At 40.0% G+C, this 72,089-nt stretch overlaps 10 non-coding genes across 10 annotated transcripts; all 10 read left to right on the top strand.

Annotated features, from left to right (window-relative positions):
• Positions 1-18,549: 18,549 nt before the first annotated feature.
• On the top strand, positions 18,550-18,623 carry TRNAS-ACU (transfer RNA serine (anticodon ACU)). The gene has a single exon. It is a non-coding gene; the product is annotated as a tRNA-Ser (tRNA).
• A 2,265-nt stretch (positions 18,624-20,888) lies between these two features.
• Positions 20,889-20,962, top strand: TRNAS-ACU (transfer RNA serine (anticodon ACU)). The gene has a single exon. It is a non-coding gene; the product is annotated as a tRNA-Ser (tRNA).
• Positions 20,963-24,391: 3,429 nt separating this feature from the next.
• TRNAS-ACU (transfer RNA serine (anticodon ACU)) lies at positions 24,392-24,465 on the top strand. Its single transcript has one exon. It is a non-coding gene; the product is annotated as a tRNA-Ser (tRNA).
• Positions 24,466-26,730: 2,265 nt separating this feature from the next.
• TRNAS-ACU (transfer RNA serine (anticodon ACU)) lies at positions 26,731-26,804 on the top strand. Its single transcript has one exon. It is a non-coding gene; the product is annotated as a tRNA-Ser (tRNA).
• A 3,430-nt stretch (positions 26,805-30,234) lies between these two features.
• Positions 30,235-30,308, top strand: TRNAS-ACU (transfer RNA serine (anticodon ACU)). Its single transcript has one exon. It is a non-coding gene; the product is annotated as a tRNA-Ser (tRNA).
• Positions 30,309-32,574: 2,266 nt separating this feature from the next.
• On the top strand, positions 32,575-32,648 carry TRNAS-ACU (transfer RNA serine (anticodon ACU)). Its single transcript has one exon. It is a non-coding gene; the product is annotated as a tRNA-Ser (tRNA).
• Positions 32,649-34,910: 2,262 nt separating this feature from the next.
• TRNAS-ACU (transfer RNA serine (anticodon ACU)) lies at positions 34,911-34,984 on the top strand. The gene has a single exon. It is a non-coding gene; the product is annotated as a tRNA-Ser (tRNA).
• Positions 34,985-39,588: 4,604 nt separating this feature from the next.
• Positions 39,589-39,662, top strand: TRNAS-ACU (transfer RNA serine (anticodon ACU)). Its single transcript has one exon. It is a non-coding gene; the product is annotated as a tRNA-Ser (tRNA).
• A 2,262-nt stretch (positions 39,663-41,924) lies between these two features.
• TRNAS-ACU (transfer RNA serine (anticodon ACU)) lies at positions 41,925-41,998 on the top strand. The gene has a single exon. It is a non-coding gene; the product is annotated as a tRNA-Ser (tRNA).
• An 11,604-nt stretch (positions 41,999-53,602) lies between these two features.
• TRNAS-ACU (transfer RNA serine (anticodon ACU)) lies at positions 53,603-53,676 on the top strand. Its single transcript has one exon. It is a non-coding gene; the product is annotated as a tRNA-Ser (tRNA).
• Positions 53,677-72,089: the final 18,413 nt, after the last annotated feature.

Genomic DNA, 72,089 nt, shown 5'->3' with positions numbered 1-72,089 from the left:
ATGCATTTTTATCAAAGCGTGATAAAATTGACACATAACGCAGCGTTCAATCAGCGTTAATTTATCTTCAGCTGATATCGATTGTGAATTGACGTTTCTTCTCTTCTTGTCACCTACAGGTAATTACAATTGACTACAACCACCAATCTATTCTGCTGCACTATATCTATATATGCAAAGCTAATTCTGCTGGGTAATGCAAATTGAAACATTATTGCATAGTATGTGATTTTGAAGTACTTTTTTAAAGTTTTGAATGATATAGACCCAGTTTAATTTTTGTGGAATGCCTGGTTGTAGCTTTTAAGGTAATTTATTGCCTGGCATTTGAGGGGGTGGGGTGTGGTTACAGATTTCAATTATTGGTTTCACTTGTAATAGTCTTCTACTTAAGTCCAATGGTGTAGGCTGTGCAAAGCCATTTGGCTGTGCATTTATTGATCTAAGCGTGCATTTTTATAAAAGCGTGATAAAATTGACACATAACAGCAGTGTTCAATTAGCGTTCAATCGAAGTGAAAAAGAAGGAAAACAGAAGCACACCAATCTAACAAAACAAAGAAAACTGAAGAACTAATAACAAATGTGAGTCACTTACTCCTCAGATCACTCACGTCCTGATTGTTGCATCTGATTACATAGCACAGAACTACCTTACTTGGACATTTCATAAACCATCCATTTCACCTACAAATGCCTGTATCTGTATTATTGTAATTTTGTTTTTTAAGCACAGCTGCACCAATGCAATTTTACCTGCAAACACTTAAAACATCTAACATAATTACCATTGCTTCTTAAACCTCTCACAATCCTTTCATTTCTTACACTCCAAATACATTTCTGCACCCACTTTATCTACGCTTTTGACTCATTTCATACTAAATTGAGCCTACACTGCTTTTCTCACCTGCATTTCTACAATTCTTCTGCTCGGATTCCCTTACAGTCTCCTCTCCTACTTCCACTTTCCCTCAACCTATTTACCTTCTTAACACTATGTGAATGCTTTCTTATACTCCCCACATCACTCAGTGTCTACCTAATAATGTATCTTTATCCTTCCCCCCCCAGTCTCCTCCACCTCCTCCTCTGTCTCCCCTCCATCCCTCTGTTTCCTTCCCCCACCTTTCCTGTTACCCCACTTTCATTCACCTCTGCCCCATGGTCCTGCTACCCCACAACTCAGCCCTGCTCCCTCTCTCCCTTCCCTGTCACCTCCCCACACCCCCATCCACATCACACTGACCTCCCTCCCTGCCCACCTCCTGCAGTTTCCCCTCCTATCTCAGGCACCCGTACCATCACTACTCTCTCATCCCTGCCCTCAAAGTTAATCCCACCTCATCGCTACAGCAACCCTGAAAATCTAATTCACATCTCTCCCACAAACTCATACCCCCTATCCTGTGCCCTCTGGAATGCCAGATCCGTTTGTAACAAACTAGTCCCCACTCATGACCTTTTCATTTCCAACTCCCTACACCTACTAGCCATTACTGAAACTTGGATTACGCCCTCTGACACTACTTCTGCTGCTGCTCTCTCTGCTGGGGGCCTTACATTCACACACACCCCCCGACCTGGGGGTCGCCATGGGGGTGGTGTTGGGGTCCTTTTACCTTCTAGTTACTCCTACCAACTCATACCACCAGAACCATCCCTTATATTATCTACATTTGAGGTCCACTCCATATGTCTCTTCCAACCAGTCCATCTTAGAGTAGCTGTCATTTACCGCCCCCCTGGCACTGCTTCCAAATTCATCGACAACTTTGCTTCCTGGCTTCCTCACTTCCTCTCTTCTGACATTCCCACCATTATCCTAGGCGATTTCAACATCCCTATTGACATCCCCACACATTCCCCTGCCTCTAAACTCCTTAACCTCACCTCTTCACTTGGTCTCTCCCAGTGGACCTCCTCACCCTCCCATGTGAATGGGAGCTCACTGGATCTGGTCTTCACTCACCGCTGTGATATTTCTGATTTTTCCAACTCCCCATTTCCCCTCTCTGACCACCACCTGCTCTCCTTCAACCTATCTCTCTCGACTTCCCCATCTCAACCTCCTAAGGCTACCATCACTAAGCGTAACATTGAAGCTATTGACACCACATTCCTTTCCTCCCTGTTTGACTCACTTCTCTCTCCTATTCTCTCTCTCTCTCATGCCCTGAACAAGCCACTTCCACATACAATGCTTCCCTTACTTCTGCTCTTGACTCTGTTGCTCCACCAACCACTGTTCACCCTCGCAAATTAACACCTCAACCCTGGCACACCAAATGCACCAGATATCTGCAAAAATGCTCACGTACTGCTGAGCGACACTGGAGGAAATCACGCTCTAAGGCAGACTTCCTCCATTTCAAACTTATGCTCTCATCCTTCAGTGCTGCCCTTTCTCTTGCTAAACAGTCATACTTCAAGAACTTCATCTCCTCCCAGTCTTCCAACCCCCGGCGCCTCTTTGCCACTCTCAACTCACTCATCTGCCCACCTCCACCTCGTCTCCCTTCCTCACTCTCTGCTCTTGACTTTGCCACTTACTTCACATCCAAAATTGACTCCATACGTCAGGACATCACATCACACCAGACTATCAGTAACCAGCCTTCTCCCATCCCTTACCAACCCTCCCCATCCCTCGCACCAACTCTGTCATCATTCTCCCATGCATCTGGAGAGGAAGTCATGGCCCTCATTCGTTCCTGTCCCCTCACCACCTCCCCACTTGACCCTATCCCCTCCCGCCTCCTCTGCCACATCTCTTCTTCTGCTTGTTCCCATCTTTCCCACCTTCTCAATCTCTCCCTCTCATCAGGCACTGTCCCCTCTGCCTTCAAGCACGCTCTCATCTCTCCTATTCTTAAAAAAACCTACCCTTGATCCAAACACTCTCTCCAACTACCGACCCATCTCTCTTCTCCCTTTTGCCTCCAAACTCCTTGAGCGTATTGTCTACAACCGCCTTACTTCCTTTCTTTCCTCACACTCACTGCTTGACCCATTCCAGTCTGGCTTCCGTCCTCTCCACTCCACTGAAACTGCCCTTACAAAAGTATGCAATGACCTCCATGCTGCTAAATCTAAGGGACACTACTCTCTACTTATTCTACTTGATCTCTCTGCTGCTTTTGACACTGTGGACCATCCTCTCCTACTGCAAATCCTTCACTCCATTGGTCTGCGTAACACTGCCCTCTCTTGGTTGTCGTCCTACCTTTCTGACCGTTCATTCTCTGTCTCCTCTCATGACTCCACCTCCCCCTCACTTCCACTAACTGTAGGGGTACCCCAAGGTTCTGTCCTTGGTCCTCTTCTCTCTCTATATGTCCTCACTAGGTAAGCTCATTAGTTCTTTTGGTTTCCAATATCATCTCTATGCTGATGACACTCAAATCTATCTTTCCTCTCCAGACCTCTCCCCTACTCTCCTCACTCGTATCTCCAACTGTCTCTCTGCTATCTCTTCCTGGATGTCCCAGCGCTTTCTTAAACTTAACATGTCTAAGACCGAGCTGATCATCTTCCCTCCCTCCCGCATAACCTCACCTCCTACAATCTCATTATCTATTGATGGCACTACTATCTCCTCTACCCCCCAAGTGCGCTGTCTTGGAGTAATCCTTGACTCCTCCCTCTCCTTCAAACCACACATTCAGCACCTCTCACAAACCTGCCGTTTTCATCTAAAAAATATTTCCAGGATCAGACCCTTTCTGACCCAGGATGCTACTAAGACTCTTATCCACTCACTGGTCATCTCCAGACTGGACTACTGTAATCTCCTCCTGACTGGCATTCCTGACAAATACCTCTCTCCACTCCAATCTATCCTCAATGCTGCTGCCCGGCTCATTTTCCTCACCAAATGCACTACGTCCACCTCTCCTCTCTTACTAGTCCTTCACTGGCTCCCCTTCCCTTTCAGAATCCATTTCAAGCTTCTCACACTTGCTTACAAAACCCTCACCCACTCCTCTCCCATCTACATCTCTGATCTTATCTCGCTTTACACTCCCACCGGTCCTCTTCGCTCTGCTAATGCACGCCGACTCTCCTGCCTACGGATTACTTCCTCCCACTCCTACCTCCAAGATTTTTCACGTGCTGCACCACTTCTCTGGAATTCCCTACCTCTCCCCCTCAGACTCTCCACCTCTCTACAAAACTTCAAATGGGCTCTCAAGACCCACTTCTTCACCAAACCCAGCCAAATCTCATCCTAAACCTCTGTTCCACGCTCTCTATGTACCCCATCTGTCTCACCCCTGTCTGTCTACCCCTCCCCGTTAGAATGTAAGCTCTCATGAGCAGGGCCCTCTTCCCTCATGTGCTTACTCTTTTCTTACTTTAATAATCTTCAGCTGCACCAAATCCAGCAGTCTTCTGCCACCTGATACTTATTCCAGTGTCATCTGCTGATGTAGCTATGTTTATTTTCCCTGTACTTGTCCTATATTGTCATCAACTGTAAGTTGCTGTTTTCCTGTTTGATTATTTGTTTATGTACTCTGTAATTTGGTGCTGCGGAACCCTTGTGGCGCCATATAAATAAAGGATAATAATAATAAATAATATAATATATAGCAGTACGGTACAGTAGGCCACTGCTCTACCTACCTCTGTGTCGTCAAGTATACTATCCATCCATACCTGTGGTGCATTTTAGAAAAAAAACATATCTCGGCAGAGCAATCTATATATCCATCATTTTTCAGACAGCAACAGTGGGTATTGTAATAGTCACCCAATCCATCACTTTTATAGGGTTACATGCATCCACATGCTACAGCCTGTCTCAATAATTTTACTGTCACAGTGTGTGTGTTTGTGTTTTTATTTGGGTATTTTTTGTTGTTGTAGAACTACAGGTACCAGCGAGCCCGTTATTTCCCCGCCTGCTGGTACTTGAGGTTCTCCAAGTACCAGCAAGTCGGGGAGGCTTGCTGGGCCTTGTAGTTCCACAACAAAAAAAACAATATTCTTTTTTTACACATATGGCTATCAGCCCGGCACCCACCACCCAGGGGTGCTGGGGACAGCCTCGGGCTTCACCCCTGGCCCTTGGGTGCCTCGAGGGGAGGAACCTCTTGATTTAAGGGATCCCCACTCCTCCAGGGAACCCCGGCCAGGGGTGACTAGTTGGAGGGGTAATGCCAGGGCCGCAGGGACCTACATAAAAGTGTCCCCTGGCTGTGGCATTATCTCTCTGGCTAGTGGAGCCCGGTGCAGGTTTTAAAAATATGGGGGACCCCTACATATTTCGTCCCACGTATTTTTGGAACCAGGACCCGTCTAAGAGCCCGGTGCTGGTTGTCTAAATACGGGGAACCTCTGATCAATTTTTCCCCCAGTATTTAAATAACCAGGACCGGCTCAAAGAGGCTGGTTATACTAAGGAGGGGGGACCTCACACATTTTTTTTAACCCATTCAGACCCTTCTCCTTTAAGTTAATGGAAGCCCTGGACAACAAAATTGCATTCATGTCCTCCTCCCTCACCCTTCCCAGTCCCAAACACTCATTTTTTTTCTTTAAAAATTTATAATATATCACAAGAACAATGAGCAGGCAGGCAGCGGGCATTGGCGGCATCGGACTGAGATAGAAATTAGTGGTGGAGGGCTGGGTCAGTTGATTGTGGGAGAGTTTGTAAGCCATTGGCGGTGGCAGTGGGTATCGGCTCAGAGGCAGTAGCGGGCATTGGCTAAGGGTCATCGGCAGGATTCGGCGGACATTATGGCTGTAGTGCCTCACTAGCCACTGACCTCACCGCACGCCACTGTGGGACAGATGTAACATGCAGAGAGAGGTAGATTTTTGGGAGAAGGAATGTCCTAGCATAACTGTTAATTGCAGTGTAATACTGTAATTCAACTGTGCAGCATTTGTGGCTAAATGTCAAAGAAGCCAGTATTTACCCTGCATGCAAAACAATAAATGTATTTGCACATACCTCCCAACTAACCCTATTTTTGCAGGACTGTCACTTTTTTTGGGAATGTCCAGCTAACCCAAATAACCCCCCCCCCCCAGTGTCCCATAGTCATGGGGAAGGGGGGGGTGGAAGGCTCCCTGTAGCTTGTTGCTCTGCAAATATGCACATTGTGGGTAATTCAGACCTGATCGCTAGGGTGTGTTTTTTGCATCCCTGTGATCAGGTGGTTGCCGCCTACAGCGGAAGGGAAAATTTGCTGTGCAGGTGTGTGATCACATGTGCACAAGAGCTGCACAGCTCAGCACTTACTCAGCCATTGAGGTGACGTCACAAATCCTCCCACAAAACGCCGGGTCCCTCCAGTGTTTTTCCGGACACTCCCTAGAAACATTCAGTTGCCACCCACACAAACACCCTCTTCTTGTCAATCTTCTTGTGCACCTACGCATTGTGGCGCATACGCATGTGCAGTGCAGACCTGATTGCCCGCTGGGTGAAAATAAATTGAAGCTATCTGGTCTGAATAAGCCCCAATGTCTATTCACGGGAGACAGAGGGGCTGGGGCATGGTCAGCAGCTCACAGAGCACCTATAATGAGAAAAATGGGAGACATGGCTCATGATCGCGATATACCTGCGAAGGTACGCCCTCTATTGATTGACAGGCAGAGGCATTCGCATTTTCTGCGGGGCACCCGGAGAAAATGTAGGCACATGCACAGGATGGACCCTGCGTATATGCCCCCATCCTCTTCATAGTTTTTGGGGTTGGAACGAGCAGTGTGAAAACATCAATCGATGGGGGTAATTCCAAGTTGATCGCAGCAGGAATTTTGTTAGCAGTTGGGCAAAACCATGTGCACTGCATTTACGAACAGATGATTTTTTATATAAATTTTAAAATGTTAGTAAATGTGTGTTTTTTTCAACCTGGAAGCCCAACATCGATTAAGATCGATCTTAAATAGACCCCTGGGTTTTAAGGATAACCATGGTTGAGTCCAATAATTAATTCACATTGACCGAAGTTCTAATTAAGTAGTGATGTGCACCGGAAATTTTTCGGGTTTTGGTTTTGGGTTCGGTTCCGCGGACGTGTTTTGGGTTCGGACGCGTTTTGGCAAAACCTCACCGAAATTTTTTTGTCGGATTCGGGTGTGTTTTGGATTCGGGTGTTTTTTTCAAAAAACCCTAAAAAACAGCTTAAATCATAGAATTTGGGGGTCATTTTGATCCCATAGTATTATTAACCTCAATAACCATAATTTCCACTCATTTTCAGTCTTTTTTGAACACCTCACACCTCACAATATTATTTTAATTGGTATTTGGTACCGGGGACACAGTACCTCAATCAAGTCTATAGTTGGCTCTGAAATCAGCATTAAACTGGATCCACACTTAGATTATCTGTCCAATTTTTTTTTCTAGTTGAAACAAAATTATGCTAATATGTGGCAGCAAATGACAATTGACCATTTGCTCCCAAACACTGGAAAACATCCAAAAATGGTCATTTAGATAAATTGGTTAAATCCATTTCATTTAGCTAATTTATCCAAACTACCTTTATTGTATCTTTGTGGGTGAATGATGTGTGGGTCAGTGTTGAGGGTGGTGGAGGAGATGGGTAATAGGCACAGCAGGGTGTGGACAGTCAAATAGTGTGCTTAGAGGTGCAGATAAATAGGGATATCTAATAATTCACCCACTATTCTATAGAATTATTAGATATCCCTATTTATCTGCATTACTCACCTAACACTCAGCATTTATCTACATGCTGATGCTATTCATAGCACTTAGCTTGCAAGTATTTTACCCATAAGGAGACACATTAGATGTTCCCTCTCTTTTCATTGTAGACGTCCCCAGCAACCATACTGTACTATACTACAACAGGAATAATTACTGTGGGGGATTATACCATTTGATCTGGAATAAAGGGAAAATATTGTGGAAAGAGTGCTGTAAGTGTATGATATGTAGAACTATTGCCAGGTTCAGACATTTGTCAAGTGAATTACTAATATACATTCAACTAATATTACATAGTGTCCAGTAATTCAGTATCAGACTAATTGATATAGTCAATTTGGATCAATAATAAAGACACAACACAGGTAGCGAACCTTGATATTAATAAATGTATTTCCATTTATTATATATGGTAATTACATTATACAAACTTATTGTACTTTATTTCGTGTTTAGACAATTTTAACGAATTTATTAAAAGTTAATTTTTAAATCATCATTTGTGCGCCAGCAAAAGAGACATTCTTTTCTCTTCTCCTTTCCTGCATAACATTACTTGTCTCTGGTAGCACCCCCGAACGTCCTACAATTAATATTTAATATAACTGATGGACATTTATTGGGGCCTCTTCATACAAATATTTAGAATTTAATAGCTGGTGCAGAACACATCCCCTTCCCCCCATTCCCTGTATATCTGGATTCACCAAGGAAATGCTGATACTGACTCCAAGAAGAAAGGGAGTCTCTTCCCTATGAAGGTGAAGCCTTGTTTGGCGACGGCCTAGTTAATTTAATCTCGGCAGCTCCCGCAGGTAAGTCAACCTTCTTGCACTATGTTCCCTCTCAACGGATAAAGACGCATCATTATCTGATGCAGTCATTTCGGCCCAATAGATATGCAAGAAGTTAAGATTCCCCTTTCTTTGCAGGTAGAGGAAGGAGAAGAGGGAAGAGGTCTGTAGCCTCTTCAAGATTGCAGGAGCAGAGATTGTCCTCTGCTTCTGCCAAATCCACTGCATGACGCTAGGGCTTTCTTGCAGGAGCCCGCACCAGTGGGGGCACGTCTAAAACTCTTCAGTCAGTTCTGGATTCATTCGGACCTGGACTCGTGGGTTTTATAAATAGTGTCCCAAGGGTACAAACTGGGGTTTCAAGACGTTCCCCCTCACCGATTGTTCAAATCAGCCTTAGTCAGCAGGGAGAAGGTTTTTATTCAAGCCGCTTCGTGGTCCCGAAGCCGGACGGCTCAGTCAGACCAATCTGAAATCTGAAATCCCTCAATTTCTACCTAAAGAAATTCAATTTCAAGATGGAATCTCTCACGGTAGTGATCTCCAGTCCGGAGGAAGGAGATTTCATGGTTTTGGTAAACTTAAAGGATGCCTACTTACATGTTCCCATTTAGCCACTGCATCAAGCTACCTGAGGTTTGCAATTCAGGATTGTCATTACTAATTTCAGACGTTGCCATTTGGTCTGTCCGCGGCTCCGAGGATTTTCACCAGGGTGATGGCGGAAATGATGGTTCTCCTTCGCAAGCAAGGAGTCACAATTATCCCGTACTTGGATGTTCTCCTGATAAAGGCGAGATCCAGGGACCAGTTGGTGCAAAACATTGCACTCTCCCTGACAGTTCTTCAACAACATGGTTGGCTCCTAAACTTGCCAAAATCGCAGTTGGTCCCAATGACGCGGTTGTTGTTTTTGGGAGTGATACTGGACACAGAAGAGGTTTTCCTCCAGTGGAAAGGCTATGGAGATCCAGAGTCTGGTCAAACAAATTCTGAAACCAGCAAGAGTGTTAATCCATCAATGCATTCGGTTGCTGGGGAAAATGGTTTTGGCCTACGAGGCCATTCAGTTTGGCAGGTTCCATGCCAGAGTGTTCCAGTTGGACCTGTTGGACAAGTGGTCCGGATCCCACTTACACATGCACCGGAGGATAATCCTGTCTTCCAAGACCAGAATCTCACTCCATTGGTGGCTGCACAGTTCTCACCTCCTAGAGGGGCGATGGTTCGGGATCCAGGACTGGATCCTAGGGACCACGGATGCAACCCTTTCGAGGTGGGGAGCAGTCACACAGGGGGAAAACGTCCAAGGAAGATGGTCAAGTCAGGAAAGTTGTCTCCACATAAATGTTCTGGAGTTAAGGGCCATTTAATAACAGCAGACACAGTACACACTGGGACGGGTGCCCAGCATATTCTACGGACTAAGAGAAAAGGATTTACCGGTAGGTATTAAAATTCTAGTTTCTCTAATGTCCTAGAGTATGCTGGGGACTCCGTAAGGACTATGGGGATAGACGGGCTCCGCAGGAGACATGGGCACTTTAAGAAAGACTTTAGTTCTGGGTGTGCACTGGCTCCTCCCTCTATGCCCCTCCTCCATACCTCAGTTTGATACTGTGCCCAGTTGAGACTGGGTGCTTTTCAGGAGCTCTCCTGAGCTTTCTGACAGAAAGTATTTTGTTAGGTTTTTAATTTTCAGGGAGCACTGCTGGCAACAGACTCCCTGCATCGAGGGACTGAGGGGAGAGAAGCAGCCCTACTCTCTGAGTTGCAAGGTCCTGCTTCTTAGGCTACTGGACACCATTAGCTCCAGAGGGATTGGTACGCAGGATCTCACCCTCGCCGTCCGTCCCAGAGCCGCGCCGCCGTCCCCCTTGCAGATTCAGAAGATAGAAGCAGGGTGAGTATGAGAAGAAAAGAAGACTTCAGAGGCGGCAGAAGAGTTCATAATCTTCACTGAGTTAACGCACAGCACTGCAGCTGTGCACCATTGCTCCCATACACCTCACATACTCCGGTCACTGTAAGGGTGCAGGGCGCAGGGGGGGCGCCCTGGGCAGCAATATAAACCTCTTTTTGGCAAAAATATAACATATATACAGCTGGGCACTGTATATGTATGAGCCCCTGCCAATTTTACAGTTTAAGCGGGACAGAAGCCCGCCGCCGAGGGGGCGGGGCTTCTCCCTCAGCACTCACCAGCGCCATTTTTTCTCCACAGCACCGCTGAGAGGAAGCTGCCCGGACTCTCCCCTGCTTATACCATGGTAGACAAGAGGGTTGAAAAGAGAGGGGGGGCACATAATTCGGCGCAAATGACATACAGCAGCGCTACTGGACAAACATTAAGTTACTGTGTTATTCCTGGGTTATATAGCGCTGGGGTGTGTGCTGGCATACTCTCTCTCTCTGTCTCTCCAATGGGCCTTGTGGGGAAACTGTCTTCAGAAAAAGCATTCCCTGTGTGTGTGTGGTGTGTCGGTACACGTGTGTCGACATGTCTGAGGAAGAAGGCTATATTAGAGAGGAGCGGGAGCAAATGAATGTGGTGTCTCCGCCGACACCTGATTGGATGGATATGTGGAATGTTTTAAATGCTAGTGTAAACTCATTGCACAAAAGATTAGACAAGGCTGAAGCTTTGGGACAGTCAGGGTCTCAACCCATCCCTGATCCTATGTCGCAGGGACTGTCAGGGTCTCATAAGTGCCCATTATCCCAGATTGTTGACACAGATACCGACACGGATTCTGACTCCAGTGTCGATTACGTTGATGCAAAGTTACAGCCAAAATTGGCAAAATTCATTCGATATAGGATTATGGCAATAAAAGATGTTTTGCACATCACAGAGGAACCCCCTGTCCCTGACAAGAGGGTACATATGTACAAGGGAAAGAAGCCTGAGGTAACCTTTCCCCCCTCACACGAGCTGAACGAGTTATGTGAAAAAGCCTGGGAATCTCCAGATAAAAGACTGCAGATTTCCAAAAGGATTCTTATGGCGTATCCTTTCCCATCAACGGATAGGTTACGATGGGAATCCTCCCCTAGGGTGGACAAAGCATTAACACGCTTATCCAAGAAGGTAGCCCTCCCGTCCCAGGATACGGCTACCCTCAAAGAGTCTGCTGACCGCAAACAGGAGATAACCCTGAAGTCCATTTATACACATTCGGGTACCTTACTCAGACCGGCAATTGCGTCGGCCTGGGTGTGTAGTGCTGTAGCAGCATGGACGGATACCTTATCTAATTGTGACTCCTTGCTTGCGAAGGAGAACCATAATTTCCGCCATCACCCTGGTGAAAATCCTCGGAGCCGTGGACAGACCAAACGGCAACGTCTGAAATTGGTAATGACAATCCTGAATTGCAAACCTCAGGTAGCTTTATGCAGTGGCTAAACGGGAACATGTAATTAGGCATCCTTATGTCTACCAAAACCATGAAATCTCCTTCCTCCGGACTGGAGATCACTGCACTGAGAGATTCCATCTTGAAATTTAATTTCCTTAGGTAGAAATTGAGGGATTTCAGATTTCAGATTGGTCTGACTGAGCTGTCCGGCTTAGGGACCACGAAGAGGCTTGAATAAAAACCTTCTCCCTGCTGACTAAAGCCGATTTGAACAATCGGTGAGGGGGAACGTCTTGAAACCCCAGTTTGTACCCTTGGGACACTATTTGTAAAACACACGAGTCCATGTCCGAATGAATCCAGAACTGACTGAAGAGTTTTAGACGTGCCCCCACTGGTGCGGGCTCCTGCAAGAGAGCCCCAGCGTCATGCGGTGGATTTGGCAGAAGCAGAGGATGATCTCTGCTCCTGCGATCTTGAAGAGGATGCAGACCTCTTCCCTCTTCTCCTTCCTCTACCTGCAAAGAAAGGGGAATCTTAACTTCTTGCATATCTATTGGGCCGAAATGACTGCATCAGATAATGATGCGTCTTCATCCGTTGGGAGGGAACATAGGGCAAGAAGGTTGACTTACCTGCGGGAGCTGCCGAGATCAAATTAACTAGGCAGTCACCAAACAACGCTTCACCTTCATAGGGAAGGGACTCCCTTTCTTCTTGGAGTCAGCATCAGCATTCTCTTGGTGAATCCACAATGCCCTCCTATCCGAGACTGCCATGAAATTGGCCCGTGAACTCAAGAGTCCTATATCCCTTGCAGTCTCACGTAAGTATGCTGCAGTGTCCTTGATATGATACAACGTAAGGAGTATCCCATCTCTCCAAGGTATCTATATCGGATGACAAGGTATTCGACCAATTCTTGAATACTACTACTCACCCATGCACATGTAATGGCAGGTCTAAGTAATGTACCCTTGGTTACATAACTAGAAATAATGTAGCTTCCTGCATACGATCCGCTGGATTTGTGACAGGGCCCCGTGCAGAACAGGGGGTGACTCCCACTTTATTCTGTCCGCGGCGGGAAATGAATAAACAACCAGAATCCTTTTGGGGATTTGAAACCATCTTGTCGAGCTGGCCCAGACTTTCTCAAACAGAGATGGAGGAACGTTACATCAGCTTTCATTATATATCTATATATACATACATATAGACCCCTTTGTCAGGAACAGCAGGGTCTTCAGTGATTTTAATATGTCCTTAATATCCACAATCATGTACTGAATGCTCCTTGCCAATATTGGATCTAATCAGGAAACATTATGGTCGACATAGGAATCAGTATCCGTGTCAGTATCAGTGTGTAGTAACTGGGCAAAATAACATTTTTGCGACCCCGCGGGGCCTGAGGGAAAAGAAACATAGCCATGAACATCACATCTATTCTCTATGTCTGTGTCTGGGACACAGATTTATCCAACCTTACTCTGATATTACTGAAACTTTTACCCAGTCAGTTATTGGTGGTGCCAACAGGGCCACCATCATATGTCTGCATTCCTAATATAGTTTCCTCTTGGGAAAAACATTCAGCCATCGACATGTTGACACACATGTACCAAGTACCCACAGACACATCGGCTTATGGGGGACAGACCGTCAGTAAATCTGTCAGAGGGACACAGAGGATTTTTCAGCTCACAATCCAGCGCCAAAAGTACACAGTCTGGGAAATAATAAACTCTATAGTGATAGACTTGTAATGCTCTAAAGATGTTCTGGTGAGGTGAGGAAGAAGCCCCGCTACTGTAATGGCGCGTATCTGTCCTGCTCAGAAATAATTAATTACGCTAGCGGGGTAAGGACAGTGCCCAGGCACTAATGTCCACTTTTTCCAGCCTTTTGTGAGGAATTTATGCTGCCCAGGGTGCCCCCCCCCGTGCCCTGCACCCTGCAGTGCCTGTGTTTGTGTGGGAGCATGGCGCGCAGCGTTCCGCTCGCTGCTCGGTACCTCAGAATGCCATCACTGGAGAAGAAGTCTTCTGTTCTTCTGCTACTCACCTGTCTTCTGGCTCTGTAAGGGGGTGACGGCAGGCTGCGGGAGTGTGCATCTAGGCGTACCCAGCGATCAGCACCCTCAGGAGCTAATGGTGTCCTGTCAGCCTGAAGCAGAGCTATTGAACTCACTAGAAGTTGGTCATACTTCTCTCCCCTAAGTCCCACGAAGCAGGGAGACTGTTGCCAGCAGCCTCCCTGAAAATAAAAAAAACTAACAAGTCTTTTCAGAGAAACTCAGTAGAGCTCCCCTGTAGTGCATCCAGTATCACTGCGCACAATACTAAAACTGGAGTCTGGAGGAGGGGCATAGAGGGAGGAGACAGTTCACACCCTTTGAAAGTCTTAAAGTGCCCATGTCTCCTGTGGATCCAGTCTATACCCCAAGGTTCTTAATGTGACCCCAGCATCATCTAGGACGTATGAGAAAACAAATAACGCACACATGAGGAGGAGAGAACTAAGGAAGCTATAAGGAGAAGAGGGGAGGGGGGGTTAAAAGGTAAGGTAGTAAAGGCATATTGGATAAACTACAACCTTATACATATTCATTAATGTACCAGTAGTTAGAAGTAGAAGAGCTCTAACAGAAACCACAAAGCTTATCTAAAGCCACACCACACTGGATATGCCCAATCTCATTTGATTTTTGAAGCAAAGCAGTATTGGACTTTGTTAATACATGGATGGGAGACTGCTTGGTAGTATCAGATTCTTTAGGTGTTTTTAAACTACCAACACCATTTTCTTGGTACATTCAATTTTTACATGTATTCTTTTATGTACCAGAAGTTAGAAGTAGAAGAGCTGTAATAAAAACCACCAGCTCATCTACAGCCACAGCACACTGGATTTGCCCAATCTCTCCTGATCATGGAAGCTGAGCAGTGTTGGTCCTGGTTTTAGTACTTGGATGGGAGACCACCAGGAAATACCAGGAGCTGTGTGTATTTTTACAATACTAACACCGTTCTCTTGATGCATTCCATTTTGAAACATTGGGGCAGATCTATTAAGCCTGGTGAACTGATAAAGTGCAAGGTGATAAAGTACCAGCCAGTCAGCTCCTAACTGTCATTTTTCAAACCCAGCATGTGACATGGCAATTAGGAGCTGATTGGCTGGTACTTTATCACCATGCAAATTATCATTTCACCAGGTTTAATAAATCGTCCGCTTACTCATTTATGTACGAGTAGTTAGAAGTAGAAGAACTCTAACAGAAACCACTAAGCTCATCTACAGCCACACCACACTGTATATGCCCAATATCACCTGATTTTAGGCCTGGTTTGTTCTTGGATGTGAGACCACCTGGGAATACCAGGTGCTGTAGGTAGTTTTATACTACCAACACCGTTCTCTTGATGCATTCTATTTTGAAACTTATTCATTGATGTACCAGTAGTTAGAAGTAGAAGTTAGAAACAGCAAAAATCATCTACAGCCGCATCACACTGGATATGTCCAATCTCATCTGATGTTGGAAGCTAAGCAGTGTTGTGCCTGGTTAGTTTTTGGATTTCAGGTCCTGCCTTCTGGTTTGGCCACGGCACCTCGGAAATTCACCAAGGTCATGGCCGTGATGACGACCCTTCACCATCGGTGGACCAGGGAGGAATCTCTCCTCCCGATAAACATTCTGGAATTGCAGGCAGTGTTCAATTCATTGACACTGGCCCTGCCTCTAGTACAGAACAGGCCTGTTCAAGTACAATCGGACAACGCCACCACGGTAGTGTACACAAATCATCAAGGCGGCACTCGAAATTGCATAGCAAAGCTGGAAGTATCAAAAATCCTCAGTTGGGTAGAACGTCATCTGCCAGCAATATCGGCAGTTTTCATTCCCTGAGTCCTCAACTGGGAAGCGGATTTCCTCAGTCGTCAGGACGTTCACGCTGGAGAGTGGAGAGGCCGCAGCAGAAATGTCTGCACTGGTGTCAGTAGGTGACTGAGGCAGGGATGACTGGGAGATAGTGGGTGACTGAAGCATGTATGAGTGGGAGATAGTGGGTGACTGAGGCCGGGGTGACAGAGATAGTGGGTGACTAAAGCAGGGGTGACTGGTATAGTGGGTGACTGAGGCAGGGGTCGCAGGTATAGTGGTTAACTGAGGCAGCGGTGACTGGGAGATAGTGGGTAACTGGGGCAGGGGTGACAGGGAAAGTGTGTGACTCAGGCAGGGGTGATAGGGAGATAGTGGGCAGCAGATCACTGCCTTGCTGACAGCAGCACATCCCTGCTTCACTGACAGCAGCACATCCCTGCCTCACTTATAGCAGCACATCCCTGCCTTACTGACAGCAGCAGATCACTGCCTCACTGACAGCAGCAGATCACTGCTTCACTGACAGCAGCACATCCCTGCCTCACTGGCAGCAGCAGATCCCTGCCTCACTGGCAGCAGCAGATCCCTGCCTCACTGGCAGCAGCAGATCCCTGCCTTACTGACAGCTGTATATAGGGCCTAATTCAGACCTGATCTCTGCTGTGCATATTCACACAACAGGAGATCAGGTCTGAAGTGTGTGTGTGTGCTGGTGCCGCAGTGCACCGGCACATGCCAGAGATGCGATCAGCATCTCTGCCCAGTGAGCGCCTCTGCCAACACATACTTATCTTGCATATGAGATCTCTTGATCATAAAGATAGTTCTCACAGGGTGAGGTTCATCCATTACATTTTAAAGTACGAAGGTACAAATTACATATTCAAATTACATATATGTGCTGGATTCAAATGTTTTCCCCCCTTCCTTTCTCAATTGTGCCCATCAGCAGCTATTCTAATGTTGCTGCCAATGGGTGTGACACATTCATTTCTTCTGTGGGGTACACTGGACTCCACAAGGATTCACATTGGGGTGTAGAGTAGGATCTTGATCTGAGGCACCAACAGGCTCAAAGCTTTTGACTGTTCCCAAGATGCTCAGCGCCCCCTGCTCTATAACCTCGCTTCCATGAACAGGGAGCTCAGTTTGTAGTTGGTGCCTTCAGTAGCAGGCCACTTAACAGGGGGCTGCCTCAGGCAGCCTATTCTTAGCTATTAATTTTGACAAGAAAAGAAGAACTTTTTTTATAAGAATCTACAAGGGCTGCAGCAGGCTAGGTCTAATAGACATCTTTACTGCAGCTCCATCACTCCCAGCGGCGCAGTATACTCCCGTGCCCTGGTTGCTGGGTCACTGCAGCGGAGGCTCCGGTTTCTTCCTAAGGTCAGTCACACACACACCGCCCTCCGGGATCACGAGGCCGCTGATGAAAGGGAGGTAAGGGGCTTCTGTGCCCACACTATACCGAGATCCAGCGTGGCTGTAGGGGGCGGGCCGTGTGCGCACTGGCGTGGACACTGATTACTGGGCAGCCGCTCCACTAGCCACCAGGGACAGTTAAGGAGCACAGCTCTGGGGGTTTTTCTCCTATATTAACCCCATTTTGTACTACCTGCAGTGCATTGTGATAGGTAATAGAGCCTGATTCAGGTTGGATTGTAATCGCAAAGAGCTGCGCATTGGAAAATTCAGGGCTATGCCGTGTAGATGATGGCCTAACAGGAGGCTTTAAAATTTTCTTTCTAGTGTCCTTCGTTTGGAATTTTAAAGCCTCCTGTTAGGCCATCATCTACACGGCATAGCCCTGAATTTTCCAATGCGCAGCTCTTTGCAAAAGAGAGATATTGGCAAGGAAAAGCTGTCTTGTACCTTTGCATTTTTCTCCCAAACGAAGGACACTAGAAAGAAAATGTTAAAGCCTCCTGTTAGGCCATCATCTACACGGCATAGCCCTGAATTTTCCAATGCGCAGCTCTTTGCAAAAGAGAGATATTGGCAAGGAAAAGCTGTCTTGTACCTTTGCATTTTTCTCCCAAACGAAGGACACTAGAAAGAAAATGTTAAAGCCTCCTGTTAGGCCATCATCTACACGGCATAGCCCTGAATTTTCCAATGCGCAGCTCTTTGCAAAAGAGAGATATTGGCAAGGAAAAGCTGTCTTGTACCATTGGATTTTTCTCCCAAACGAAGGACACTAGAAAGAAAATTTTAAAGCCTCCTGTTAGTGCTTCATCTACACGGTATAGCCCTGAATTTTCCAATGCGTAGCTCTTTGCAAAAGAGAGATATTGGCAAGGAAAAGCTGTCTTGTACCTTTGCATTTTTCTCCCAAACAAATGTAGTTTGTTTTTGTCAATTACCATTTTAATAATAGGGTAAAAAAAATTAAGTAGATTTTTGAAAGAAAACAATACTGTCAATATACTATTAAAACAAATTAAAATGGTAAAAGTTATTGTACTTTAAGAAAACATAAAAGAGCTAACATATCAATCCCAGTTTTGATTACTTAAATTAACAAAAAAAATGCATATAGCAGAGGATAGTTTCAATCTGCCTACCTCTGGGTAATGGGCCCAGCATGCTTCCATTGCAGTACTCTGCTGCACATGTAAGTGCAAGAGATCCTAAAGCACTCACTCATCATGGGAAAGTACCAATGTGTTTCTTCGTTGGTTGATGGAAGAAACATCTTAAAAAAACTCTCCAGATTATTGACTTTTTAAAGTTTTTCTAGGAAAAGTTTTAGATGTATGCTTATTAGCCTTTGTCAGTAGGTACTTTTTGCGAAGTGTCTCTGTGGCGCAATCGGTTAGTGTGTCCGGCTACTAACCAAAAGGTTGGTGGTTCAATCCCACCCAGGGACGTAATTGACCTTGTTATCAGATTTTGGTGATCTTTAAGTAGACAAGTCAAAATTTCAAACCCCCTGTTATGGTGTAGGGTACCTGGCCTTTTCTGATGTAATCAGAGTTAGATTTGATTCAGTGATTTAATAAAAACAGCTAGGAAGCACAATTTAGCAGTGGGTTGCAGAGAAAAAGAAATATGCTGGCAAAAAAAATCCAATTGAGTGATTAAACAGCTCTTCATTTTCTGGCTTTATTTTTATGCTAACAAATTTGTTCTCTGAAAAGTGTCCACAAAGCCAAGTCTCTGATTAACACCTTTGTAGGGATGGTTTTTTACCTATTACTAAATTAAACTTGCTTCATTGGAAAGGCAGCAAGATGCATCCTCATTTCAATGTCTACTGAAATAATACAGGTTGACACCAGGAAATATTAACGCCACTGCATCCTTGCTGCTTTCTCATGTAGAAGTCTGTTTAATGTGAAAACAAGGTGATATCTAATTAGCACACAGGTAAGGAATTAAGAAAATCTTTATTTAAGGGTGAAGATGTTTCTCACAAAATCGTTGCCCCAATGCATCATTGAAATTCAAGCTGGAAAGATGATTTTAATATATCACTTGTACATTTTGTATTGCTCTTCTGGTGACAATGTAGTTTGTTTTTGTCAATTACCCTTTTAATAATAGGGTAAAGAAAATGAAGTGGATTTTTTAAAGAAAACTATACTGTCAATATACTATTAAAACAAATTAAAATGGTAAAAGTTATTGTACTTTAAGTAAAAATAAAAGAGCAAAAATATCAATCCCAGTTTTGATTACTTAAATTAACAAAAAAAAATGCATATAGCAAAGGATAGTTTCAATCTGCCTACCTCTGGGTTATGGGCCCAGCATGCTTCCATTGCAGTACTCTGCTGCACATGTAAGTGCAAGAGATCCTGAAGCACTCACTCATCATGGGAAAGTACCAATGTGTTTCTTCATTGGTTGATGGAAGAAACATCTTACAAAAACTCTCCAGATTATTGACTTTTTAAAGTTTTTCTAGGAAACGTTCTAGATGTATGCTTATTAGACTTTGTCAGTATGTACTTTTTGCAAAGTGTCTCTGTGGCGCAATCGGTTAGTGTGTCCGGCTACTAACCAAAAGGTTAGTGGTTCAATCCCAACCAGGGACGTAATTGATCTTGTTATCAGATTTTGGTGATCTTTAAGTAGACAAGTCAAAATTTCAAACCCCCTGTTATGGTGTAGGGTACCTGGCCTTCTCTGATGTAATCAGAGTTAGATTTGATTCAGTGATTTTATAAAAACAGCTAGGAAGCACAATTTAGCAGTGGGTTGCAGAGAAAAAGAAATATGTTGGCAAAAAAAATCCAATTGAGTGATTAAACAGCTCTTAATTTTCTAGCTTTATTTTTATGCTAACAAATTTGTTCTCTGAAAAGTGTCCACAAAGCCAAGTCTCTGATTAACACCTTTGTAGGGATGGTTTTTAACCTATTACTAAATTAAACTTGCTTCATTGGAAAGGCAGCAAGATGCATCCTCATTTCAATGTCTACTGAAATAATACAGGTTGACACCAGGAAACATTAACGCCACTGCATCCTTGCTGCTTTCTCATGTGGAAGTCTGTTTAATGTGAAAACAAGGTGATATCTAATTAGCACACAGGTAAGGAATTAAGAAAATCTTTATTTAAGGGTGAAAATGTTTCTCACAAAATCGTTGCCCCAATGCATCATTGAAATTCAAGCTGGAAAGATGATTTTAATATATCACTTGTACATTTTGTATTGCTCTTCTGGTGACAATGTAGTTTGTTTTTGTCAATTACCATTTTAATAATAGGGTAAAGAAAATTAAGTGGATTTTTGAAAGAAAACAATACTGTCAATATACTATTAAAACAAATTAAAATGGTAAAAGTTATTGTACTTTAAGTAAAAATAAAAGAGCAAAAATATCAATCCCAGTTTTGATTACTTAAATTAACAAAAAAAAATGCATATAGCAAAGGATAGTTTCAATCTGCCTACCTCTGGGTTATGGGCCCAGCATGCTTCCATTGCAGTACTCTGCTGCACATGTAAGTGCAAGAGATCCTGAAGCACTCACTCATCATGGGAAAGTACCAATGTGTTTCTTCGTTGGTTGATGGAAGAAACATCTTACAAAAACTCTCCAGATTATTGACTTTTTAAAGTTTTTCTAGGAAACGTTCTAGATGTATGCTTATTAGCCTTTGTCAGTACGTGCTTTTACAAAGTGTCTCTGTGGCGCAATCGGTTAGTGTGTCTGGCTACTAACCAAAAGGTTGGTGGATCAATCCCACCCAGGGACGTAATTGACCTTGTTATCAGATGTTGGTGATCTTTAAGTAGACAAGTCAAAATTTCAAACCCCCTGTTATGGTGTAGGGTACCTGGCCTTCTCTGATGTAATTAGATTTGATTCAGTGATTTTATAAAAACAGCTAGGAAGCACAATTTAGCAGTGGGTTGCAGAGAAAAAGAAATATGCTGGAAAAAAAATCCAATTGAGTGATTAAACAGCTCTTCATTTTCTGGCTTTATTTTTATGTTAACAAATTTGTTCTCTGAAAAGTGTCCACAAAGCCAAGTCTCTGATTAACACCTTTGTAGGGATGGTTTTTCACCTATTACTAAATTAAACTTGCTTCATTGGAAAGGCAGCAAGATGCATCCTCATTTCAATTTCTACTGAAATAATACAGGTTGACACCAGGAAACATTAACGCCACTGCATCCTTGCTGCTTTCTCATGTGGAAGTCTGTTTAATGTGAAAACAAGGTGATATCTAATTAGCACACAGGTAAGGAATTAAGAAAATCTTTATTTAAGGGTGAAGATGTTTCTCACAAAATCGTTGCCCCAATGCATCATTGAAATTCAAGCTGGAAAGATGATTTTAATATATCACTTGTACATTTTGTATTGCTCTTCTGGTGACAATGTAGTTTGTTTTTGTCAATTACCATTTTAATAATAGGGTAAAGAAAATTAAGTGGATTTTTGAAAGAAAACAATACTGTCAATATACTATTAAAACAAATTAAAATGGTAAAAGTTATTGTACTTTAAGTAAACATAAAATAGCTAACATATCAATCCCAGTTTTGGATTACTTTAATTAACAAAAAAAATGCATATAGCAGAGGATAGTTTCAATCTGCCTACCTCTGGGTAATGGGCCCAGCATGCTTCCATTGCAGTACTCTGCTGCACATGTAAGTGCAAGAGATCCTGAAGCACTCACTCATCATGGGAAAGTACCAATTTGTTTCTTCAGTGGTTGATTTAAGAAAATTCTTACAAAAACTCTCCAGATTATTGACTTTTTAAAGTTTTTCTAGGAAACGTTCTAGATGAATGCTTATTAGCCTTTGTCAGTATGTACTTTTTGCAAAGTGTCACTGTGGCGCAATCGGTTAGTGTGTCCGGCTACTAACCAAAAGGTTGGTGGTTCAATCCCACCCAGGGACATAATTGACCTTGTGATCAGATTTTGGTGATATTTAAGTAGACAAGTCAAAATTTCAAACCCCATCTTATGGTGTAGGGTACCTGGCCTTCTCTGATGTAATCAGAGTTAGATTTGATTCAGTGATTTTATAAAAAACAGCTAGGAAGTACAATTTAGCAATGGGTTGCAGAGAAAAAAAATATGCTGGCAGAAAAATCCAATTGAGTGATTAAACAGCTCTTCATTTTCTGCCTTTATTTTTATGCTAACAAATTTGTTCTCTAAAAAGTGTCCACAAAGCCAAGTTTCTGATTAACACCTTTGTAGGGATGGTTTTTCACCTATAACTAAATTAAACTTGCTTCATTGGAAAGGCAGCAAGATGCATCCTCATTTCAATGTCTACTGAACTAATACAGGTTGACACCAGGAAACATTAACGCCACTGCATCCTTGCTGCTTTCTCATGTAGAAGTCTGTTTAATGTGAAAACAAGGTGATATCTAATTAGCACACAGGTAAGGAATTAAGAAAATCTTTATTTAAGGGTGAAGATGTTTCTCACAAAATCGTTGCCCCAATGCATCATTGAAATTCAAGCTGGAAAGAGGATTTTAATATATCACTTGTACATTTTGTATTGCTCTTCTGGTGACAATGTAGTTTGTTTTTGTCAATTACCCTTTTAATAATAGGGTAAAGAAAATTAAGTGGATTTTTTAAAGAAAACTATACTGTCAATATACTATTAAAACAAATTAAAATGGTAAAAGTTATTGTACTTTAAGTAAAAATAAAAGAGCAAAAATATCAATCCCAGTTTTGATTACTTAAATTAACAAAAAAAAATGCATATAGCAAAGGATAGTTTCAATCTGCCTACCTCTGGGTTATGGGCCCAGCATGCTTCCATTGCAGTACTCTGCTGCACATGTAAGTGCAAGAGATCCTGAAGCACTCACTCATCATGGGAAAGTACCAATGTGTTTCTTCATTGGTTGATGGAAGAAACATCTTACAAAAACTCTCCAGATTATTGACTTTTTAAAGTTTTTCTAGGAAACGTTCTAGATGTATGCTTATTAGACTTTGTCAGTATGTACTTTTTGCAAAGTGTCTCTGTGGCGCAATCGGTTAGTGTGTCCGGCTACTAACCAAAAGGTTAGTGGTTCAATCCCAACCAGGGACGTAATTGATCTTGTTATCAGATTTTGGTGATCTTTAAGTAGACAAGTCAAAATTTCAAACCCCCTGTTATGGTGTAGGGTACCTGGCCTTCTCTGATGTAATCAGAGTTAGATTTGATTCAGTGATTTTATAAAAACAGCTAGGAAGCACAATTTAGCAGTGGGTTGCAGAGAAAAAGAAATATGTTGGCAAAAAAAATCCAATTGAGTGATTAAACAGCTCTTAATTTTCTAGCTTTATTTTTATGCTAACAAATTTGTTCTCTGAAAAGTGTCCACAAAGCCAAGTCTCTGATTAACACCTTTGTAAGGATGGTTTTTCACCTATTACTAAATTAAACTTGCTTCATTGGAAAGGCAGCAAGATGCATCCTCATTTCAATGTCTACTGAAATAATACAGGTTGACACCAGGAAACATTAACGCCACTGCATCCTTGCTGCTTTCTCATGTGGAAGTCTGTTTAATGTGAAAACAAGGTGATATCTAATTAGCACACAGGTAAGGAATTAAGAAAATCTTTATTTAAGGGTGAAAATGTTTCTCACAAAATCGTTGCCCCAATGCATCATTGAAATTCAAGCTGGAAAGATGATTTTAATATATCACTTGTACATTTTGTATTGCTCTTCTGGTAACAATGTAGTTTGTTTTTGTCAATTACCATTTTAATAATAGGGTAAAGAAAATTAAGTGGATTTTTAAAAGAAAACAATACTTTCAATATACTATTAAAACAAATTAAAATGGTAAAAGTTATTGTACTTTAATGAAAAATAAAAGAGCAAAAATATCAATCCCAGTTTTGGATTACTTTAATTAACAAAAAAAATGCATATAGCAGAGGATAGTTTTAATCTGCCTACCTCTGGGTTATGGGCCCAGCATGCTTCCATTGCAGTACTCTGCTGCACATGTAAGTGCAAGAGATCATGAAGCACTCATCTCATCATGGGAAAGTACCAATGTGTTTCTTCGTTGGTTGAGTTAAGAAAATTCTTACAAAAACTCTCCAGATTATTGACTTTTTAAAGTTTTTCTAGGAAACGTTCTAGATGAATGCTTATTAGCCTTTGTCAGTATATACTTTTTGCAAAGTGTCTCTGTGGCGCAATCGGTTAGTGTGTCTGGCTACTAACCAAAAGGTTGGTGGTTCAATCCCACCCAGGGACATAATTGACCTTGTGATCAGGTTTTGGTGATATTTAAGTAGACAAGTCAAAATTTCAAACCCCCTCTTATGGTGTAGGGTACCTGGCCTTCTCTGATGTAATCAGAGTTAGATTTGATTCAGTGATTTTATAAAAAACAGCTAGGAAGCACAATTTAGCAATGGGTTGCAGAGAAAAAAAATATGCTGGCAGAAAAATCCAATTGAGTGATTAAACAGCTCTTCATTTTCTGCCTTTATTTTTATGCTAACAAATTTGTTCTCTAAAAAGTGTCCACAAAGCCAAGTCTCTGATTAACACCTTTGTAGGGATGGTTTTTCACCTATAACTAAATTAAACTTGCTTCATTGGAAAGGCAGCAAGATGCATCCTCATTTCAATGTCTACTGAAATAATACAGGTTGACACCAGGAAACATTAACGCCACTGCATCCTTGCTGCTTTCTCATGTAGAAGTCTGTTTAATGTGAAAACAAGGTGATATCTAATTAGCACACAGGTAAGGAATTAAGAAAATCTTTATTTAAGGGTGAAGATGTTTCTCACAAAATCGTTGCCCCAATGCATCATTGAAATTCAAGCTGGAAAGATGATTTTAATATATCACTTGTACATTTTGTATTGCTCTTCTGGTGACAATGTAGTTTGTTTTTGTCAATTACCCTTTTAATAATAGGGTAAAGAAAATTAAGTGGATTTTTTAAAGAAAACTATACTGTCAATATACTATTAAAACAAATTAAAATGGTAAAAGTTATTGTACTTTAAGTAAAAATAAAAGAGCAAAAATATCAATCCCAGTTTTGATTACTTAAATTAACAAAAAAAAATGCATATAGCAAAGGATAGTTTCAATCTGCCTACCTCTGGGTTATGGGCCCAGCATGCTTCCATTGCAGTACTCTGCTGCACATGTAAGTGCAAGAGATCCTGAAGCACTCACTCATCATGGGAAAGTACCAATGTGTTTCTTCGTTGGTTGATGGAAGAAACATCTTACAAAAACTCTCCAGCTTATTAACTTTTTAAAGTTTTTCTAGGAAACGTTCTAGATGTATGCTTATTAGCCTTTGTCAGTATATACTTTTTGCAAAGTGTCTCTGTGGCGCAATCGGGTAGTGTGTCTGGCTACTAACCAAAAGGTTGGTGGTTCAATCCCACCCAGGGAAGTAATAGAACTTGTTATCAGATTTTGGTGATCTTTAAGTAGACAAGTCAAAATTTCAAACCCCCTCTTATGGTGTAGGGTACCTGGCCTTCTCTGATGTAATCAGAGTTAGATTTGATTCAGTGATTTTATAAAAACAGCTAGGAAGCACAATTTAGCAGTGGGTTGCAGAGAAAAAGAAATATGCTGGCAAAAAAAATCCAATTGAGTGATTAAACAGCTCTTCATTTTCTGGCTTTATTTTTATGCTAACAAATTTTTTCTCTGAAAAGTGTCCACAAAGCCAAGTCTCTGATTAACACCTTTGTAGGGATGGTTTTTCACCTATTACTAAATTAAACTTGCTTCATTGGAAAGGCAGTAAGATGCATCCTCATTTCAATGTCTACTGAAATAATACAGGTTGACACCAGGAAACATTAACGCCACTGCATCCTTGCTGCTTTCTCATGTAGAAGTCTGTTTAATGTGAAAACAAGGTGATATCTAATTAGCACACAGGTAAGGAATTAAGAAAATCTTTATTTAAGGGTGAAGATGTTTCTCACAAAATCGTTGCCCCAATGCATCATTGAAATTCAAGCTGGAAAGATGATTTTAATATATCACTTGTACATTTTGTATTGCTCTTCTGGTGACAATGTAGTTTGTTTTTGTCAATTACCCTTTTAATAATAGGGTAAAGAAAATTAAGTGGATTTTTTAAAGAAAACTATACTGTCAATATACTATTAAAACAAATTAAAATGGTAAAAGTTATTGTACTTTAAGTAAAAATAAAAGAGCAAAAATATCAATCCCAGTTTTGATTACTTAAATTAACAAAAAAAAATGCATATAGCAAAGGATAGTTTCAATCTGCCTACCTCTGGGTTATGGGCCCAGCATGCTTCCATTGCAGTACTCTGCTGCACATGTAAGTGCAAGAGATCCTGAAGCACTCACTCATCATGGGAAAGTACCAATGTGTTTCTTCGTTGGTTGATGGAAGAAACATCTTACAAAAACTCTCCAGATTATTGACTTTTTAAAGTTTTTCTAGGAAACGTTCTAGATGTATGCTTATTAGCCTTTGTCAGTACGTGCTTTTTACAAAGTGTCTCTGTGGCGCAATCGGTTAGTGTGTCTGGCTACTAACCAAAAGGTTGGTGGTTCAATCCCACCCAGGGACGTAATTGACCTTGTTATCAGATGTTGGTGATCTTTAAGTAGACAAGTCAAAATTTCAAACCCCCTGTTATGGTGTAGGGTACCTGGCCTCCTCTGATGTAATCAGAGTTAGATTTGATTCAGTGATTTTATAAAAACAGCTAGGAAGCACAATTTAGCAGTGGGTTGCAGAGAAAAAGAAATATGCTGGAAAAAAAATCCAATTGAGTGATTAAACAGCTCTTCATTTTCTGGCTTTATTTTTATGCTAACAAATTTGTTCTCTGAAAAGTGTCCACAAAGCCAAGTCTCTGATTAACACCTTTGTAGGGATGGTTTTTCACCTATTACTAAATTAAACTTGCTTCATTGGAAAGGCAGCAAGATGCATCCTCATTTCAATTTCTACTGAAATAATACAGGTTGACACCAGGAAACATTAACGCCACTGCATCCTTGCTGCTTTCTCATGTGGAAGTCTGTTTAATGTGAAAACAAGGTGATATCTAATTAGCACACAGGTAAGGAATTAAGAAAATCTTTATTTAAGGGTGAAGATGTTTCTCACAAAATCGTTGCCCCAATGCATCATTGAAATTCAAGCTGGAAAGATGATTTTAATATATCACTTGTACATTTTGTATTGCTCTTCTGGTGACAATGTAGTTTGTTTTTGTCAATTACCATTTTAATAATAGGGTAAAGAAAATTAAGTGGATTTTTGAAAGAAAACAATACTGTCAATATACTATTAAAACAAATTAAAATGGTAAAAGTTATTGTACTTTAAGTAAACATAAAATAGCTAACATATCAATCCCAGTTTTGGATTACTTTAATTAACAAAAAAAATGCATATAGCAGAGGATAGTTTCAATCTGCCTACCTCTGGGTAATGGGCCCAGCATGCTTCCATTGCAGTACTCTGCTGCACATGTAAGTGCAAGAGATCCTGAAGCACTCACTCATCATGGGAAAGTACCAATTTGTTTCTTCGTTGGTTGATTTAAGAAAATTCTTACAAAAACTCTCCAGATTATTGACTTTTTAAAGTTTTTCTAGGAAACGTTCTAGATGAATGCTTATTAGCCTTTGTCAGTATGTACTTTTTGCAAAGTGTCACTGTGGCGCAATCGGTTAGTGTGTCCGGCTACTAACCAAAAGGTTGGTGGTTCAATCCCACCCAGGGACATAATTGACCTTGTGATCAGATTTTGGTGATATTTAAGTAGACAAGTCAAAATTTCAAACCCCCTCTTATGGTGTAGGGTACCTGGCCTTCTCTGATGTAGTTAGATTTGATTCAGTGATTTTATAAAAAACAGCTAGGAAGCACAATTTAGCAATGGGTTGCAGAGAAAAAAAATATGCTGGCAGAAAAATCCAATTGAGTGATTAAACAGCTCTTCATTTTCTGCCTTTATTTTTATGCTAACAAATTTGTTCTCTAAAAAGTGTCCACAAAGCCAAGTCTCTGATTAACACCTTTGTAGGGATGGTTTTTCACCTATAACTAAATTAAACTTGCTTCATTGGAAAGGCAGCAAGATGCATCCTCATTTCAATGTCTACTGAAATAATACAGGTTGACACCAGGAAACATTAACGCCACTGCATCCTTGCTGCTTTCTCATGTAGAAGTCTGTTTAATGTGAAAACAAGGTGATATCTAATTAGCACACAGGTAAGGAATTAAGAAAATCTTTATTTAAGGGTGAAGATGTTTCTCACAAAATCGTTGCCCCAATGCATCATTGAAATTCAAGCTGGAAAGAGGATTTTAATATATCACTTGTACATTTTGTATTGCTCTTCTGGTGACAATGTAGTTTGTTTTTGTCAATTACCCTTTTAATAATAGGGTAAAGAAAATTAAGTGGATTTTTTAAAGAAAACTATACTGTCAATATACTATTAAAACAAATTAAAATGGTAAAAGTTATTGTACTTTAAGTAAAAATAAAAGAGCAAAAATATCAATCCCAGTTTTGATTACTTAAATTAACAAAAAAAAATGCATATAGCAAAGGATAGTTTCAATCTGCCTACCTCTGGGTTATGGGCCCAGCATGCTTCCATTGCAGTACTCTGCTGCACATGTAAGTGCAAGAGATCCTGAAGCACTCACTCATCATGGGAAAGTACCAATGTGTTTCTTCATTGGTTGATGGAAGAAACATCTTACAAAAACTCTCCAGATTATTGACTTTTTAAAGTTTTTCTAGGAAACGTTCTAGATGTATGCTTATTAGACTTTGTCAGTATGTACTTTTCGCAAAGTGTCTCTGTGGCGCAATCGGTTAGTGTGTCCGGCTACTAACCAAAAGGTTAGTGGTTCAATCCCAACCAGGGACGTAATTGATCTTGTTATCAGATTTTGGTGATCTTTAAGTAGACAAGTCAAAATTTCAAACCCCCTGTTATGGTGTAGGGTACCTGGCCTTCTCTGATGTAATCAGAGTTAGATTTGATTCAGTGATTTTATAAAAACAGCTAGGAAGCACAATTTAGCAGTGGGTTGCAGAGAAAAAGAAATATGTTGGCAAAAAAAATCCAATTGAGTGATTAAACAGCTCTTAATTTTCTAGCTTTATTTTTATGCTAACAAATTTGTTCTCTGAAAAGTGTCCACAAAGCCAAGTCTCTGATTAACACCTTTGTAGGGATGGTTTTTAACCTATTACTAAATTAAACTTGCTTCATTGGAAAGGCAGCAAGATGCATCCTCATTTCAATGTCTACTGAAATAATACAGGTTGACACCAGGAAACATTAACGCCACTGCATCCTTGCTGCTTTCTCATGTGGAAGTCTGTTTAATGTGAAAACAAGGTGATATCTAATTAGCACACAGGTAAGGAATTAAGAAAATCTTTATTTAAGGGTGAAAATGTTTCTCACAAAATCGTTGCCCCAATGCATCATTGAAATTCAAGCTGGAAAGATGATTTTAATATATCACTTGTACATTTTGTATTGCTCTTCTGGTGACAATGTAGTTTGTTTTTGTCAATTACCATTTTAATAATAGGGTAAAGAAAATTAAGTGGATTTTTGAAAGAAAACAATACTGTCAATATACTATTAAAACAAATTAAAATGGTACAAGTTATTGTACTGTAAGTAAAAATAAAAGAGCCAACATATCAATCCCAGTTTTGGATTACTTTAATTAACAAAAAAAAATGCATATAGCAGAGGATAGTTTCAATCTGCCTACCTCTGGGTTATGGGCCCAGCATGCTTCCATTGCAGTACTCTGCTGCACATGTAAGTGCAAGAGATCATGAAGCACTCATCTCATCATGGGAAAGTACCAATGTGTTTCTTCGTTGGTTGAGTTAAGAAAATTCTTACAAAAACTCTCCAGATTATTGACTTTTTAAAGTTTTTCTAGGAAACGTTCTAGATGAATGCTTATTAGCCTTTGTCAGTATATACTTTTTGCAAAGTGTCTCTGTGGCGCAATCGGTTAGTGTGTCTGGCTACTAACCAAAAGGTTGGTGGTTCAATCCCACCCAGGGACATAATTGACCTTGTGATCAGGTTTTGGTGATATTTAAGTAGACAAGTCAAAATTTCAAACCCCCTCTTATGGTGTAGGGTACCTGGCCTTCTCTGATGTAATCAGAGTTAGATTTGATTCAGTGATTTTATAAAAAACAGCTAGGAAGCACAATTTAGCAATGGGTTGCAGAGAAAAAAAATATGCTGGCAGAAAAATCCAATTGAGTGATTAAACAGCTCTTCATTTTCTGCCTTTATTTTTATGCTAACAAATTTGTTCTCTAAAAAGTGTCCACAAAGCCAAGTCTCTGATTAACACCTTTGTAGGGATGGTTTTTCACCTATAACTAAATTAAACTTGCTTCATTGGAAAGGCAGCAAGATGCATCCTCATTTCAATGTCTACTGAAATAATACAGGTTGACACCAGGAAACATTAACGCCACTGCATCCTTGCTGCTTTCTCATGTAGAAGTCTGTTTAATGTGAAAACAAGGTGATATCTAATTAGCACACAGGTAAGGAATTAAGAAAATCTTTATTTAAGGGTGAAGATGTTTCTCACAAAATCGTTGCCCCAATGCATCATTGAAATTCAAGCTGGAAAGAGGATTTTAATATATCACTTGTACATTTTGTATTGCTCTTCTGGTGACAATGTAGTTTGTTTTTGTCAATTACCCTTTTAATAATAGGGTAAAGAAAATTAAGTGGATTTTTTAAAGAAAACTATACTGTCAATATACTATTAAAACAAATTAAAATGGTAAAAGTTATTGTACTTTAAGTAAAAATAAAAGAGCAAAAATATCAATCCCAGTTTTGATTACTTAAATTAACAAAAAAAAAATGCATATAGCAAAGGATAGTTTCAATCTGCCTACCTCTGGGTTATGGGCCCAGCATGCTTCCATTGCAGTACTCTGCTGCACATGTAAGTGCAAGAGATCCTGAAGCACTCACTGATCATGGGAAAGTACCAATGTGTTTCTTCGTTGGTTGATGGAAGAAACATCTTACAAAAACTCTCCAGCTTATTAACTTTTTAAAGTTTTTCTAGGAAACGTTCTAGATGTATGCTTATTAGCCTTTGTCAGTATATACTTTTTGCAAAGTGTCTCTGTGGCGCAATCGGGTAGTGTGTCTGGCTACTAACCAAAAGGTTGGTGGTTCAATCCCACCCAGGGAAGTAATAGAACTTGTTATCAGATTTTGGTGATCTTTAAGTAGACAAGTCAAAATTTCAAACCCCCTCTTATGGTGTAGGGTACCTGGCCTTCTCTGATGTAATCAGAGTTAGATTTGATTCAGTGATTTTATAAAAACAGCTAGGAAGCACAATTTAGCAGTGGGTTGCAGAGAAAAAGAAATATGCTGGCAAAAAAAATCCAATTGAGTGATTAAACAGCTCTTCATTTTCTGGCTTTATTTTTATGCTAACAAATTTGTTCTCTGAAAAGTGTCCACAAAGCCAAGTCTCTGATTAACACCTTTGTAGGGATGGTTTTTCACCTATTACTAAATTAAACTTGCTTCATTGGAAAGGCAGCAAGATGCATCCTCATTTCAATTTCTACTGAAATAATACAGGTTGACACCAGGAAACATTAACGCCACTGCATCCTTGCTGCTTTCTCATGTGGAAGTCTGTTTAATGTGAAAACAAGGTGATATCTAATTAGCACACAGGTAAGGAATTAAGAAAATCTTTATTTAAGGGTGAAGATGTTTCTCACAAAATCGTTGCCCCAATGCATCATTGAAATTCAAGCTGGAAAGATGATTTTAATATATCACTTGTACATTTTGTATTGCTCTTCTGGTGACAATGTAGTTTGTTTTTGTCAATTACCCTTTTAATAATAGGGTAAAGAAAATTAAGTGGATTTTTTAAAGAAAACTATACTGTCAATATACTATTAAAACAAATTAAAATGGTAAAAGTTATTGTACTTTAAGTAAAAATAAAAGAGCAAAAATATCAATCCCAGTTTTGATTACTTAAATTAACAAAAAAAAATGCATATAGCAAAGGATAGTTTCAATCTGCCTACCTCTGGGTTATGGGCCCAGCATGCTTCCATTGCAGTACTCTGCTGCACATGTAAGTGCAAGAGATCCTGAAGCACTCACTCATCATGGGAAAGTACCAATGTGTTTCTTCGTTGGTTGATGGAAGAAACATCTTACAAAAACTCTCCAGATTATTGACTTTTTAAAGTTTTTCTAGGAAACGTTCTAGATGTATGCTTATTAGCCTTTGTCAGTACGTGCTTTTTACAAAGTGTCTCTGTGGCGCAATCGGTTAGTGTGTCTGGCTACTAACCAAAAGGTTGGTGGTTCAATCCCACCCAGGGACGTAATTGACCTTGTTATCAGATGTTGGTGATCTTTAAGTAGACAAGTCAAAATTTCAAACCCCCTGTTATGGTGTAGGGTACCTGGCCTTCTCTGATGTAATCAGAGTTAGATTTGATTCAGTGATTTTATAAAAACAGCTAGGAAGCACAATTTAGCAGTGGGTTGCAGAGAAAAAGAAATATGCTGGAAAAAAAATCCAATTGAGTGATTAAACAGCTCTTCATTTTCTGGCTTTATTTTTATGCTAACAAATTTGTTCTCTGAAAAGTGTCCACAAAGCCAAGTCTCTGATTAACACCTTTGTAGGGATGGTTTTTCACCTATTACTAAATTAAACTTGCTTCATTGGAAAGGCAGCAAGATGCATCCTCATTTCAATTTCTACTGAAATAATACAGGTTGACACCAGGAAACATTAACGCCACTGCATCCTTGCTGCTTTCTCATGTGGAAGTCTGTTTAATGTGAAAACAAGGTGATATCTAATTAGCACACAGGTAAGGAATTAAGAAAATCTTTATTTAAGGGTGAAGATGTTTCTCACAAAATCGTTGCCCCAATGCATCATTGAAATTCAAGCTGGAAAGATGATTTTAATATATCACTTGTACATTTTGTATTGCTCTTCTGGTGACAATGTAGTTTGTTTTTGTCAATTACCATTTTAATAATAGGGTAAAGAAAATTAAGTGGATTTTTGAAAGAAAACAATACTGTCAATATACTATTAAAACAAATTAAAATGGTAAAAGTTATTGTACTTTAAGTAAACATAAAATAGCTAACATATCAATCCCAGTTTTGGATTACTTTAATTAACAAAAAAAATGCATATAGCAGAGGATAGTTTCAATCTGCCTACCTCTGGGTAATGGGCCCAGCATGCTTCCATTGCAGTACTCTGCTGCACATGTAAGTGCAAGAGATCCTGAAGCACTCACTCATCATGGGAAAGTACCAATTTGTTTCTTCGTTGGTTGAGTTAAGAAAATTCTTACAAAAACTCTCCAGATTATTGACTTTTTAAAGTTTTTCTAGGAAACGTTCTAGATGAATGCTTATTAGCCTTTGTCAGTATGTACTTTTTGCAAAGTGTCACTGTGGCGCAATCGGTTAGTGTGTCCGGCTACTAACCAAAAGGTTGGTGGTTCAATCCCACCCTGGGACATAATTGACCTTGTGATCAGATTTTGGTGATATTTAAGTAGACAAGTCAAAATTTCAAACCCCCTCTTATGGTGTAGGGTACCTGGCCTTCTCTGATGTAATCAGAGTTAGATTTGATTCAGTGATTTTATAAAAAACAGCTAGGAAGCACAATTTAGCAATGGGTTGCAGAGAAAAAAAATATGCTGGCAGAAAAATCCAATTGAGTGATTAAACAGCTCTTCATTTTCTGCCTTTATTTTTATGCTAACAAATTTGTTCTCTAAAAAGTGTCCACAAAGCCAAGTCTCTGATTAACACCTTTGTAGGGATGGTTTTTCACCTATAACTAAATTAAACTTGCTTCATTGGAAAGGCAGCAAGATGCATCCTCATTTCAATGTCTACTGAAATAATACAGGTTGACACCAGGAAACATTAACGCCACTGCATCCTTGCTGCTTTCTCATGTAGAAGTCTGTTTAATGTGAAAACAAGGTGATATCTAATTAGCACACAGGTAAGGAATTAAGAAAATCTTTATTTAAGGGTGAAGATGTTTCTCACAAAATCGTTGCCCCAATGCATCATTGAAATTCAAGCTGGAAAGAGGATTTTAATATATCACTTGTACATTTTGTATTGCTCTTCTGGTGACAATGTAGTTTGTTTTTGTCAATTACCCTTTTAATAATAGGGTAAAGAAAATTAAGTGGATTTTTTAAAGAAAACTATACTGTCAATATACTATTAAAACAAATTAAAATGGTAAAAGTTATTGTACTTTAAGTAAAAATAAAAGAGCAAAAATATCAATCCCAGTTTTGATTACTTAAATTAACAAAAAAAATGCATATAGCAAAGGATAGTTTCAATCTGCCTACCTCTGGGTTATGGGCCCAGCATGCTTCCATTGCAGTACTCTGCTGCACATGTAAGTGCAAGAGATCCTGAAGCACTCACTCATCATAGGAAAGTACCAATGTGTTTCTTTGTTGGGTGATGGAAGAAACATCTTAAAAAACTCTCCAGATTATTGACTTTTTAAAGTTTTTCTAGGAAACGTTCTAGATGTATGCTTATTAGCCTTTGTCAGTAAGTACTTTTTACAAAGTGTCTCTGTGGCGCAATCGGTTAGTGTGTTTGGTTACTAACCGAAAGGTTGGTGGTTCAATCCCACCCAGGGACGTAATTGACCTTGTTATCAGATTTTGGTGATCTTTAAGTAGACAAGTCAAAATTTCAAACCCCCTGTTATGGTGTAGGGTACCTGGCCTTCTCTGATGTAATCAGAGTTAGATTTGATTCAGTGATTTTATAAAAACAGATAGGAAGCACAATTTAGCAGTGGGTTGCAGAGAAAAAGAAATATGCTGGGAAAAAAATCCAATTGAGTGATTAAACAGCTCTTCATTTTCTGGCTTTATTTTTATGCTAACAAATTTGTTCTCTGAAAAGTGTCCACAAAGCCAAGTCTCTGATTAACACCTTTGTAGGGATGGTTTTTCACCTATTACTAAATTAAACTTGCTTCATTGGAAAGGCAGCAAGATGCATCCTCATTTCAATTTCTACTGAAATAATACAGGTTGACACCAGGAAACATTAACGCCACTGCATCCTTGCTGCTTTCTCATGTGGAAGTCTGTTTAATGTGAAAACAAGGTGATATCTAATTAGCACACAGGTAAGGAATTAAGAAAATCTTTATTTAAGGGTGAAGATGTTTCTCACAAAATCGTTGCCCCAATGCATCATTGAAATTCAAGCTGGAAAGAGGATTTTAATATATCACTTGTACATTTTGTATTGCTCTTCTGGTGACAATGTAGTTTGTTTTTGTCAATTACCCTTTTAATAATAGGGTAAAGAAAATTAAGTTGATTTTTTAAAGAAAACTATACTGTCAATATACTATTCAAACAAATTAAAATGGTAAAAGTTATTGTACTTCAAGTAAAAATAAAAGAGGAAAAATATCAATCCCAGTTTTGATTACTTAAATTAACAAAAAAAATGCATATAGCAAAGGATAGTTTCAATCTGCCTACCTCTGGGTTATGGGCCCAGCATGCTTCCATTGCAGTACTCTGCTGCACATGTAAGTGCAAGAGATCCTGAAGCACTCACTCATCATGGGAAAGTACCAATGTGTTTCTTCGTTGGTTGATGGAAGAAACATTTTACAAAAATTCTCCAGATTATTGACTTTTTAAAGTTTTTCTAGGAAACGTTCTAGATGTATGCTTATTAGCCTTTGTCAGTATGTACTTTTGCAAAGTGTCTCTGTGGCGCAATCAGTTAGTGTGAACGGCTATAAACCAAAAGGTTGGTGGTTCAATCCCAACCAGGGACGTAATAGACCTTGTGATCAGATTTTGGTGATCTTTAAGTAGACAAGTCAACATTTCAAACCCCCTCTTATGGTGTAGGGTACCTGGCCTTCTCTGATGTAATCAGAGTTAGATTTGATTCATTGATTTTATAAAAACAGCTAGGAAGCACAATTTAGCAGTGGGTTGCAGAGAAAAAGAAATATGCTGGCAAAAAAAAAATCCAATTGAGTGATTAAACAGCTCTTAATTTTCTGGCTTTATTTTTATGTTAACAAATTTGTTCTCTGAAAAGTGTCCACAAAGCCAAGTCTCTGATTAACACCTTTGTAGGGATGGTTTTTCACCTATTACTAAATTAAATTTGCTTCATTGGAAAGGCAGCAAGATGCATCCTCATTTCAATGTCTACTGAAATAATACGGGTTGACACCAGGAAACATTAACGCCACTGCATCCTTGCTGCTTTCTCATGTGGAAGTCTGTTTAATGTGAAAACAAGGTGATATCTAATTAGCACACAGGTAAGGAATTAAGAAAATCTTTATTTAAGGGTGAAGATGTTTCTCACAAAATCGTTGCCCCAATGCATCATTGAAATTCAAGCTGGAAAGAGGATTTTAATATATCACTTGTACATCTTGTATTGCTCTTCTGGTGACAATGTAGTTTGTTTTTGTCAATTACCCTTTTAATAATAGGGTAAAGAAAATTAAGTGGATTTTTTAAAGAAAACTATACTGTCAATATACTATTAAAACAAATTAAAATGGTAAAAGTTATTGTACTTTAAGTAAAAATAAAAGAGCAAAAATATCAATCCCAGTTTTGGATTACTTTAATTAACAAAAAAAAATGCATATAGCAGAGGATAGTTTCAATCTGCCTACCTCTGGGTTATGTGCCCAGCATGCTTCCATTGCTGTACTCTGCTGCACATGTAAGTGCAGTAGATCCTGAAGCACTCACTCATCATGGGAAAGTACCAATGTGTTTCTTCGTTGGTTGATGGAAGAAACATCTTACAAAAACTCTCCAGATTATTGACTTTTTAAAGTTTTTCTAGGAAACGTTTTAGATGAATGCTTATTAGCCTTTGTCAGTATGTACTTTTGCAAAGTGTCTCTGTGGCGCAATCAGTTAGTGTGTATGGCTATTTACCAAAAGGTTGGTGGTTCAATCCCACCCAGGGACGTAATTGACCTTGTTATCAGATTTTGGTGATCTTTAAGTAGACAAGTCAAAATTTCAAACCCCCTCTTATGGTGTAGGGTACCTGGCCTTCTCTGATGTAATCAGAGTTAGATTTGATTCAGTGATTTTATAAAAAACAGCTAGGAAGCACAATTTAGCAATGGGTTGCAGAGAAAAAAAATATGCTGGCAGAAAAATCCAATTGAGTGATTAAACAGCTCTTCATTTTCTGCCTTTATTTTTATGCTAACAAATTTGATCTCTAAAAAGTGTCCACAAAGCCAAGTCTCTGATTAACACCTTTGTAGGGATGGTTTTTCACCTATAACTAAATTAAACTTGCTTCATTGGAAAGGCAGCAAGATGCATCCTCATTTCAATGTCTACTGAAATAATACAGGTTGACACCAGGAAACATTAACGCCACTGCATCCTTGCTGCTTTCTCATGTAGAAGTCTGTTTAATGTGAAAACAAGGTGATATCTAATTAGCACACAGGTAAGGAATTAAGAAAATCTTTATTTAAGGGTGAAGATGTTTCTCACAAAATCGTTGCCCCAATGCATCATTGAAATTCAAGCTGGAAAGATGATTTTAATATATCACTTGTACATTTTGTATTGCTCTTCTGGTGACAATGTAGTTTGTTTTTGTCAATTACCCTTTTAATAATAGGGTAAAGAAAATTAAGTGGATTTTTTAAAGAAAACTATACTGTCAATATACTATTAAAACAAATTAAAATGGTAAAAGTTATTGTACTTTAAGTAAAAATAAAAGAGCAAAAATATCAATCCCAGTTTTGATTACTTAAATTAACAAAAAAAAATGCATATAGCAAAGGATAGTTTCAATCTGCCTACCTCTGGGTTATGGGCCCAGCATGCTTCCATTGCAGTACTCTGCTGCACATGTAAGTGCAAGAGATCCTGAAGCACTCACTCATCATGGGAAAGTACCAATGTGTTTCTTCGTTGGTTGATGGAAGAAACATCTTACAAAAACTCTCCAGCTTATTAACTTTTTAAAGTTTTTCTAGGAAACGTTCTAGATGTATGCTTATTAGCCTTTGTCAGTATATACTTTTTGCAAAGTGTCTCTGTGGCGCAATCGGGTAGTGTGTCTGGCTACTAACCAAAAGGTTGGTGGTTCAATCCCACCCAGGGAAGTAATAGAACTTGTTATCAGATTTTGGTGATCTTTAAGTAGACAAGTCAAAATTTCAAACCCACTCTTATGGTGTAGGGTACCTGGCCTTCTCTGATGTAATCAGAGTTAGATTTGATTCAGTGATTTTATAAAAACAGCTAGGAAGCACAATTTAGCAGTGGGTTGCAGAGAAAAAGAAATATGCTGGCAAAAAAAATCCAATTGAGTGATTAAACAGCTCTTCATTTTCTGGCTTTATTTTTATGCTAACAAATTTGTTCTCTGAAAAGTGTCCACAAAGCCAAGTCTCTGATTAACACCTTTGTAGGGATGGTTTTTCACCTATTACTAAATTAAACTTGCTTCATTGGAAAGGCAGCAAGATGCATCCTCATTTCAATTTCTACTGAAATAATACAGGTTGACACCAGGAAACATTAACGCCACTGCATCCTTGCTGCTTTCTCATGTGGAAGTCTGTTTAATGTGAAAACAAGGTGATATCTAATTAGCACACAGGTAAGGAATTAAGAAAATCTTTATTTAAGGGTGAAGATGTTTCTCACAAAATCGTTGCCCCAATGCATCATTGAAATTCAAGCTGGAAAGATGATTTTAATATATCACTTGTACATTTTGTATTGCTCTTCTGGTGACAATGTAGTTTGTTTTTGTCAATTACCCTTTTAATAATAGGGTAAAGAAAATTAAGTGGATTTTTTAAAGAAAACTATACTGTCAATATACTATTAAAACAAATTAAAATGGTAAAAGTTATTGTACTTTAAGTAAAAATAAAAGAGCAAAAATATCAATCCCAGTTTTGATTACTTAAATTAACAAAAAAAAATACATATAGCAAAGGATAGTTTCAATCTGCCTACCTCTGGGTTATGGGCCCAGCATGCTTCCATTGCAGTACTCTGCTGCACATGTAAGTGCAAGAGATCCTGAAGCACTCACTCATCATGGGAAAGTACCAATGTGTTTCTTCGTTGGTTGATGGAAGAAACATCTTACAAAAACTCTCCAGATTATTGACTTTTTAAAGTTTTTCTAGGAAACGTTCTAGATGTATGCTTATTAGCCTTTGTCAGTACGTACTTTTTACAAAGTGTCTCTGTGGCGCAATCGGTTAGTGTGTCTGGCTACTAACCAAAAGGTTGGTGGTTCAATCCCACCCAGGGACGTAATTGACCTTGTTATCAGATGTTGGTGATCTTTAAGTAGACAAGTCAAAATTTCAAACCCCCTGTTATGGTGTAGGGTACCTGGCCTTCTCTGATGTAATCAGAGTTAGATTTGATTCAGTGATTTTATAAAAACAGCTAGGAAGCACAATTTAGCAGTGGGTTGCAGAGAAAAAGAAATATGCTGGAAAAAAAATCCAATTGAGTGATTAAACAGCTCTTCATTTTCTGGCTTTATTTTTATGCTAACAAATTTGTTCTCTGAAAAGTGTCCACAAAGCCAAGTCTCTGATTAACACCTTTGTAGGGATGGTTTTTCACCTATTACTAAATTAAACTTGCTTCATTGGAAAGGCAGCAAGATGCATCCTCATTTCAATTTCTACTGAAATAATACAGGTTGACACCAGGAAACATTAACGCCACTGCATCCTTGCTGCTTTCTCATGTGGAAGTCTGTTTAATGTGAAAACAAGGTGATATCTAATTAGCACACAGGTAAGGAATTAAGAAAATCTTTATTTAAGGGTGAAGATGTTTCTCACAAAATCGTTGCCCCAATGCATCATTGAAATTCAAGCTGGAAAGATGATTTTAATATATCACTTGTACATTTTGTATTGCTCTTCTGGTGACAATGTAGTTTGTTTTTGTCAATTACCATTTTAATAATAGGGTAAAGAAAATTAAGTGGATTTTTGAAAGAAAACAATACTGTCAATATACTATTAAAACAAATTAAAATGGTAAAAGTTATTGTACTTTAAGTAAACATAAAATAGCTAACATATCAATCCCAGTTTTGGATTACTTTAATTAACAAAAAAAATGCATATAGCAGAGGATAGTTTCAATCTGCCTACCTCTGGGTAATGGGCCCAGCATGCTTCCATTGCAGTACTCTGCTGCACATGTAAGTGCAAGAGATCCTGAAGCACTCACTCATCATGGGAAAGTACCAATTTGTTTCTTCGTTGGTTGAGTTAAGAAAATTCTTACAAAAACTCTCCAGATTATTGACTTTTTAAAGTTTTTCTAGGAAACGTTCTAGATGTATGCTTATTAGCCTTTGTCAGTATATACTTTTTGCAAAGTGTCTCTGTGGCGCAATCGGTTAGTGTGTCCAGCTACTAACCAAAAGGTTGGTGGTTCAATCCCACCCAGGGACGTAATTGAACTTGTTATCAGATTTTGGTGATCTTTAAGTAGACAAGTCAAAATTTCAAACCCCCTCTTATGGTGTAGGGTACCTGGCCTTCTCTGATGTAATCAGAGTTAGATTTGATTCAGTGATTTTATAAAAACAGCTAGGAAGCACAATTTAGCAGTGGGTTGCAGAGAAAAAGAAATATGCTGGCAAAAAAATCCAATTGAGTGATTAAACAGCTCTTCATTTTCTGGCTTTATTTTTATGCTAACAAATTTGTTCTCAGAAAAGTGTCCACAAAGCCAAGTCTCTGATTAACACCTTTGTAGGGATGGTTTTTCACCTATTACTAAATTAAACTTGCTTCATTGGAAAGGCAGTAAGATGCATCCTCATTTCAATGTCTACTGAAATAATACAGGTTGACACCAGGAAACATTAATGCCACTGCATCCTTGCTGCTTTCTCATGTAGAAGTCTGTTTAATGTGAAAACAAGGTGATATCTAATTAGCACACAGGTAAGGAATTAAGAAAATCTTTATTTAAGGGTGAAGATGTTTCTCACAAAATCGTTGCCCCAATGCATCATTGAAATTCAAGCTGGAAAGATGATTTTAATATATCACTTGTACATTTTGTATTGCTCTTCTGGTGACAATGTAGTTTGTTTTTGTCAATTACCCTTTTAATAATAGGGTAAAGAAAATTAAGTGGATTTTTTAAAGAAAACTATACTGTCAATATACTATTAAAACAAATTAAAATGGTAAAAGTTATTGTACTTTAAGTAAAAATAAAAGAGCAAAAATATCAATCCCAGTTTTGATTACTTAAATTAACAAAAAAAATGCATATAGCAAAGGATAGTTTCAATCTGCCTACCTCTGGGTTATGGGCCCAGCATGCTTCCATTGCAGTACTCTGCTGCACATGTAAGTGCAAGAGATCCTGAAGCACTCACTCATCATAGGAAAGTACCAATGTGTTTCTTTGTTGGGTGATGGAAGAAACATCTTAAAAAACTCTCCAGATTATTGACTTTTTAAAGTTTTTCTAGGAAACGTTCTAGATGTATGCTTATTAGCCTTTGTCAGTAAGTACTTTTTACAAAGTGTCTCTGTGGCGCAATCGGTTAGTGTGTTTGGTTACTAACCGAAAGGTTGGTGGTTCAATCCCACCCAGGGACGTAATTGACCTTGTTATCAGATTTTGGTGATCTTTAAGTAGACAAGTCAAAATTTCAAACCCCCTGTTATGGTGTAGGGTACCTGGCCTTCTCTGATGTAATCAGAGTTAGATTTGATTCAGTGATTTTATAAAAACAGATAGGAAGCACAATTTAGCAGTGGGTTGCAGAGAAAAAGAAATATGCTGGGAAAAAAAATCCAATTGAGTGATTAAACAGCTCTTCATTTTCTGGCTTTATTTTTATGCTAACAAATTTGTTCTCTGAAAAGTGTCCACAAAGCCAAGTCTCTGATTAACACCTTTGTAGGGATGGTTTTTCACCTATTACTAAATTAAACTTGCTTCATTGGAAAGGCAGCAAGATGCATCCTCATTTCAATTTCTACTGAAATAATACAGGTTGACACCAGGAAACATTAACGCCACTGCATCCTTGCTGCTTTCTCATGTGGAAGTCTGTTTAATGTGAAAACAAGGTGATATCTAATTAGCACACAGGTAAGGAATTAAGAAAATCTTTATTTAAGGGTGAAGATGTTTCTCACAAAATCGTTGCCCCAATGCATCATTGAAATTCAAGCTGGAAAGAGGATTTTAATATATCACTTGTACATTTTGTATTGCTCTTCTGGTGACAATGTAGTTTGTTTTTGTCAATTACCCTTTTAATAATAGGGTAAAGAAAATTAAGTTGATTTTTTAAAGAAAACTATACTGTCAATATACTATTCAAACAAATTAAAATGGTAAAAGTTATTGTACTTCAAGTAAAAATAAAAGAGGAAAAATATCAATCCCAGTTTTGATTACTTAAATTAACAAAAAAAATGCATATAGCAAAGGATAGTTTCAATCTGCCTACCTCTGGGTTATGGGCCCAGCATGCTTCCATTGCAGTACTCTGCTGCACATGTAAGTGCAAGAGATCCTGAAGCACTCACTCATCATGGGAAAGTACCAATGTGTTTCTTCGTTGGTTGATGGAAGAAACATTTTACAAAAATTCTCCAGATTATTGACTTTTTAAAGTTTTTCTAGGAAACGTTCTAGATGTATGCTTATTAGCCTTTGTCAGTATGTACTTTTGCAAAGTGTCTCTGTGGCGCAATCAGTTAGTGTGAACGGCTATAAACCAAAAGGTTGGTGGTTCAATCCCAACCAGGGACGTAATAGACCTTGTGATCAGATTTTGGTGATCTTTAAGTAGACAAGTCAACATTTCAAACCCCCTCTTATGGTGTAGGGTACCTGGCCTTCTCTGATGTAATCAGAGTTAGATTTGATTCATTGATTTTATAAAAACAGCTAGGAAGCACAATTTAGCAGTGGGTTGCAGAGAAAAAGAAATATGCTGGCAAAAAAAAAATCCAATTGAGTGATTAAACAGCTCTTAATTTTCTGGCTTTATTTTTATGTTAACAAATTTGTTCTCTGAAAAGTGTCCACAAAGCCAAGTCTCTGATTAACACCTTTGTAGGGATGGTTTTTCACCTATTACTAAATTAAATTTGCTTCATTGGAAAGGCAGCAAGATGCATCCTCATTTCAATGTCTACTGAAATAATACGGGTTGACACCAGGAAACATTAACGCCACTGCATCCTTGCTGCTTTCTCATGTGGAAGTCTGTTTAATGTGAAAACAAGGTGATATCTAATTAGCACACAGGTAAGGAATTAAGAAAATCTTTATTTAAGGGTGAAGATGTTTCTCACAAAATCGTTGCCCCAATGCATCATTGAAATTCAAGCTGGAAAGAGGATTTTAATATATCACTTGTACATCTTGTATTGCTCTTCTGGTGACAATGTAGTTTGTTTTTGTCAATTACCCTTTTAATAATAGGGTAAAGAAAATTAAGTGGATTTTTTAAAGAAAACTATACTGTCAATATACTATTAAAACAAATTAAAATGGTAAAAGTTATTGTACTTTAAGTAAAAATAAAAGAGCAAAAATATCAATCCCAGTTTTGGATTACTTTAATTAACAAAAAAAAATGCATATAGCAGAGGATAGTTTCAATCTGCCTACCTCTGGGTTATGTGCCCAGCATGCTTCCATTGCTGTACTCTGCTGCACATGTAAGTGCAGTAGATCCTGAAGCACTCACTCATCATGGGAAAGTACCAATGTGTTTCTTCGTTGGTTGATGGAAGAAACATCTTACAAAAACTCTCCAGATTATTGACTTTTTAAAGTTTTTCTAGGAAACGTTTTAGATGAATGCTTATTAGCCTTTGTCAGTATGTACTTTTGCAAAGTGTCTCTGTGGCGCAATTAGTTAGTGTGTATGGCTATTTACCAAAAGGTTGGTGGTTCAATCCCACCCAGGGACGTAATTGACCTTGTTGTCAGATTTTGGTGATCTTTAAGTAGACAAGTCAAAATTTCAAACCCCCTCTTATGGTGTAGGGTACCTGGCCTTCTCTGATGTAATCAGAGTTAGATTTGATTCAGTGATTTTATAAAAACAGCTAGGAAGCACAATTTAGCAGTGGGTTGCAGAGAAAAAGAAATATGCTGGCAAAAAAATCCAATTGAGTGATTAAACAGCTCTTCATTTTCTGGCTTTATTTTTATGCTAACAAATTTGTTCTCTGAAAAGTGTCCACAAAGCCAAGTCTCTGATTAACACCTTTGTAGGGATGGTTTTTCACCTATTACTAAATTAAACTTGCTTCATTGGAAAGGCAGTAAGATGCATCCTCATTTCAATGTCTACTGAAATAATACAGTTTGACACCAGGAAACATTAATGCCACTGCATCCTTGCTGCTTTCTCATGTAGAAGTCTGTTTAATGTGAAAACAAGGTGATATCTAATTAGCACACAGGTAAGGAATTAAGAAAATCTTTATTTAAGGGTGAAGATGTTTCTCACAAAATCGTTGCCCCAATGCATCATTGAAATTCAAGCTGGAAAGATGATTTTAATATATCACTTGTACATTTTGTATTGCTCTTCTGGTGACAATGTAGTTTGTTTTTGTCAATTACCCTTTTAATAATAGGGTAAAGAAAATTAAGTGGATTTTTTAAAGAAAACTATACTGTCAATATACTATTAAAACAAATTAAAATGGTAAAAGTTATTGTACTTTAAGTAAAAATAAAAGAGCAAAAATATCAATCCCAGTTTTGATTACTTAAATTAAAAAAAAAATGCATATAGCAAAGGATAGTTTCAATCTGCCTACCTCTGGGTTATGGGCCCAGCATGCTTCCATTGCAGTACTCTGCTGCACATGTAAGTGCAAGAGATCCTGAAGCACTCACTCATCATAGGAAAGTACCAATGTGTTTCTTTGTTGGGTGATGGAAGAAACATCTTAAAAAACTCTCCAGATTATTGACTTTTTAAAGTTTTTCTAGGAAACGTTCTAGATGTATGCTTATTAGCCTTTGTCAGTAAGTACTTTTTACAAAGTGTCTCTGTGGCGCAATCGGTTAGTGTGTCTGGTTACTAACCGAAAGGTTGGTGGTTCAATCCCACCCAGGGACGTAATTGACCTTGTTATCAGATTTTGGTGATCTTTAAGTAGACAAGTCAAAATTTCAAACCCCCTGTTATGGTGTAGGGTACCTGGCCTTCTCTGATGTAATCAGAGTTAGATTTGATTCAGTGATTTTATAAAAACAGATAGGAAGCACAATTTAGCAGTGGGTTGCAGAGAAAAAGAAATATGCTGGAAAAAAAAATCCAATTGAGTGATTAAACAGCTCTTCATTTTCTGGCTTTATTTTTATGCTAACAAATTTGTTCTCTGAAAAGTGTCCACAAAGCCAAGTCTCTGATTAACACCTTTGTAGGGATGGTTTTTCACCTATTACTAAATTAAACTTGCTTCATTGGAAAGGCAGCAAGATGCATCCTCATTTCAATTTCTACTGAAATAATACAGGTTGACACCAGGAAACATTAACGCCACTGCATCCTTGCTGCTTTCTCATGTGGAAGTCTGTTTAATGTGAAAACAAGGTGATATCTAATTAGCACACAGGTAAGGAATTAAGAAAATCTTTATTTAAGGGTGAAGATGTTTCTCACAAAATCGTTGCCCCAATGCATCATTGAAATTCAAGCTGGAAAGAGGATTTTAATATATCACTTGTACATTTTGTATTGCTCTTCTGGTGACAATGTAGTTTGTTTTTGTCAATTACCCTTTTAATAATAGGGTAAAGAAAATTAAGTTGATTTTTTAAAGAAAACTATACTGTCAATATACTATTCAAACAAATTAAAATGGTAAAAGTTATTGTACTTCAAGTAAAAATAAAAGAGGAAAAATATCAATCCCAGTTTTGATTACTTAAATTAACAAAAAAAATGCATATAGCAAAGGATAGTTTCAATCTGCCTACCTCTGGGTTATGGGCCCAGCATGCTTCCATTGCAGTACTCTGCTGCACATGTAAGTGCAAGAGATCCTGAAGCACTCACTCATCATGGGAAAGTACCAATGTGTTTCTTCGTTGGTTGATGGAAGAAACATTTTACAAAAATTCTCCAGATTATTGACTTTTTAAAGTTTTTCTAGGAAACGTTCTAGATGTATGCTTATTAGCCTTTGTCAGTATGTACTTTTGCAAAGTGTCTCTGTGGCGCAATCAGTTAGTGTGAACGGCTATAAACCAAAAGGTTGGTGGTTCAATCCCACCCAGGGACGTAATTGACCTTGTGATCAGATTTTGGTGATCTTTAAGTAGACAAGTCAACATTTCAAACCCCCTCTTATGGTGTAGGGTACCTGGCCTTCTCTGATGTAATCAGAGTTAGATTTGATTCATTGATTTTATAAAAACAGCTAGGAAGCACAATTTAGCAGTGGGTTGCAGAGAAAAAGAAATATGCTGGCAAAAAAAAATCCAATTGAGTGATTAAACAGCTCTTAATTTTCTGGCTTTATTTTTATGCTAACAAATTTGTTCTCTGAAAAGTGTCCACAAAGCCAAGTCTCTGATTAACACCTTTGTAGGGATAGTTTTTCACCTATTACTAAATTAAATTTGCTTCATTGGAAAGGCAGCAAGATGCATCCTCATTTCAATGTCTACTGAAATAATACGGGTTGACACCAGGAAACATTAACGCCACTGCATCCTTGCTGCTTTCTCATGTGGAAGTCTGTTTAATGTGAAAACAAGGTGATATCTAATTAGCACACAGGTAAGGAATTAAGAAAATCTTTATTTAAGGGTGAAGATGTTTCTCACAAAATCGTTGCCCCAATGCATCATTGAAATTCAAGCTGGAAAGAGGATTTTAATATATCACTTGTACATTTTGTATTGCTCTTCTGGTGACAATGTAGTTTGTTTTTGTCAATTACCCTTTTAATAATAGGGTAAAGAAAATTAAGTGGATTTTTTAAAGAAAACTATACTGTCAATATACTATTAAAACAAATTAAAATGGTAAAAGTTATTGTACTTTAAGTAAAAATAAAAGAGCAAAAATATCAATCCCAGTTTTGGATTACTTTAATTAACAAAAAAAAATGCATATAGCAGAGGATAGTTTCAATCTGCCTACCTCTGGGTTATGTGCCCAGCATGCTTCCATTGCTGTACTCTGCTGCACATGTAAGTGCAGTAGATCCTGAAGCACTCACTCATCATGGGAAAGTACCAATGTGTTTCTTCGTTGGTTGATGGAAGAAACATCTTACAAAAACTCTCCAGATTATTGACTTTTTAAAGTTTTTCTAGGAAACGTTTTAGATGAATGCTTATTAGCCTTTGTCAGTATGTACTTTTGCAAAGTGTCTCTGTGGCGCAATCAGTTAGTGTGTATGGCTATTTACCAAAAGGTTGGTGGTTCAATCCCACCCAGGGACGCAATTGACCTTGTTATCAGATTTTGGTGATCTTTAAGTAGACAAGTCAAAATTTCAAACCCCCTCTTATGGTGTAGGGTACCTGGCCTTCTCTGATGTAATCAGAGTTAGATTTGATTCAGTGATTTTATGAAAACAGCTAGGAAGCACAATTTAGCAGTGGGTTGCAGAGAAAAAGAAATATGCTGGCAAAAAAATCCAATTGAGTGATTAAACAGCTCTTCATTTTCTGGCTTTATTTTTATGTTAACAAATTTGTTCTCTGAAAAGTGTCCACAAAGCCAAGTCTCTGATTAACACCTTTGTAAGGATGGTTTTTCACCTATTACTAAATTAAACTTGCTTCATTGGAAAGGCAGCAAGATGCATCCTCATTTCAATGTCTACTGAAATAATACAGGTTGACACCAGGAAACATTATCGCCACTGCATCCTTGCTGCTTTCTCATGTGGAAGTCTGTTTAATGTGAAAACAAGGTGATATCTAATTAGCACACAGGTAAGGAATTAAGAAAATCTTTATTTAAGGGTGAAGATGTTTCTCACAAAATCGTTGCCCCAATGCATCATTGAAATTCAAGCTGGAAAGATGATTTTAATATATCACTTGTACATTTTGTATTGCTCTTCTGGTGACAATGTAGTTTGTTTTTGTCAATTACCATTTTAATAATAGGGTAAAGAAAATTAAGTGGATTTTTTAAAGAAAATAATACTTTCAATATACTATTAAAACAAATTAAAATGGTAAAAGTTTTGTACTTTAATGAAAAATAAAAGAGCAAAAATATCAATCCCAGTTTTGGATTACTTTAATTAACAAAAAAATATGCATATAGCAGAGGATAGTTTTAATCTGCCTACCTCTGGGTTATGGGCCCAGCATGCTTCCATTGCAGTACTTTGCTGCACATGTAAGTGCAAGAGATCCTGAAGCACTCACTCATCATGGGAAAGTACCAATGTGTTTCTTCGTTGGTGGATGGAAGAAACATCTTACAAAAACTCTCCAGATTATTGACTTTTTAAAGTTTTTCTAGGAAACGTTTTAGATGAATGCTTATTAGCCTTTGTCAGTATATACTTTTGCAAAGTGTCTCTGTGGCGCAATCAGTTAGTGTGAACGGCTATAAACCAAAAGGTTAGTGGTTCAATCCCACCCAGGGACGTAATTGACCTTGTGATCAGATTTTGGTGATCTTTAAGTAGACAAGTCAACATTTCAAACCCCCTCTTATGGTGTAGGGTACCTGGCCTTCTCTGATGTAATCAGAGTTAGATTTGATTCAGTGATTTTATAAAAACAGCTAGGAAGCACAATTTAGCAGTGGGTTGCAGAGAAAAAGAAATATGCTGGCAAAAAAATCCAATTGAGTGATTAAACAGCTCTTAATTTTCTGGCTTTATTTTTATGCTAACAAATTTGTTCTCTGAAAAGTGTCCACAAAGCCAAGTCTCTGATTAACACCTTTGTAGGGATGGTTTTTCACCTATTACTAAATTAAATTTGCTTCATTGGAAAGGCAGCAAGATGCATCCTCATTTCAATGTCTACTGAAATAATACGGGTTGACACCAGGAAACATTAACGCCACTGCATCCTTGCTGCTTTCTCATGTGGAAGTCTGTTTAATGTGAAAACAAGGTGATATCTAATTAGCACACAGGTAAGGAATTAAGAAAATCTTTATTTAAGGGTGAAGATGTTTCTCACAAAATCGTTGCCCCAATGCATCATTGAAATTCAAGCTGGAAAGATGATTTTAATATATCACTTGTACATTTTGTATTGCTCTTCTGGTGACAATGTAGTTTGTTTTTGTCAATTACCCTTTTAATAATAGGGTAAAGAAAATTAAGTGGATTTTTTAAAGAAAACTATACTGTCAATATACTATTAAAACAAATTAAAATGGTAAAAGTTATTGTACTTTAAGTAAAAATAAAAGAGCAAAAATATCAATCCCAGTTTTGATTACTTAAATTAACAAAAAAAAATGCATATAGCAAAGGATAGTTTCAATCTGCCTACCTGTGGGTTATGGGCCCAGCATGCTTCCATTGCAGTACTCTGCTGCACATGTAAGTGCAAGAGATCCTGAAGCACTCAGTCATCATGGGAAAGTACCAATGTGTTTCTTCGTTGGTTGATGGAAGAAACATCTTACAAAAACTCTCCAGATTATTGACTTTTTAAAGTTTTTCTAGGAAACGTTCTAGATGTATGCTTATTAGCCTTTGTCAGTATGTACTTTTTGCAAAGTGTCTCTGTGGCGCAATCGGTTAGTGTGTCCGGCTACTAACCAAAAAGTTGGTGGTTCAATCCCACCCAGGGACGTAATAGACCTTGTTATCAGATTTTGGTGATCTTTAAGTAGACAAGTCAAAATTTCAAACCCCCTGTTATGGTGTAGGGTACCTGGCCTTCTCTGATGTAATCAGAGTTAGATTTGATTCATTGATTTTATAAAAACAGCTAGGAAGCACAATTTAGCAGTGGGTTGCAGAGAAAAAGAAATATGCTGGCAAAAAAAAATCCAATTGAGTGATTAAACAGCTCTTAATTTTCTGGCTTTATTTTTATGCTAACAAATTTGTTCTCTGAAAAGTGTCCACAAAGCCAAGTCTCTGATTAACACCTTTGTAGGGATGGTTTTTCACCTATTACTAAATTAAATTTGCTTCATTGGAAAGGCAGCAAGATGCATCCTCATTTCAATGTCTACTGAAATAATACGGGTTGACACCAGGAAACATTAACGCCACTGCATCCTTGCTGCTTTCTCATGTGGAAGTCTGTTTAATGTGAAAACAAGGTGATATCTAATTAGCACACAGGTAAGGAATTAAGAAAATCTTTATTTAAGGGTGAAGATGTTTCTCACAAAATCGTTGCCCCAATGCATCATTGAAATTCAAGCTGGAAAGATGATTTTAATATATCACTTGTACATTTTGTATTGCTCTTCTGGTGACAATGTAGTTTGTTTTTGTCAATTACCCTTTTAATAATAGGGTAAAGAAAATTAAGTGGATTTTTTAAAGAAAACTATACTGTCAATATACTATTAAAACAAATTAAAATGGTAAAATTTATTGTACTTTAAGTAAAAATAAAAGAGCAAAAATATCAATCCCAGTTTTGGATTACTTTAATTAACAAAAAAAAATGCATATAGCAAAGGATAGTTTCAATCTGCCTACCTCTGGGTTATGTGCCCAGCATGCTTCCATTGCTGTACTCTGCTGCACATGTAAGTGCAGTAGATCCTGAAGCACTCACTCATCATGGGAAAGTACCAATGTGTTTCTTCGTTGGTTGATGGAAGAAACATCTTACAAAAACTCTCCAGATTATTGACTTTTTAAAGTTTTTCTAGGAAACGTTTTAGATGAATGCTTATTAGCCTTTGTCAGTATGTACTTTTGCAAAGTGTCTCTGTGGCGCAATCAGTTAGTGTGTATGGCTATTTACCAAAAGGTTGGTGGTTCAATCCCACCCAGGGACGTAATTGACCTTGTTATCAGATTTTGGTGATCTTTAAGTAGACAAGTCAAAATTTCAAACCCCCTCTTATGGTGTAGGGTACCTGGCCTTCTCTGATGTAATCAGAGTTAGATTTGATTCAGTGATTTTATAAAAACAGCTAGGAAGCACAATTTAGCAGTGGGTTGCAGAGAAAAAGAAATATGCTGGCAAAAAAATCCAATTGAGTGATTAAACATCTCTTCATTTTCTGGATTTATTTTTATGCTAACAAATTTGTTCTCTGAAAAGTGTCCACAAAGCCAAGTCTCTGATTAACACATTTGTAAGGATGGTTTTTCACCTATTACTAAATTAAACTTGCTTCATTGGAAAGGCAGCAAGATGCATCCTCATTTCAATGTCTACTGAAATAATACAGGTTGACACCAGGAAACATTATCGCCACTGCATCCTTGCTGCTTTCTCATGTGGAAGTCTGTTTAATGTGAAAACAAGGTGATATCTAATTAGCACACAGGTAAGGAATTAAGAAAATCTTTATTTAAGGGTGAAGATGTTTCTCACAAAATCGTTGCCCCAATGCATCATTGAAATTCAAGCTGGAAAGATGATTTTAATATATCACTTGTACATTTTGTATTGCTCTTCTGGTGACAATGTAGTTTGTTTTTGTCAATTACCATTTTAATAATAGGGTAAAGAAAATTAAGTGGATTTTTTAAAGAAAATAATACTTTCAATATACTATTAAAACAAATTAAAATGGTAAAAGTTATTGTACTTTAATGAAAAATAAAAGAGCAAAAATATCAATCCCAGTTTTGGATTACTTTAATTAACAAAAAAATATGCATATAGCAGAGGATAGTTTTAATCTGCCTACCTCTGGGTTATGGGCCCAGCATGCTTCCATTGCAGTACTTTGCTGCACATGTAAGTGCAAGAGATCCTGAAGCACTCACTCATCATGGGAAAGTACCAATGTGTTTCTTCGTTGGTGGATGGAAGAAACATCTTACTAAAACTCTCCAGATTATTGACTTTTTAAAGTTTTTCTAGGAAACGTTTTAGATGAATGCTTATTAGCCTTTGTCAGTATATACTTTTGCAAAGTGTCTCTGTGGCGCAATCAGTTAGTGTGAACGGCTATAAACCAAAAGGTTGGTGGTTCAATCCCACCCAGGGACGTAATAGATTTTGGTGATCTTTAAGTAGACAAGTCAACATTTCAAACCCCCTCTTATGGTGTAGGGTACCTGGCCTTCTCTGATGTAATCAGAGTTAGATTTGATTCAGTGATTTTATAAAAACAGCTAGGAAGCACAATTTAGCAGTGGGTTGTAGAGAAAAAGAAATATGCTGGCAAAAAAATCCAATTGAGTGATTAAACAGCTCTTAATTTTCTGGCTTTATTTTTATGCTAACAAATTTGTTCTCTGAAAAGTGTCCACAAAGCCAAGTCTCTGATTAACACCTTTGTAGGGATGGTTTTTCACCTATTACTAAATTAAATTTGCTTCATTGGAAAGGCAGCAAGATGCATCCTCATTTCAATGTCTACTGAAATAATACGGGTTGACACCAGGAAACATTAACGCCACTGCATCCTTGCTGCTTTCTCATGTGGAAGTCTGTTTAATGTGAAAACAAGGTGATATCTAATTAGCACACAGGTAAGGAATTAAGAAAATCTTTATTTAAGGGTGAAGATGTTTCTCACAAAATCGTTGCCCCAATGCATCATTGAAATTCAAGCTGGAAAGATGATTTTAATATATCACTTGTACATTTTGTATTGCTCTTCTGGTGACAATGTAGTTTGTTTTTGTCAATTACCCTTTTAATAATAGGGTAAAGAAAATTAAGTGGATTTTTTAAAGAAAACTATACTGTCAATATACTATTAAAACAAATTAAAATGGTAAAAGTTATTGTACTTTAAGTAAAAATAAAAGAGCAAAAATATCAATCCCAGTTTTGATTACTTAAATTAACAAAAAAAAATGCATATAGCAAAGGATAGTTTCAATCTGCCTACCTCTGGGTTATGGGCCCAGCATGCTTCCATTGCAGTACTCTGCTGCACATGTAAGTGCAAGAGATCCTGAAGCACTCACTCATCATGGGAAAGTACCAATGTGTTTCTTTGTTGGTTGATGGAAGAAACATCTTACAAAAACTCTCCAGATTATTGACTTTTTAAAGTTTTTCTAGGAAACGTTCTAGATGTATGCTTATTAGCCTTTGTCAGTATGTACTTTTTGCAAAGTGTCTCTGTGGCGCAATCGGTTAGTGTGTCCGGCTACTAACCAAAAGGTTGGTGGTTCAATCCCACCCAGGGACGTAATTGACCTTGTTATCAGATTTTGGTGATCTTTAAGTAGACAAGTCAAAATTTCAAACCCCCTGTTATGGTGTAGGGTACCTGGCCTTCTCTGATGTAATCAGAGTTAGATTTGGTTCATTGATTTTATAAAAACAGCTAGGAAGCACAATTTAGCAGTGGGTTGCAGAGAAAAAGAAATATGCTGGCAAAAAAAAATCCAATTGAGTGATTAAACAGCTCTTCATTTTCTGGCTTTATTTTTATGCTAACAAATTTGTTCTCTGAAAAGTGTCCACAAAGCCAAGTCTCTGATTAACACCTTTGTAGGGATGGTTTTTCACCTATTACTAAATTAAACTTGCTTCATTGGAAAGGCAGCAAGATGCATCCTCATTTCAATGTCTACTGAAATAATACAGGTTGACACCAGGAAACATTAACGCCACTGCATCCTTGCTGCTTTCTCATGTGGAAGTCTGTTTAATGTGAAAACAAGGTGATATCTAATTAGCACACAGGTAAGGAATTAAGAAAATCTTTATTTAAGGGTGAAGATGTTTCTCACAAGAGCGTTGCCCCAATGCATCATTGAAATTCAAGCTGGAAAGATGATTTTAATATATCACTTGTACATTTTGTATTGCTCTTCTGGTGACAATGTAGTTTGTTTTTGTCAATTACCCTTTTAATAATAGGGTAAAGAAAATTAAGTGGATTTTTTAAAGAAAACTATACTGTCAATATACTATTCAAACAAATTAAAATGGTAAAAGTTATTGTACTTTAAGTAAAAATAAAAGAGCAAAAATATCAATCCCAGTTTTGATTACTTAAATTAACAAAAAAAAATGCATATAGCAAAGGATAGTTTCAATCTGCCTACCTCTGGGTTATGGGCCCAGCATGCTTCCATTGCAGTACTGTGCTGCACATGTAAGTGCAAGAGATCCTGAAGCACTCACTCATCATGGGAAAGTACCAATGTGTTTCTTCATTGGTTGATGGAAGAAACATCTTACAAAAACTCTCCAGATTATTGACTTTTTAAAGTTTTTCTAGGAAACGTTCTAGATGTATGCTTATTAGACTTTGTCAGTATCTACTTTTTGCAAAGTGTCTCTGTGGCGCAATCGGTTAGTGTGTCTGGCTACTAACCAAAAGGTTGGTGGTTCAATCCCAACCAAGGACGTAATTGACCTTGTTATCAGATTTTGGTGATCTTAAAGTAGACAAGTCAAAATTTCAAACCCCCTGTTATGGTGTAGGGTACCTGGCCTTCTCTGATGTAATCAGAGTTAGATTTGATTCAGTGATTTTATAAAAACAGCTAGGAAGCACAATTTAGCAGTGGGTTGCAGAGAAAAAGAAATATGCTGGCAAAAAAAATCCAATTGAGTGATTAAACAGCTCTTAATTTTCTGGCTTTATTTTTATGCTAACAAATTTGTTCTCTGAAAAGTGTCCACAAAGCCAAGTCTCTGATTAACACCTTTGTAAGGATGGTTTTTAACCTATTACTAAATTAAACTTGCTTCATTGGAAAGGCAGCAAGATGCATCCTCATTTCAATGTTTACTGAAATAATACAGGTTGACACCAGGAAACATTAACGCCACTGCATCCTTGCTGCTTTCTCATGTGGAAGTCTGTTTAATGTGAAAACAAGGTGATATCTAATTAGCACACAGGTAAGGAATTAAGAAAATCTTTATTTAAGGGTGAAGATGTTGCTAAAAAAATTGTTGCCCCAATGCATCATTGAAATTCAAGCTGGAAAGATGATTTTAATATATCACTTGTACATTTTGTATTGCTCTTCTGGTGACAATGTAGTTTGTTTTTGTCAATTACCATTTTAATAATAGGGTAAAGAAAATTAAGTGGACATTTGAAAGAAAACAATACTGTCAATATACTATTAAAACAAATTAAAATGGTAAAAGTTATTGTACTTTAAGTAAAAATAAAAGAGCAAAAATATCAATCCCAGTTTTGATTACTTAAATTAACAAAAAAAAATGCATATAGCAAAGGATAGTTTCAATCTGCCTACCTCTGGGTTATGGGCCCAGCATGCTTCCATTGCAGTACTCTGCTGCACATGTAAGTGCAAGAGATCCTGAAGCACTCAGTCATCATGGGAAAGTACCAATGTGTTTCTTTGTTGGTTGATGGAAGAAACATTTTACAAAAACTCTCCAGATTATTGACTTTTTAAAGTTTTTCTAGGAAACGTTCTAGATGAATGCTTATTAGCCTTTGTCAGTATGTACTTTTGCAAAGTGTCTCTGTGGCGCAATCAGTTAGTGTGTACGGCTATAAACCAAAAGGTTGGTGGTTCAATCCCACCCAGTGACGTAATTGACCTTGTTATCAGATTTTGGTGATCTTTAAGTAGACAAGTCAAAATTTCAAACCCCCTCTTATGGTGTAGGGTACCTGGCCTTCTCTGATGTAATCAGAGTTAGATTTGATTCAGTGATTTTATAAAAACAGCTAGGAAGCACAATTTAGCAGTGGGTTGCAGAGAAAAAGAAATATGCTGGCAAAAAAATAAAATTGAGTGATTAAACAGCTCTTCATTTTCTGGCTTTATTTTTATGCTAACAAATTTGTTCTCTGAAAAGTGTCCACAAAGCCAAGTCTCTGATTAACACCTTTGTAGGGATGGTTTTTCACCTATTACTAAATTAAATTTGCTTCATTGGAAAGGCAGCAAGATGCATCCTCATTTCAATGTCTACTGAAATAATACGGGTTGACACCAGGAAACATTAACGCCACTGCATCCTTGCTGCTTTCTCATGTGGAAGTCTGTTTAATGTGAAAACAAGGTGATATCTAATTAGCACACAGGTAAGGAATTAAGAAAATCTTTATTTAAGGGTGAAGATGTTGCTAAAAAAAATTGTTGCCCCAATGCATCATTGAAAATCAAGCTGGAAAGATGATTTTAATATATCACTTGTACATTTTGTATTGCTCTTCTGGTGACAATGTAGTTTGTTTTTGTCAATTACCATTTTAATAATAGGGTAAAGAAAATTAAGTGGATATTTGAAAGAAAACAATACTGTCAATATACTATTAAAACAAATTAAAATGGTAAAAGTTACTGTACTTTAAGTAAAAATAAAAGAACCAAAATATCAATCCCAGTTTTGGATTACTTTAATTAACAAAAAAAAAATGCATATAGCAGAGGATAGTTTCAATCTGCCTACCTCTTGGTTATGGGCCCAGCATGCTTCCATTGCAGTACTCTGCTGCACATGTAAGTGCAAGAGAACCTGAAGCACTCACTCATCATGGAAAAGTACCAATGTGTTTCTTCGTTGGTTGATGGAAGAAACATTTTACAAAAACTCTCCAGATTATTGACTTTTTAAAGTTTTTCTAGGAAACGTTCTAGATAAATGCTTATTAGCCTTTGTCAGTATGTACATTTTGCAAAGTGTCTCTGTGGCGCAATCGGTTAGTGTGTTCGGCTATTAACCAAAAGGTTGGTGGTTCAATCCCACCCAGGGACGTAATTGACCTTGTGATCAGATTTTGGTGATCTTTAAGTAGACAAGTCAAAATTTCAAACCCCCTGTTATGGTGTAGGGTACCTGGCCTTCTCTGATGTAATCAGAGTTAGATTTGATTCAGTGATTTTATAAAAACAGCTAGGAAGCACAATTTAGCATTGGTTGCAGAGAAAAAGAAATATGCTGGCAAAAAAATCCAATTGAGTGATTAAACAGCTCTTCATTTTCTGGTTTTATTTTTATGCTAACAAAGTTGTTCTCTGAAAAGTGTCCACAAAGCCAAGTCTCTGATTAACACCTTTGTAGGGATGGTTTTTCACCTATTACTAAATTAAACTTGCTTCATTGGAAAGGCAGCAAGAAACACTAGACTAATTGGAGGTGCGCCCTAAAGCAAATTACAATGTTAGGATTAGGGGGTTCGGAAAGACCTCTAGTGTATACTGTCACGATCCGGGTATCTGGACGCCATAACTTACCTTTCAGATGCCTCCTAAGGCTGGCTCAGCGCTCCAGGACCGGATCCCATCTGTTATTCTGATGTCCCCATTCCTGCCTCCTCTCCTGTCACTCTGAGACGCTGTCACAGCGGCGCCATGTTGCATCTTGAATGGCATCTCCCGCGGCCTCCGCCGCCGTCCCTGAGTTTCTGCATGCAGGATGTCAGAGTGGCGCTTATGTCAGCCGCGGCCTCCGCTGTTGCCCGCGTGGTTCAAATGTGCACTCATCAGTCTGGCGTCTCCTGTTTACTGTGGCCGGCGCCGCCATTGCTGTTAAAGTTCCCACATGGATTTTCAAACCAATCTTCCCTCCAAGTGTCTGCATGGGCGCAGCCATGTTGGATTCTGTCACCTGTTCATTTCCACCAATCCGCTGTTTCCATTGTAATCTGCATAATTGCCTAGCCAATCCCTTCCTTGCTGCAGGTATAAGTATTCTGTGCCTGAGCAAGGAAGGCGTCAGTGATTTGGTTGTCAAACCTAGTTCCAGTTTGTCTCTCTCCCGTGGTTGTTTTCCAGGTTCCAGTTACCATCTCCAAACCTCCACTAAAGAGACCCGCTCTAGTCTACCACCTGCGGTGCAGCCTGACTCTCCAGTCCTCTGGGACTCATCTGTTTCCAGTTACAGATTTACCTGCTTCCAGCCGAGATCAGCTCTTCTTAAAGTGCCGGTATCATTTCCGCAGATTACCACTCACCACCGGCACTATTATTTCACCGCTCTCAAACTCCATATATCAATCATATTTCATCGCTCTCAAGCTTCATTTATTATTTGGCTGGTTCCATCCAGCAATCCACTCCGTGCTTACATCAGTCTGGTTTCAGCCAGTACCCACAGCAGCCATTTTATCCACAGCAGCCCAGCTTTTCCTGGAACACCAGCTAGTATGATCCTGGGCTATCTCCATTGCTACAGTCGAGCCTGGTAAGGACTTTCCAACTAGAAGATAATAAGAACTGTCTCATACTACCAGAGCCCTGTGGTCCTTGTCCTCCTGTAGTACCCAGGAACTGTATTATTTCTCTGCTGAGTTTATGTTTCTCTTTTATTACTGCTGTGATGCATGGAGTTTGTCAAAATAAACATCATTGACTTTTATCCTGGTTGTCGTGGGCACGCCTTCGGGCAATTCTTCTACATTTAACTTACATGTCCAGGGGTCTGATACAACCTCCCAGGTTCCACTACACCTCAGCCCCTACAACTGAGGCTGCCTCCAGTCAGCTCAGGCCCTCAGTTGTGACATATACACTGTATATACATTTTAAGATAGGAAGGTACAAATTACATATTCACATTGCATCTATGGGCTGGATTCAAATGTCCCTTTCCTCCCTCAATCGTGCCCGTCAGCAGCTATTCTATTCTATATAAGGAGCCACGAGTCGCCGCCATTTTCACTTGTGCATTGGAGATGATAGGGAGAGGACGTGCAGCGTTTTCTCAGTTTCTGTGTTCAGTGTGCTTGCAAATATCTGTGCTCAGTGTGCTGAAAATATCTACGTTCTCTGCCTGAAAAATGCTCCATATCTGTGCTGCATTGTATTATATAGTAGGAGGACAGGGCAGAATTTTGCTGACCACCAGTATATAATATATAGCAGTACGGTACAGTAGGCCACTGCTCTACCTACCTCTGTGTCGTCAAGTATACTATCCATCCATACCTGTGGTGTATTTTAGTAGTTGTGCGCACTATATATAGTAGGAGGACAGTGCAAAATTTTGCTGGCCACCAGACTTCTACTTAAGTCCAATGGTGTAGGATGTGCAAAGCTGTTTGGCTGTGCATTTATTGATCTAAGCATGCATTTTTATCAAAGCGTGATAAAATTGACACATAACGCAGCGTTCAATCAGCGTTAATTTATCTTCAGCTGATATCGATTGTGAATTGACGTTTCTTCTCTTCTTGTCACCTACAGGTAATTACAATTGACTACAACCACCAATCTATTCTGCTGCACTATATCTATATATGCAAAGCTAATTCTGCTGGGTAATGCAAATTGAAACATTATTGCATAGTATGTGATTTTGAAGTACTTTTTTAAAGTTTTGAATGATATAGACCCAGTTTAATCTTTGTGGAATGCCTGGTTGTTGTTTTTAAGGTAATTTATTGCCTGGCATTTGAGGGGGTGGGGTGTGGTTACAGATTTCAATTATTGGTTTCACTTGTAATAGTCTTCTACTAAAGTCCAATGGTGTAGGCTGTGCAAAGCCATTTGGCTGTGCATTTATTGATCTAAGCGTGCATTTTTATAAAAGCGTGATAAAATTGACACATAACAGCAGTGTTCAATTAGCGTTCAATCGAAGTGAAAAAGAAGGAAAACAGAAGCACACCAATCTAACAAAACAAAGAAAACTGAAGAACTAATAACAAATGTGAGTCACTTACTCCTCAGATCACTCACCTCCTGATTGTTGCATCTGATTACATAGCACAGAACTACCTTACTTGGACATTTCATAAACCATCCATTTCACCTACAAATGCCTGTATCTGTATTATTGTAATTTTGTTTTTTAAGCACAGCTGCACCAATGCAATTTTACCTGCAAACACTTAAAACATCTAACATAATTACCATTGCTTCTTAAACCTCTCACAATCCTTTCATTTCTTACACTCCAAATACATTTCTGCACCCACTTTATCTACGCTTTTGACTCATTTCATACTAAATCTACACCCCTTGAGCCTACACTGCTTTTCTCACCTGCATTTCTACAATTCTTCTGCTCGGATTCCCTTACAGTCTCCTCTCCTACTTCCACTTTCTCTCAACCTATTTACCTACTTAACACTATGTGAATGCTTTCTTATACTCCCCACATCACTCAGTGTCTACCTAATAATGTATCTTTATCCTTCCCCCCACCCCTAGTCTCCTCCACCTCCTCCTCTGTCTCCCCTCCATCCCTCTGTTTCCTTCCCCCACCTTTCCTGTTACCCCACTTTCATTCACCTCTGCCCCATGGTCCTGCTACCCCACAACTCAGCCCTGCTCCCTCTCTCCCTTCCCTGTCACCTCCCCACACCCCCATCCACATCACACTGACCTCCCTCCCTGCCCACCTCCTGCAGTTTCCCCTCCTATTTCAGGCACCCGTACCATCACTACTCTCTCATCCCTGCCCTCAAAGTTAATCCCACCTCATCGCTACAGCAACCCTGAAAATCTAATTCACATCTCTCCCACAAACTCATACCCCCTATCCTGTGCCCTCTGAAATGCCAGATCCGTTTGTAACAAACTGGTCCCCACTCATGACCTTTTCATTTCCAACTCCCTACACCTACTAGCCATTACTGAAACTTGGATTACGCCCTCTGACACTACTTCTGCTGCTGCTCTCTCTGCTGGGGGCCTTACATTCACACACACCCCCCGACCTGGGGGTCGCCATGGGGGTGGTGTTGGGGTCCTTTTACCTTCTAGTTACTCCTACCAACTCATACCACCAGAACCATCCCTTATATTATCTACATTTGAGGTCCACTCCATATGTCTCTTCCAACCAGTCCATCTTAGAGTAGCTGTCATTTACCGCCCCCCTGGCACTGCTTCCAAATTCATCGACAACTTTGCTTCCTGGCTTCCTCACTTCCTCTCTTCTGACATTCCCACCATTATCCTAGGCGATTTCAACATCCCTATTGACATCCCCACACAATCCCCTGCCTCTAAACTCCTTAACCTCACCTCTTCACTTGGTCTCTCCCAGTGGACCTCCTCACCCTCCCATGTGAATGGGAGCTCACTGGATCTGGTCTTCACTCACCGCTGTGATATTTCTGATTTTTCCAACTCCCCATTTCCCCTCTCTGACCACCACCTGCTCTCCTTCAACCTATCTCTCTCGACTTCCCCATCTCAACCTCCTAAGGCTACCATCACTAAGCGTAACATTGAAGCTATTGACACCACATTCCTTTCCTCCCTGTTTGACTCACTTCTCTCTCCTATTCTCTCTCTCTCTCATGCCCTGAACAAGCCACTTCCACATACAATGCTTCCCTTACTTCTGCTCTTGACTCTGTTGCTCCACCAACCACTGTTCACCCTCGCAAATTAACACCTCAACCCTGGCACACCAAATGCACCAGATATCTGCAAAAATGCTCACGTACTGCTGAGCGACACTGGAGGAAATCACGCTCTAAGGCAGACTTCCTCCATTTCAAACTTATGCTCTCATCCTTCAGTGCTGCCCTTTCTCTTGCTAAACAGTCATACTTCAAGAACCTCATCTCCTCCCAGTCTTCCAACCCCCGGCGCCTCTTTGCCACTCTCAACTCACTCCTCTGCCCACCTCCACCTCGTCTCCCTTCCTCACTCTCTGCTCTTGACTTTGCCACTTACTTCACATCCAAAATTGACTCCATACGTCAGGACATCACATCACACCAGACTATCAGTAACCAGCCTTCTCCCATCCCTTACCAACCCTCCCCATCCCTCGCACCAACTCTGTCATCTTTCTCCCATGCATCTGGAGAGGAAGTCATGGCCCTCATTCGTTCCTGTCCCCTCACCACCTCCCCACTTGACCCTATCCCCTCCCGCCTCCTCTGCCACATCTCTTCTTCTGCTTGTTCCCATCTTTCCCACCTTCTCAATCTATCCTTCTCATCAGGCACTGTCCCCTCTGCCTTCAAGCACGCTCTCATCTCTCCTATTCTTAAAAAACCTACCCTTGATCCAAACACTCTCTCCAACTACCGACCCATCTCTCTTCTCCCTTTTGCCTCCAAACTCCTTGAGCGTATTGTCTACAACCGCCTTACTTCCTTTCTTTCCTCACACTCACTGCTTGACCCATTCCAGTCTGGCTTCCGTCCTCTCCACTCCACTGAAACTGCCCTTACAAAAGTATGCAATGACCTCCATGCTGCTAAATCTAAGGGACACTACTCTCTACTTATTCTACTTGATCTCTCTGCTGCTTTTGACACTGTGGACCATCCTCTCCTACTGCAAATCCTTCACTCCATTGGTCTGCGTAACACTGCCCTCTCTTGGTTGTCGTCCTACCTTTCTGACCGTTCATTCTCTGTCTCCTCTCATGACTCCACCTCCCCCTCACTTCCACTAACTGTAGGGGTACCCCAAGGTTCTGTCCTTGGTCCTCTTCTCTCTCTATACGTCCTCACTAGGTAAGCTCATTAGTTCTTTTGGTTTCCAATATCATCTCTATGCTGATGACACTCAAATCTATCTTTCCTCTCCAGACCTCTCCCCTACTCTCCTCACTCGTATCTCCAACTGTCTCTCTGCTATCTCTTCCTGGATGTCCCAGCGCTTTCTTAAACTTAACATGTCTAAGACCGAGCTGATCATCTTCCCTCCCTCCCGCATAACCTCACCTCCTACAATCTCATTATCTATTGATGGCACTACTATCTCCTCTACCCCCCAAGTGCGCTGTCTTGGAGTAATCCTTGACTCCTCCCTCTCCTTCAAACCACACATTCAGCACCTCTCACAAACCTGCCGTTTTCATCTAAAAAATATTTCCAGGATCAGACCCTTTCTGACCCAGGATGCTACTAAGACTCTTATCCACTCACTGGTCATCTCCAGACTGGACTACTGTAATCTCCTCCTGACTGGCATTCCTGACAAATACCTCTCTCCACTCCAATCTATCCTCAATGCTGCTGCCCGGCTCATTTTCCTCACCAAATGCACTACGTCCACCTCTCCTCTCTTACTAGTCCTTCACTGGCTCCCCTTCCCTTTCAGAATCCATTTCAAGCTTCTCACACTTGCTTACAAAACCCTCACCCACTCCTCTCCCATCTACATCTCTGATCTTATCTCGCTTTACACTCCCACCCGTCCTCTTCGCTCTGCTAATGCACGCCGACTCTCCTGCCTACGGATTACTTCCTCCCACTCCTACCTCCAAGATTTTTCACGTGCTGCACCACTTCTCTGGAATTCCCTACCTCTCCCCCTCAGACTCTCCACCTCTCTACAAAACTTCAAATGGGCTCTCAAGACCCACTTCTTCACCAAACCCAGCCAAATCTAATCCTAAACCTCTGTTCCACGCTCTCTATGTACCCCATCTGTCTCACCCCTGTCTGTCTACCCCTCCCCTTTAGAATGTAAGCTCTCATGAGCAGGGCCCTCTTCCCTCATGTGCTTACTCTTTTCTTACTTTAATAATCTTCAGCTGCACCAAATCCAGCAGTCTTCTGCCACCTGATACTTATTCCAGTGTCATCTGCTGATGTAGCTATGTTTATTTACCCTGTACTTGTCCTATATTGTCATCAACTGTAAGTTGCTGTTTTCCTGTTTGATTATTTGTTTATGTACTCTGTAATTTGGTGCTGCGGAACCCTTGTGGCGCCATATAAATAAAGGATAATAATAATAAATAATATAATATATAGCAGTACGGTACAGTAGGCTCTACCTACCTCTGTGTCGTCAAGTATACTATCCATCCATACCTGTGGTGCATTTTAGAAAAAAAACATATCTCGGCAGAGCAATCTATATATCCATCATTTTTCAGACAGCAACAGTGGGTATTGTAATAGTCACCCAATCCATCACTTTTATAGGGTTACATGCATCCACATGCTACAGCCTGTCTCAATAATTTTACTGTCACGGTGTGTGTGTTTGTGTTTTTATTTGGGTATTTTTTGTTGTTGTAGAACTACAGGTACCAGCGAGCCCGTTATTTCCCCGCCTGCTGGTACTTGAGGTTCTCCAAGTACCAGCAAGTGGGAGAGGCTTGCTGGGCCTTGTAGTTCCACAACAAAAAAACAATATTCTTTTTTTACACATATGGCTATCAGCCCGGCACCCACCACCCAGGGGTGCTGGGGACAGCCTCGGGCTTCACCCCTGGCCCTTGGGTGCCTCGAGGGGAGGAACCTCTTGATTTAAGGGATCCCCACTTCTCCAGGGAACCCCGGCCAGGGGTGACTAGTTGAAGGGGTAATGCCAGGGCCGCAGGGACCTACATAAAAGTGTCCCCTGGCTGTGGCATTATCTCTCTGGCTAGTGGAGCCCGGTGCTGGTTTTAAAAATATGGGGGACCCCTACATCTTTTGTCCCACGTATTTTTGGAACCAGGACCCGTCTAAGAGCCCGGTGCTGGTTGTCTAAATACGGGGAACCTCTGTCCAATTTTTCCCCCAGTATTTAAATAACCAGGACCGGCTCAAAGAGGCTGGTTATACTAAGGAGGGGGGACCTCACACATTTTTTTTAACCCATTCAGACCCTTCTCCTTTAAGTTAATGGAAGCCCTGGACAACAAAATTGCATTCATGTCCTCCTCCCTCACCCTTCCCAGTCCCAAACACTCATTTTTTTTCTATAAAAATTTATAATATATCACAAGAACAATGAGCAGGCAGGCAGCGGGCATTGGCGGCATCGGACTGAGATAGAAATTAGTGGTGGAGGGCTGGGTCAGTTGATTGTGGGAGAGTTTTTTAAGCCATTGGCGGTGGCAGTGGGTATCGGCTCAGAGGCAGTAGCGGGCATTGGCTAAGGGTCATCGGCAGGATTCGGCGGACATTATGGCTGTAGTGCCTCACTAGCCACTGACCTCACCGCACGCCACTGTGGGACAGATGTAACATGCAGAGAGAGGTAGATTTTGGGAGAAGGAATGTCCTAGCATAACTGTTAATTGCAGTGTAATACTGTAATTCAACTGTGCAGCATTTGTGGCTAAATGTCAAAGAAGCCAGTATTTACCCTGCATGCAAAACAATAAATGTATTTGCACATACCTCCCAACTAACCCAATTTTTGCAGGACAGTCACTTTTTTGGGAATGTCCAGCTAACCCAAATAACCCCCCCCCCAGTGTCCCATAGTCATGGGGAAGGGGGGGGGGTGGAAGGCTCCCTGTAGCTTGTTGCTCTGCAAATATGCACATTGTGGGTAATTCAGACCTGATCGCTAGGGTGTGTTTTTTGCATCCCTGTGATCAGGTGGTTGCCGCCTACAGCGGAAGGGAAAATTTGCTGTGCAGGTGTGTGATCACATGTGCACAAGAGCTGCACAGCTCAGCACTTACTCAGCCATTGAGGTGACGTCACAAATCCTCCCACAAAACGCCGGGTCCCTCCAATGTTTTTCCGGACACTCCCTAGAAACATTCAGTTGCCACCCACACAAACACCCTCTTCTTGTCAATCTTCTTGTGATCTCCGGACCGTCGCACCTACGCATTGTTGTGCATACGCATGTGCAGTGCAGACCTGATTGCCCGCTGGGTGAAAATAAATTGAAGCGATCTGGTCTGAATAAGCCCCAATGTCTATTCACGGGAGACAGAGGGGCTGGGGCATGGTCAGCAGCTCACAGAGCACCTATAATGACAAAAATGGGAGACATGGCTCATGATCGCGATATACCTGCGAAGGTACGCCCTCTATTGATTGACAGGCAGAGGCATTCGCATTTTCTGCGGGGCACCCGGAGAAAATGTAGGCACATGCACAGGATGGACCCTGCGTATATGCCCCCATCCTCTTCATAGTTTTTGGGGTTGGAACGAGCAGTGTGAAAACATCAATCGATGGGGGTAATTCCAAGTTGATCGCAGCAGGAATTTTGTTAGCAGTTGGGCAAAACCATGTGCACTGCATTTACGAACAGATGATTTTTTATATAAATTTTAAAATGTTAGTAAATGTGTGTTTTTTTCAACCTGGAAGCCCAACATCGATTAAGATCGATCTTAAATAGACCCCTGGGTTTTAAGTATAACCATGGTTGAGTCCAATAATGAATTCACATTGACCGAAGTTCTAATTAAGTAGTGATGTGCACCGGAAATTTTTCGGGTTTTGGGTTCGGTTCCGCGGCCGTGTTTTGGGTTCGGACGCGTTTTGGCAAAACCTCACCGAAATTTTTTTGTCGGATTCGGGTGTGTTTTGGATTCGGGTGTTTTTTTCAAAAAACCCTAAAAAACAGCTTAAATCATAGAATTTGGGGGTCATTTTGATCCCATAGTATTATTAACCTCAATAACCATAATTTCCACTCATTTTCAGTCTTTTTTGAACACCTCACACCTCACAATATTATTTTAATTGGTATTTGGTACCGGGGACACAGTACCTCAATCAAGTCTATAGTTGGCTCTGAAATCAGCATTAAACTGGATCCACACTTAGATTATCTGTCCAACTTTTTTTTTCTAGTTGAAACAAAATTATGCTAATATGTGGCAGCAAATGACAATTGACCATTTGCTCCCAAACACTGGAAAACATCCAAAAATTGTCATTTAGATAAATTGGTTAAATCCATTTCATTTAGCTAATTTATCCAAACTACCTTTATTGTATCTTTGTGGGTGAATGATGTGTGGGTCAGTGTTGAGGGTGGTGGAGGAGATGGGTAATAGGCACAGCAGGGTGTGGACAGTCAAATAGTGTGCTTAGAGGTGCAGATAAATAGGGATATCTAATAATTCACCCACTATTCTATAGAATTATTAGATATCCCTATTTATCTGCATTACTCACCTAACACTCAGCATTTATCTACATGCTGATGCTATTCATAGCACTTAGCTTGCAAGTATTTTACCCATAAGGAGACACATTAGATGTTCCCTCTCTTTTCATTAAAGACGTCCCCAGCAACCATACTGTACTATACTACAACAGGAATAATTACTGTGGGGGATTATACCATTTGATCTGGAATAAAGGGAAAATATTGTGGAAAGAGTGCTGTAAGTGTATGATATGTAGAACTATTGCCAGGTTCTGACATTTGTCAAGTGAATTACTAATATACATTCAACTAATATTACATAGTGTCCAGTAATTCAGTATCAGACTAATTGATATAGTCAATTTGGATCAATAATAAAGACACAACACAGGTAGCGAACCTTGATATTAATAAATGTATTTCCATTTATTATATATGGTAATTACATTATACAAACTTATTGTACTTTATTTCGTGTTTAGACAATTTTAACGAATTTATTAAAAGTTAATTTTTAAATCATCATTTGTGCGCCAGCAAAGAGACATTCTTTTCTCTTCTCCTTTCCTGCATAACATTACTTGTCTCTGGTAGCACCCCCGAACGTCCTACAATTAATATTTAATATAACTGATGGACATTTATTGGGGCCTCTTCATACAAATATTTAGAATTTAATAGCTGGTGCAGAACACATCCCCTTCCCCCCATTCCCTGTATATCTGGATTCACCAAGGAACTGCTGATACTGACTCCAAGAAGAAAGGGAGTCTCTTCCCTATGAAGGTGAAGCCTTGTTTGGCGACGGCCTAGTTAATTTGATCTCGGCAGCTCCCGCAGGTAAGTCAACCTTCTTGCACTATGTTCCCTCTCAACGGATAAAGACGCATCATTATCTGATGCAGTCATTTCGGCCCAATAGATATGCAAGAAGTTAAGATTCCCCTTTCTTTGCAGGTAGAGGAAGGAGAAGAGGGAAGAGGTCTGTAGCCTCTTCAAGATTGCAGGAGCAGAGATTGTCCTCTGCTTCTGCCAAATCCACTGCATGACGCTAGGGCTTTCTTGCAGGAGCCCGCACCAGTGGGGGCACGTCTAAAACTCTTCAGTCAGTTCTGGATTCATTCGGACCTGGACTCGTGGGTTTTATAAATAGTGTCCCAAGGGTACAAACTGGGGTTTCAAGACGTTCCCCCTCACCGATTGTTCAAATCAGCCTTAGTCAGCAGGGAGAAGGTTTTTATTCAAGCCGCTTCGTGGTCCCGAAGCCGGACTGCTCAGTCAGACCAATCTGAAATCTGAAATCCCTCAATTTCTACCTAAAGAAATTCAATATCAAGATGTAATCTCTCACGGTAGTGATCTCCAGTCCGGAGGAAGGAGATTTCATGGTTTTGGTAAACTTAAAGGATGCCTACTTACATGTTCCCATTTAGCCACTGCATCAAGCTACCTGAGGTTTGCAATTCAGGATTGTCATTACTAATTTCAGACGTTGCCATTTGGTCTGTCCACGGCTCCGAGGATTTTCACCAGGGTGATGGCGGAAATGATGGTTCTCCTTCGCAAGCAAGGAGTCACAATTATCCCGTACTTGGATGTTCTCCTGATAAAGGCGAGATCCAGGGACCAGTTGGTGCAAAACATTGCACTCTCCCTGACAGTTCTTCAACAACATGGTTGGCTCCTAAACTTGCCAAAATCGCAGTTGGTCCCAATGACGCGGTTGTTGTTTTTGGGAGTGATACTGGACACAGAAGAGGTTTTCCTCCAGTGGAAAGGCTATGGAGATCCAGAGTCTGGTCAAACAAATTCTGAAACCAGCAAGAGTGTTAATCCATCAATGCATTCGGTTGCTGGGGAAAATGGTTTTGGCCTTCGAGGCCATTCAGTTTGGCAGGTTCCATGCCAGAGTGTTCCAGTGGGACCTGTTGGACAAGTGGTCCGGATCCCACCTACACATGCACCGGAGGATAATCCTGTCTTCCAAGACCAGAATCTCACTCCATTGGTGGCTGCACAGTTCTCACCTCCTAGAGGGGCGATGGTTCGGGATCCAGGACTGGATCCTAGGGACCACGGATGCAACCCTTTCGAGGTGGGGAGCAGTCACACAGGGGGAAAACGTCCAAGGAAGATGGTCAAGTCAGGAAAGTTGTCTCCACATAAATGTTCTGGAGTTAAGGGCCATTTAATAACAGCAGACACAGTACACACTGGGACGGGTGCCCAGCATCCTCTACGGACTAAGAGAAAAGGATTTACCGGTAGGTATTAAAATTCTAGTTTCTCTAATGTCCTAGAGTATGCTGGGGACTCCGTAAGGACCATGGGGATAGACGGGCTCCGCAGGAGACATGGGCACTTTAAGAAAGACTTTAGTTCTGGGTGTGCACTGGCTCCTCCCTCTATGCCCCTCCTCCATACCTCAGTTTGATACTGTGCCCAGTTGAGACTGGGTGCTTTTCAGGAGCTCTCCTGAGCTTTCTGACAGAAAGTATTTTGTTAGGTTTTTAATTTTCAGGGAGCACTGCTGGCAACAGACTCCCTGCATCGAGGGACTGAGGGGAGAGAAGCAGCCCTACTCTCTGAGTTGCAAGGTCCTGCTTCTTAGGCTACTGGACACCATTAGCTCCAGAGGGATTGGTACGCAGGATCTCACCCTCGCCGTCCGTCCCAGAGCCGCGCCGCCGTCCCCCTCGCAGATTCAGAAGATAGAAGCCGGGTGAGTATGAGAAGAAAAGAAGACTTCAGAGGCGGCAGAAGAGTTCATGATCTTTACTGAGGTAACGCACAGCACTGCAGCTGTGCACCATTGCTCCCATACACCTCACATACTCCGGTCACTGTAAGGGTGCAGGGCGCAGGGGGGGCGCCCTGGGCAGCAATAAAAACCTCTTTTTGGCAAAAATATAACATATATACAGCTGGGCACTGTATATGTATGAGCCCCTGCCAATTTTACAGTTTAAGCGGGACAGAAGCCCGCCGCCGAGGGGGCGGGGCTTCTCCCTCAGCACTCACCAGCGCCATTTTTTCTCCACAGCACCGCTGAGAGGAAGCTGCCCGGACTCTCCCCTGCTTATACCATGGTAGACAAGAGGGTTGAAAAGAGAGGGGGGGCACATAATTCGGCGCAAATGACATACAGCAGCGCTACTGGACAAACATTAAGTTACTGTGTTATTCCTGGGTTATATAGCGCTGGGGTGTGTGCTGGCATACTCTCTCTCTCAGTTTCCCCACAAGGCCCATTGGAGAGACAGTCTTCAGAAAAAGCATTCCCTGTGTGTGTGTGGTGTGTCGGTACACGTGTGTCGACATGTCTGAGGAAGAAGGCTATATTAGAGAGGAGCGGGAGCAAATGAATGTGGTGTCTCCGCCGACACCTGATTGGATGGATATGTGGAATGTTTTAAATGCTAGTGTAAACTCATTGCACAAAAGATTAGACAAGGCTGAAGCTTTGGGACAGTCAGGGTCTCAACCCATGCCTGATCCTATGTCGCAGGGACTGTCAGGGTCTCATAAGTGCCCACTATCCCAGATTGTTGACACAGATACCGACACGGATTCTGACTCCAGTGTCGATTACGTTGATGCAAAGTTACAGCCAAAATTGGCAAAATCCATTCGATATAGGATTATGGCAATAAAAGATGTTTTGCACATCACAGAGGAACCCCCTGTCCCTGACAAGAGGGTACATATGTACAAGGGAAAGAAGCCTGAGGTAACCTTTCTCCCCTCACACGAGCTGAACGAGTTATGTGAAAAAGCTTGGGAATCTCCAGATAAAAGACTGCAGATTTCCAAAAGGATTCTTATGGCGTATCCTTTCCCATCAACGGATAGGTTACGATGGGAATCCTCCCCTAGGATGGACAAAGCATTAACACGCACAGCTACAGCTGGAAAATCAAATTTTTTACCTTATGTTCCCTCACAGCATAAGAAAGCTCTGCATTATCAAATGCAGTCCTTTCGGTCACAAAGAAACAAGAAAGTGCGAGGTGCGTCCTTTCTTGCCAGAGGTAGGGGCAGAGGAAAAAAGATGCACAACACAGCTAGCTCCCAGGAACAGAAGTCCTCCCCGGCCTCTACAAAATCTACTGCATGACGCTGGGGCTCCACTGGCGGAGTCCGGCCCATGTGATGTCATGCAGCCGCTCTGACCACGCCTCCTGTTTCTCCGTTGCCGACCCAATATTGAAACCCTGCCCCCGCACCGCTCCATCTCCGACTTGGAAATGGAGTGTTGTTGACCCCCCTCCCCCCCCCTGCACCGATTGACAGGCAGAGGCGATCGCATTATCTGCAGGCGGATGCGGATGCTCTTAGCAATTTTTGCAGTTGGATTGCTTATTGCGATTGCAATCCAACCTGAATCAGGCCCTATTACCTATCACAATGCACTGCGGGTAGTACAAAATGGGGTTAATATAGGAGAAAAACCCCCAGAGCTGTGCTCCTTAACTGTCTCTGGTGGCTAGTGGAGCAGCTGCCCAGTAATCAGTGTCCACGCCAGTGCGCACACGGCCCGCCCCCTACAGCCACGCTGGATCACGGTATAAAGTGGGCACAGAAGCCCCTTACCACCCTTTCATCAGCGGCCTCGTGATCCCGGAGGGCGGTGTGTGTGTGACTGACCTTAGGAAGAAACCGGAGCCTCCGCTGCAGTGACCCAGCAACCGGGGCACTGGAGTATACTGTGCCGCTGGGAGTGATGGAGCTGCAGTAAATATGTCTATTAGGCCTAGCCTGCTGCAGCCCTTGTAGATTCTTATTAAAAAAGTTCTTCTTTTCTTGTCAAAATTAATAGCTAAGAATAGGATGCCTGAGGCAGCCCCCTGTTAAGTGGCCTGCTACTGAAGGCACCAACTACAAACTGAGCTCCCTG

This window comes from Pseudophryne corroboree, chromosome 8, assembly GCF_028390025.1.
Source record: "Pseudophryne corroboree isolate aPseCor3 chromosome 8, aPseCor3.hap2, whole genome shotgun sequence".
Lineage (NCBI taxonomy): Eukaryota > Metazoa > Chordata > Amphibia > Anura > Myobatrachidae > Pseudophryne > Pseudophryne corroboree.
Note: the sequence above shows the minus strand (reverse complement) of the source record. Positions and strands in the feature narration are given on the sequence as shown.